Below are 64,863 nucleotides of genomic sequence, written 5' to 3'. Positions count from 1 at the left end.
ACGAGTATTTTGAGCAACTATAAGCACATACTTTGTCATGTTTCTTTGCATAAGTATTGGTCTTAAGCATATATATTTTATTATGAACCATAATGTAACATTCAAGATTTGGTATGTTTTCTTTTTAACCCTTATTGTAAAATTTCTATATTTTAAGTCCCTAGCTAGTATGTGGGGCGTACTCTATGATTACGCTTAGCATATTAGCTCAATTCAGGATCGTGGGCTCACCCACGTACGTTGGGCGTACGTGGGAGTACGCATGGCATACATAAGGCAGGGGTAAACCCTAATTTTTAGGGTTTGTGCCCTATTTAAACAACTTAAGTCACCTTTGTACCTTCTAATGATCGGTCACCATCCCTATATACCTTGAGATCGAAACCCTAATTCCCATTTGTGAGATTTGAGCTTGAAAGTGAGTTTTGGTGGTGTTTTTGGTAAAGTATAAGAAGAAGAACACTTGGAGGTTGCTTGGGAGTGGCTTGAGCTTGTAGATCTAGAGTCATCTTCATCTTAGCAAGTCATTTGAAGTAAAAAGCTCTCGTCTTGATGGTTCTATATTCTAGATCCAACTTAGGGTGTTATTTATGCTTTTTTGGGTCTTTTAAGCCATATTTGAGATTATGGTCTACTCCAGAAGCCATAGAGGTTAGATCTTAGCACATTTGATGTCCTTTGTCTATAAAAATGCAACCTTTATGAGTTTTTTTGGTACATGCATGTGGTAGGTTCCTTGTTAGGGTTCTCTTTGAGTTTTGGGTCTTATTAAGACATGCATGGGAGTAAAGTTGCCAACTTTACGTGTTAAGTCACCTTCTTGAATCAGATATGAGAGTTGGGCATGATGGCTTAACCGAGTAAATGCTTAATGAGTTGGATTGGTTGTCTGCGGAGTACGTGGGGCGTACTCAGCTCGTACGTTGAGCGTATTGGCCCCGGAAGGAGTACGCTAAGCGTAAGTCTGAGTACGTATAGCGTCCTCAGCTGGTTGACTTTCACGAGTTTTGGCCATATATTGGGATTTTAGGGTTTGGGCCTTGTTGGGCCATTGGACTTCTGATTTTGGACCATGAATAGACTATGGGCTTTCTTGGAATTAGGTCTATGATGGTTTTTGGGCCCATTTAGGAAGTTGGTCCATATTGGGACTTGGGATGTCATTTAGGAATTTAGGCCTTTTGAGCAAGTGGGTTGGGCCTTGGTTTTGGGTCAAGTAAGAAAAAGGGTAAAATGATCTTTTACCCTGGATGTTGGACAAGTAATTAGATTCTTGACTATGGTTTGAGATCCAATTATTAATTGGATATTATTTGATGATGTTAGCGCGGAGATTTTCCGGATCAGCAGACCGAGATTTTATCTGAGAGATTCAGCAGCTTGAGGTGAGTCTTCTCACTGTGTTTAGCAGGTCGGAGGCACCAATACCAGCCCATGGTCGATTATGATTAGGATGCTAGTTGTCTGTGTGACTCTGCATGTATGATTTTTGATATGTTTACTGAGCGGGGCCTAATGATTATATTGTATGCTATTTATCTTTGTGATTTTTGCATGTGTTTATGTGTTTATATGTATACCGACGGGCATAATGACTGAAAGATCTATTCTGAGCGGGGCCCGATGACAGGTGTGGCCCATTATATGTTTGATATGTATGGTATGTGATATTTTGGGGAACTCATTAAGCTTTGTACTTATGGTTTTTAGTCTATGTTTCAGGTACTTCTGGTTCGAAAGGGGAAAAGTTCATGATGATTGCAGTTCACACACCATATTGTTCCGTATTTTACATGACTCTGATGTTTTTGGATGTTATTTGATATACTTTGATTTCACTATGGTTTTGTGACATTGTTATGGATAATGGTTTTATTAATATAAAATTCGAATTTTTAGTCTTAATTTTTGGGACGTTACATATAAGGTGACTTGTTTTAACATAATTAACACTTAAACTTGATCATTGACTGTTTTTAGGTAAAACCATGATTTCGTCCCCATTTCACATGACAGAAGGGCCTTGGTCTTTCCATTAGTAAAAACACGTATCATTCATTGCATTAACATGTGCCAACATCCTATACTTAAATTTGGGATGTTACAATGCTAACAAAGAAGGTCAAATAATACAAGATGGTGTACATGTGAGGTTACGAATGAAAGGCTAAATGAAAGTGAGGTTGTGAAGGAAAGGGTAAGTGTAAATGTTCCTATTGAGGCTATGAATGAAGTGGTAAATTAACAAATTAGTGTTTTCATTTTCGGTAAGTGCCCAATTATTAGTTGTAATACATGAGCATGCCCAATTATTACTTGTAATACATGAACCTTTAGAGATTGAAATTGAACTATTAAGTGCCTAGTTATAGTTTTGTTAAGTATATTTTATTCAAAGTATTTTGATCTATTACACCCAACCTTTTGAGAATAAATAACATATTAGATCACATTTGGATGGAGGGGTGGATTCATTTGTTGTTTCATTCGTTCAAATTTTCCTTGTAAGAATTGGGAAGTTCTTCATCGTACCATTCAAAAAACTAAGGGTGGCAAATCGTGTTATCGTTTTGTGTTTCTGTCTAACACGACATGACAAGACAAGGTTTTATGTAACACAAACACGACACAACACGGTGTCGTGTTTGTATTAACTAACACGAAAACGAACGAATTAAACAACGACAAACACGACATGACACGACAAATATTACATATACTAAAAACTAGTTTATTTAATGAATACTTTATCAAATATAACACGACAAACACGAAAAAAAAACGATAAAAAACTGCTAAATCGTGTCAATTTTGTTTCAAATTTTAAACACGAACACGACACGACACGACATGACATCGTGTTTTTTACAATTAACACGAACACGAATTCAAAATTTAGTTTCGTCCCAATTTCGTTTCGTGTCGTGTATTTTTGTCGTATCGTGTCATAAATTGTCACCCCTACAAAAAACCATCGTGTTCCTTATTTTGGAAAAGCTTGCATATTTTGTTATTTTTGTTCAAATTTCAATTAAATTGTCTAAAACAACCGTCAAATAATACAAATATAAAGCACAAACTTTTATCCCTCGTCCTTTCCCCTAAATTTATCTTTTATATCAATTAGTTTGATAAAGTTAAACAAAAAATATATATAATTCTTTTAGAAACAACTAAATTTTATAAAAAGCCCATCTAAGCAAAAAAAAATATATAACTATTAGGGTATTTCTAATGGAAGATTATTTTTGGAGGTCAGTTATTTAGAATTAATCCCATAAATGATTTTTATCATGAAGAAATTTCATACATATCTTGGCAAACATTAAATATTTAGTCTTATATTCTTTTAAAGTTCATAATTACGTATATATTCTTATTAACCTATTTAACTCATATTTATATCTAATTTTATAATTTAATGAGGTATAAATCAATTTCATAAATTGATTTATACCTCGTTAACTTATAAAATTAAATTATAAAATTGATTTATACCTCATTAAATTATAAAATTGATTTAACCCTCAGATAGTAAAATCATGGTATACTAGTTCATTATTTAACGTAGGAGGTTAAAACAATCAAACTAATTAGTCAAAAAAATTATAAAAGTTTTGAAGGTTAAATCAATTTTATAATTTAATAAGATATAAATCAATTTAATACCATAAATTATATGGTATTAAATTGATTACAGTTAGTAAAATGCAAAAACTAATCAAGCATACAACCAAAATTAATTAAATCAATAAAATGATATATCTCTGATGATAAAAACATATTTGATTAGTCCGCTACAATGAAGAAGATGTGATGAGGAAGACGCACACAAAGAAGACGTGATGAAGAAGACTCAGGTCAACATATGATTAGGGAGTCATGTACTCGACGTATAATCAGGGAATTATTGTTGCAAGATTAATCATAATTTATCATGATTTAAATTTAGTCTTTTATTTAGAAATGGTATTTTGGTAACTTTATATGTAATTTCGATTTTTAAATAATTTTTTGATATTAAATTGATTTATATCTTATTAAATAATAAGATTGGATATAAATAAGAGTTTAATAAGTTAAATATAAGTAATTATAAACTTTAAAAGGATATATAAATAATATATAATGTTTGCAAAGATATATATGGAATTTTCCCATTACAAAATATCTACTCTAGATGCAGTACAAGTTATTTTAATTTAATATGTTGTAATATATTAAATTCATATAATATTATTGTTAAATACTTTTTCTTTTTAAAAAAAAATAGATATATTAATTTAGTAGTACCTACTTTAATTTTGTTTGATAAAGTCATCATACTGTATTGATCTTACATAATCATTTGATAATTGATAGACAAATATGTTACTTAAATTTTAAACTAGCCAAATACAATGTAAACCTCTATGGAAGTACAAAACAAACAACGATAATATTACATCAAGATAGTAAAACAAGTGCTGAATAAAATGAGAAGAATCAGTCGCTATGGTTAAAATTAGTATATAAATAAATATGTTACATTTTCATTCATTGATCACAAAGAATATAAAAACGCATGAAACTAAATTAACGTTTTTCTTTCTTTCTCTATGATCATTACAATTAGCAAAGATTAGAGTTTACATGAGTATACGTAACACAGCCAAACCAACAGCAGAAATCGATACAAGGGTACCTATGCAGTACTTTATCACATCATATTTCGCTGCTTCCAACTGGGCTCTCAACGAATGAATTTCCTAATTTTTATTTCATAAAACAATCCCAAAAATTAAAATCTTTAATAATCTTTTGATAAAACAGCAATTTTTAATATTTAGTTATTTTTACTCACTCGATCAAGTTTGTTTGTGAGGTTTGCAGTTTCTTGGTTTTGGTTTGCAAGCTCATCACGAATTCTCCTGCATTTATTCATCACTCATATATATCACATTTCTTAATTCTCATTTTTCGTAAAATTTACACAAAAACAAACAATATAATTAGCAAAAATTAAATTAAGAAAATAGTTATACCCCCTTTCAAGATTCAAATCCAGGCGTTGCCCAGCAGTGACTTTATCAATCTCATACCTGGGTAACAATCAAAATCAGTAATTTCTTACAAACAAGATTTAGAAATTTGAAGTTTTGAATATGATTAACAAACTACAAAAAGTAGTGGAATTGATACATATAGTTCATTATTGCGTACCTCAACTCACTACGCATTTTTTCTATATCATTCCTTAGTTTTTCAGTCTCACGTTGCAACAATGAGAAATGATTTTCCTGCAAAAGGATCAAACTTGATGATTACTTGAACTTCATTCATATGGGGTGAACAAAAACATTGAATATTGCAAAAGGATCAAACTTGATGATTACCTGAGAGCTTTGTACTTGAGATTTGAATTTCCCCAAATTACCATCTTGAGTCATCTCAATCTATAGAATAAATGTAGTGCAGATCGGCAACAAGTATGAGTTCAATCAAGAAAAATTAAGGAATCCTAATTGTTAACGAATAGAAACAAACCCTTTGCATTTCACCCTTGGAGACGAAAGATTCAGCAACATTTTCCAAACTATCGTTCAAAACCTCGGTGATTGCAGATGTAATCGCTTCGGCTTGTTTCGAGGGCACGCCTTGTCCTTCTAATCTTCTAACCTAATAATTACTCACCCATTAACACATTTCACATTCGAAAAGGAAAACAAAAAACTACATCTTCGAGCATGTGAACTACCCCATTAATTAACCTAATTCAGGAAAGGAAAACTGAACTTACAAGCGCTAGAGTATCAACAAGGAACAGGCGTTTGCCGTTGGATTGAACAAGTTGAGAAATCTGCCTGAAATCAAATCTGCTGTAAACCGGATCACAATGAGAAGAAGATAATGACGATGAAGATGAAGACGTGATGGGGGTAGTGGGAACGAAGGCGCCTCTAAGAACCGGTGAATTGATGGCCTGGGCGGATCTTAATTTTGTTCCGGCCCGGATACAGGCCGCATAAGCGGCCATTAATGAAGAATCTGAAACGGAACTAATAACTTCCTCCAAACAACAATCTATTGAAGACCAGACTCTCCTCGATCAAAAAAAGAAGGAATGAATCAAAACCCAAATCAAAGAATCCTGATTGAAAAGAAATGAAATCGATTTCGGATTGAAGAATGGAAGAAAAATTTAGATTAGGTTTGTAGGTTTTTATCGTTTGTCTTGGGAACCGTGGAGGAGGGGATTAACGATTAAGATTGAGGGCTGATTTTAAACGTTTTTTATTTTTTCGTATTTGGTAACCGTGGTTGTTCGATGAAGTCCCCATCCGTACACGTTTTTGGTAAAAGCTTTGTCAATGAACGCACGCGCCGCCGTCGTGGAGACAAACAAAAAAGACTCGCCCACCGTGGGGCTCGAACCCACGACCACAAGGTTAAGAGCCTTGCGCTCTACCAACTGAGCTAGACGGGCTTCTTGTCTAGAAGGAAACTTTTAGATTTCTAAACTAAGATTTAGAGTTATTTGACACTGTTACTTTCGTAACTTATATTTTTTATAATATTTTTACATGGCAAAACTTGAAGTTGAGATTTGAATCGAAGATCAAAATTTTCAAAGATACTTTTTAATCTAAGCTTTACAAGTCTACAAAAAATTAGATGAACAAGATTACATATCTCTTAAACAAAATTAACCTTAACAAAGACTTCTTATAACTCTATCAAAGTACATAAATGGAAATATTTGGTGGTTGTAAGATGATTACAACATTAACACATTTCTCACAAGTCAGAAATGATTGACCCTAAATATGAAATTTATAACTGAGACACATTATCAAAGAAAATGAAGACGAAAACGCAATTAGCAATAATTTATAGATAAATATGATATAAATATAATACTTGAATAATATATAACAATTTCATGTTTGTTCATTTCATCTATTTGTTTCTTAAATAACTAAAAAAAATGATTATCTATATTATTGCAAATTCAAACATAAAAATACGTTCAACTTCTATCCAATATTTATCATGTCATTAGCTTTGTCCAAATAAAATAGTTTATAACCTAATTTTTTTTAAACTATTTAAAATAGTTTATTGATAAGTTTATCGAGTTTTTTTTCCAGAAAGTGTTCCAAGTAGTTTTTATATGTTGTTATTTTTGAAATTATATATATAAAGGGAAAACTACAATAAAGTCTCTACATATTGGCCTCACAATCGATTTAGTCCCTATATATTTTTTTTATTCAATTAAGTCCTAAATACTGGTAATCGTATTCAATTTAACCTTTTGACCCAGTCAACAGGTCATCCAACTTTCAAAAATTACATTTTTGGCCCAGATTTCAAAATTTATTACAAATTTGGTCCAAAATTTACACTTTTGGCCCAAATTTTAAATTTTTTTTACAAATTTGGTCCAAACTTTACCTTTTTTGCCCAAATTTTAGAATTTTATTATGAATTCATCCTAATTTTAGTTTTTTTTACAACTTTTTTTTCCAAAAAATTGTTTCTAATATGTTTTTTCTTTATAAAATCATATTTATACAAAAAAAATGTATTTTCACATAAAAATCTTATATTTTCTATGTAAAAACTTTTTTTTAAAAAGTTTTTTGTATATGAAATATCTAGTTATAAAAATATGTATTTATTTAGTATGTAAATATATAAATTCGTTTTTATAAAAAAATGTATACAAACACCTATCACCTTTATATATATATATATATATATATATATATATATATATATATATGTGTGTGTGTGTGTGTGTGTGTGTGTGTGCACAAATAGGTGTGTATCTATATTTTTTTATAAAATCGTGTTTGTTTATATTTTTTTTATAAAAACGTGTTTGAATAATTTTTTATATAATACGTGTGCGTATACATTTTATAAAAACGTGTTTGAATAAGTTTTCATATAATACGTGTTTGTATATATTTTATAAAATTGTGTTTGTATACATTTTATAAAATGTATACAAACACGTATTATATAAAAAAAATATTCAAACACGTTTTTATAAAAAAATATATATAAACAAACACGATTTTATAAAAAAAAAATATATAGATAAAATAGGTGTTTGTATAAATTTTTTTTTTTGTAAAATACGTTTTTGTATACATTTTTTTTATAAAAACGGATTTCTATATATTTATATACTTAATAAATACTTATTTTTATAACTAAATATTTCATATACAAAAAACTTTTTGAAGAAAGTCTTTATATATAAAATATAAGATTTTTATGTGAAGCTACGTTTTTTTTGTATAAATATGATGTTATAAAGAAAAAACATATTTCAAACAATTCTTTGAGAAAAAAAATTGTAAAAAAACTAAAGTTATGATGAATTTATAATAAAATTCTAAAATTTGGGCAAAATGGGTAAAGTGTGGAATAAATTTGTAGCAAAATTTAAAATTTGGGTCAAAAGTGTAAATTTTGGATCAAATTTGTAATAAATTTTGAAATCTGGGCCAAAAATATAATTTTTGAAAGTTAGATGACCTGTTGACCGGGTCAAAGGGTTAAATTAAATACGATTACCGGTATTTGGGACTTAATTGAATAAAAAAAATATATAAGGATTAAATCGATTATGAGGCCAATATGTAGGAACTTTGTTGCAGTTTTCCCATATATATATATATATATATATATATATATATATATATATATATATATATATATATATATATATATATATATATATATATGTCATTTTATATTTGTCATCTAGATTTTTAACTAGTTTTTACAAAATGCTATTAAATTATCTAGTTATTAGCTAGTTTATATTAGACAAGTGCTAGTCTTTCAACTAAAAACTACCAAACACACTCCATTATCAAAAGGTACAATAAAGCATATTTCCTGTATTTTTACAAGAGCATAGATTATTTCACAGGAAAAAAAAAAGTGAATAGAATGTTCTAAAAAGTCATACCGATGTAAAACAAACACCATATATTTACCAAACAATTATCTATCTTTCATTTGCTACAAATATATCATTTACGTTTAGGATTTAAGCATATATCTGTTAATTGATAAATTGACAATATATCAAGTAAATGGGACCTTGAAAATTTTTTTTATAAAAACAACTCCATGACCAAAAGGTACAATAAAGGCAGATGCTTGATGATGCCAAAATGCCAAAATGTCATTGTCCAAGATATTAAAGGTTTTCTTTTTAAATCTTTTCAAGCATGATAATTGATTAATCAAAGATGATAGTTAGAAGGTGAAACACTCCTTGCAAAAAAGAAAAAAAAAATCTTTTATTAGCAATCAAACAAATTCTTAATTCTCATCTGATTTCATAAAAAAAAAATAAAAATAAAAATAAAATCTACAAAAGTAAAGATGGAGCTCATTTCTGCAAATTATGAGTAGTAAGTGTACAAAAATAGTAGTAGGATGCATATTTTAGTTTTTTTAACACATTATGAGAACCAATGAAACTTTTTGCATCTTTGATTCATGATTCTTGATCTTCTTTATTACCATTGTTGACCTCATGGTAAACTTGATTTAATGGCTTCAGTCTATATGGATAAATAATTTCCATTTATTTTTATTACTTTGGTCTTCTTCGATAAGGATACAAAATGTCATCAACACTTTCTTTTATTTGATTCCCAACTTTGCGCACATTCTTTGCTACCCCTGATGCAACTACATTTGCATTTCGCGTAAATCTGGTTTTATAAATAAATAAAAAAAAAACAATAAATTACTACAGAGTTTAATAAATAATTAGGCTTATTTTACCTCAAAACAAAAAATGCAACTGTTTTACTTACCTACTAAAGAAATCATCTGATGATGTAGATTGAGCAGCAGGCCTGTTTACTCGTGGTTGTGGGATTGCATGATTATCTTCAAACAAAAAAAAAACATTCCATTAGTTTTGTTATATATAAAACAAATAAATAGAAAATACAAGTTTGACATTCAAAATAAAAAACATGGTTACGCCAAAAAAACCTAGCTTAATGTATTAAGACACTAACCCTTTTTTACATTTTTCCTCCAAATTCCCCTCATGTTAAAATTGATGAACATTGTTAAGATTAATGGAGCTTGTGGAAATGGTTTATTGTAATGTAAGGATAAAATGGTCATTTAGTGTCATTCAGGCGGTTTATTCAGTCTAGAAAAGAAACAGACCTAATGCATACAACACTTTATCCAGATAGACATCATTACCCATCTGCTAATTTACCAATACACGACTTAATGGGAAAAATAAAAAGAAATAACCCCAAAAAGATCATGATGCTAATCGAATAATTTACCTTTATTATGATTATGAGCATGAGCATGAGTAGGAGCCGAGTTGGCATTGGTGACTTTTCTATCCACAAGAACCTGCAAGCAGTTGATGATGTAAGTGAGCTTGTTAGTGTGTGTGTGTTTGTGTGAGAGAGAGAGAGAGAGAGAACCTCGACTCCAACACAAACTGGCAACTCCTTTTGTGTATCTTGTGAATCAACATTTTGATTTTTCATATCCGAATAAACAGAGTAACCAACACAACCGTATCTAAAATCAGCAAGGCTTCTTCCCTCTTTGGAAGCTTCCATCTCAGATTCTCCAACATAGTAGCGAGGTACTAGTCATAAAAGTTTTAAATTCAGGATCCCATCTTTCTTTAAACTAAAAATATTCAATCTTGAAAACTATAATAAACACATTTTGAAAGTTATATTAATGAGCTATGATGCACACAAAGACATGGGACTTGTGAGATAATGTGATAGCCATAGCCACATAGACATAGTTGAGATCAAATTTACCATCAAGTATATGCATTTAGTGTCAAACTGTCAATTGAAAATAAGTACATATATAACACCATGTCTAAAAAAACTTAAATCCTTCACAATTAGCAGCAGCCTAACATGACATATGAAGTGTATAAGGATGTGCAAATTCTCTTATCCATATTCTATCTTAATATGCTTTCACAGTTGCACTGGCAATTGATATTGATTTCCTTTCAATCTGACACCAACATTAGTTCTATTACTAACAATTCCCATTAGAATACATCCGTAAAGCAACTATTTTTCCTTCAAATTTTTGACCTAATGACATGAACTGATGACTTGTCTGGATTTATTTACAAAGTGAATTTTATGCACTCAAGTACTCAACCCAAGATCACAAAATCATATGATATATCAGGAATCGATACCTAACATATCAATAATCCGAATTCCAGCGCATTCAGAATACATCTGAGAGAGAGGAAAAGAGTACCTTTGGGAAGGGAACGGGTGATGCCGACGCAAACAGGGTTACGGGAATTGGATTTTAGCGTTGATGAATAGTATAAACATCCTTTGCATGATTTACCCTTTCTGGAAGCGCCTTTCTCGTTTAACAGCTGTAGATTAGTTTGATTATCATGATCTTTGGAGTTAGGGTTTCCTTCGTTTGCCCCTTTCACTTCTTCGCCTCCTTCTCCCATCTGTTTCACTCCCTAATCTCGCTGATGAATGCAAAATCTCTCCTACCGCTGATTTTGCTCCGCTTCAGATGACTTTCGTTGAAGATGATGACGACAAGGTTCTTGCTCAAACAAATTCTAAACATAGGAACCAAAAATGGGGTTCGCCCTCACAGTTTTGTATATTTGGGAGGTACCAATCACACCTTTTGCCTTTTGGACTTAATTTTATATTAAGGGATTGTTTTTTTTTAACATAAAGGCTACATAGGGGAGCAAATGAAAAGCTAGCTGATGGCTGAAAAACTAGTTGTTTAATAAAAAGCTAGCTGATAGCTGAAAAGCTAGTTGATAAAAAATAATGTTTGGTAAAACTAGCTGAAATATATAAAATTACATAAAATGACATGTAAGAATATGTGTTTCTATAATTAATTAAGGGGTGTATTTGGAAAATTTTAAAAAAGCTCCTAGAAAACTAGTCTAAGTTGCTTTTCAAAAACATCGTTGTTTGAAACTCAAATCCATAACATATAAAAATCTCAAGATCTCATAACATAAAAATCTCCTGTGTGTACTGATCAGGCCGGCGCCTTCACGCGATCCTCACTAGTACCTGAAATAAATAACACCAAACACTGTAAACACAAAGCTTAGTGAGTTCCCCAAAATATCATATATATAACCCATATTAGCCACTCGAGGCTATAACTCTTTGGGTCCGTGCACCCAACTCTATGAACCCTCAGGCTCTGTCTCTGTGAACCTTCCTGTTCTAACTCTGTAGCATGCACAGCATAAATCACATAGAATAATGCAGTGCAACACATAACACATATATAGCACACAACATTGTATCACATAACTCTAATTACCTACTCAAGGTAAAGTATAGTGAGAAGACTCACATCGCGTATCTCGGTAACTCGTAAATCCCTGAAATCACTAGTACTCGATCACCCAAGCTATAGTCCTCCTATAACACAAATACATCCCTAATTAACACTTTCCACACTAGGGTTGACTAACTCTATCAAGTCAACATCGGTCAACTCTAGTCAACGGTCAACCCAACTCGCCGAGTCTGGCGTGGACTCGCCGAGTCCCTTCGGGGACCCGATTCCTCTGAATCCTCTTCCGACTCACCGAGTCACTCACCCAACTCGGTTCCTTAATCCCGAGGTTCGAAAACACGGAACCACTCGCTCCAACTTGTCGAGTCTGCCAATGGACTCGACGAGTGCATTCCATGCACAACCCCAAACGACCTTCTAAGGTCAGATCTGTTCCACTAACTCATAGATCTAGTCTTTCCAAGCTTATTCATCACGTAAAGTCTATGTCTTGGGGCTCATATCACACCTATTGACTCATAAATGGTGTTTTAACCTCAAACATAATGATCCCAAACCAAAACCTCCATAGACTCATATAAAGCTTGGACAAAGAGGCACTCTCGATCTCCATGGGTCCAGATCCAGAACCTCGCTCGATTAAGGGACCATAGGAGCACTAGATCTAGTCACAAAAGGGCTCAATAAGCCCTAAATCAACATGAACATCACCTCAACAGAAAATGGTTCGAAAACAGTACCTCAAACGTGATGTTCTGGACCTCAGATCTTCAGGAAGTTAATCCTCTTGCTTCCTCTTGGCTATAGCTTCCTTTCCCTTGCTAGACAACACCACCAAGGTCAACAATGGCTCCTTCTCTCAATCCAAACGCTCAAGCTCACTAGGGTTTCGCTCTGGGGGCTGGTGAGCACAAATGACGGCCATAAGGCCCTTTAAATAGGCCCCAAACCCGAGAAATTAGGGTTTCATTAAACAGCACGGACTCGCCGAGTCCACCAATGCGACTCGTCGAGTCCGGTCATTAATCCGGGTGAGAAATCGCGTCTCTACTCGGCGAGTCTACGCACCAACTCGCCGAGTCCTCTCACAAAACTCGAAATAAAAATGAATAAATACAATACCTGAAATTTCGGATGTTACAATTCTCCCCCACTTGAATCTGACTTCGCCCTCGAAGTCTCATCCCTGAAATAGCTCCGGATGTTGCTCCCGCATCTCACGCTCTGGCTCCCAGGTCAACTCGGATCCTTTCTGATGTTGCCACTGAACCTGTACCAGAGGCACCTCCTTGTTCCTCAGAACCTTGATCTTCCGATCCACAATCGCAACTAGTCTCTCCGCGTAGTTCAGGCTCGCATCCACCTGAATGTCCTCTAACGGCACCACCGCCGACTCGTCGGCTATACACTTCCTCAACTGAGACACGTGGAAGGTATTATGAATCCGCTCCAACTCCGCAGGTAGCTCCAAGCGATACGCTACTTTGCCTACCCTCGCGATCACTCTGAACGGCCCAATATACCGGGGCCCTAGCTTGCCTCTCTTCCTGAATCGAATCACTCCTTTCCAAGGAGATACCTTCAGGAGAACATAATCACCGACCTGGAACTCAAGCTCGGATCGACGTCTATCCGCATAACTCTTCTGGCGGCTCTGAGCGGTCAACAATCTCTGCCTGACCCGCTGTATCTGCTCTGTCGTCTGAAGCACAATCTATGTGCTACCCATCACTCGTTGCCCTACCTCTCCCCAACAAATGGGAGTCCGACACCTCCTCCCATACAACAGCTCAAAAGTCGGCATACCAATGCTCGAATGATGGTTGTTATTGTAGGAGAACTCTGCTAAGGGCAAATACGTGTCCCAACTCCCACCAAAATCCAACACGCATGCTCGGAGCATGTCCTCGAGCGTCTGAATCGTCCGCTCGCTCTGACCGTCAGTCTGTGGGTGGTATGTGGTACTAAAATGCAGCCTCGTACCCAACTCCTCATGGAATTTCTTCCAAAATCTGGAAGTGAAACGCACATCTCGATCAGACACTATCGAGATCGGCACCCCATGCCGCGATACCACCTCTCTCACATATACCTCTGCTAACTTTTCCGCAGAAGAACTCTCACTAATGGCAAGAAAGTGAGCACTCTTTGTCAAACGATCTACTATCACCCAAATCGCATCGACACCCTTCGCCGTTCTCGGTAATTTGGTGATAAAATCCATGGATATCTGCTCTCATTTCCATTCGGGAACCTCCAACGGCTGCAACTTACCATGCGGTCTCTAGTGCTCGGCCTTAACCTTACGGCATGTTAAGCACCTCTCAACAAACCACGCGACATCCCTCTTCATACATGGCCACCAATACTCCCTCTTCAGGTCTAAATACATCTTAGTGGCACCAGGATGGATTGAGAACTTCGACCGATGAGTCTCTTCCATCAGAATGGTATGCATCCCTCCCACAAACGGTACCCAGATACGCCCCTGAAATGTCATAAGCCCCCGACCATCGGTAACGAACTCCGATACTAACCCAACAACTTGTTCCTTCTTCTGCATCTCAGGCTGCATAGCCTCAGCCTGAGCCCCACGAATGGTGTCCAACACCGGAGCTATCACAACCAATCTCAAACATACATCTCGCAACGGGGTGCTCTCCGCCCTGCGGCTCAGTGCATCGGCTACAACATTAGCCTTGCCCGGGTGGTACAGGATCTCACAATCATAATCCTTGACCACGTCCAACCACCTCCTATGTCGCATGTTTAGGTTGGGTTGATCTATCAAATACTTCAGGCTCTTGTGGTTCGTGTATATCGTACACCGAACCCCGTACAGATAGTGACGCCAAATCTTGAGGGCGAACACCACTGCCCCCAACTCTAGATCGTGGGTGGGATACCTTGACTCATGAGGCTTCAGCTGCCTCGATGCGTATGCTATCACATGCCCTCTCTGCATCAGCATCGCTCCCATCCCCAAGATCGATGCATCATAATACACCACAAAGTCCTCCATCCCCCTCTGGGAGGGCTAACACTGGGGCTTCACATAGCCTCTGGCGAAGCTTCTCAAAGGAGGTCTGCTGCTCTGGTCCCCATGAAAAAGCGACACCCTTCCGGGTTAACCTGGTGAGTGGCACGGCGATCTTGGAGAAATCCCTGATAAATCTCCGATAATAGCCTGCCAATCCCAAGAAACTCCTGATCTTGGACGGTGACCTCGGCACCTCCCAACTCATCACTGCCTCCACTTTGGCTGGGTCGACCAATATCCCTTGCTGGTTAACGAGGTGCCCTAGGAACTGGACCTCTCGCAACCAGAAATCACACTTGGAGAATTTGGCGTAAAGCCTCTCCGATCTCAGTATCCGAGGATCTCCCTCAAATGCTCCTCGTGCTGCTAACTGGATCTCGAATACACCAAAATATCGTCGATGAGCACGTTCACCGACCGATCCAACATCGGCCTGCACACTCTGTTCATGAGATCCATGAACACTGTCGGGGCATTGGTGAGTCCGAAAGGCATTACCACAAACTCATAATGCCCATAACGAGTCCTGAAAGCTATCTTCTGAATATCCTTATCTCGCACCCTTACCTGATGATACCCCGACCTCAAATCGATCTTGGAGAACCAAGATGCTCCCTGCAACTGATCGAACAAATCATCGATCCTTGGCAACGGGTAACGGTTCCTGACCGTCAGCTTGTTCTACTCCCGGTAATCAATGCACATCCAGTGTGAGCCATCCTTCTTCTTGACAAAAAGGATAGGCGCTCCCCATGGCGAGCTGCTCGGCCGAATAAATCCCTTTCCCAACAGCTCCTGAAGCTGTGAGGATAACTCTTGCATCTCTGGAGGTGCAAGACGATAGGGCATCTTGGCAATAGGCTCGGCCCCCGGAATTAAATCGATACTGAACTCCACTTGCCTCACGGGAGGCACACCCGGCAACTCCTCTGGAAATACGTCCGGGAACTCACGCACTATCGGAACCTCCTCAACTGACATCGGTCTCTCTGAATCAACCCGCGTATCCATCACATACACCACAAAGCCCTTACAGCCCTGCTGTAAACACTGCCTCACCCTAGCGGCCGAACAAAACGCTGACCCAGAACGTGTACCCTCACCGTACACCGTAAGAACTCCCCCGCTAGGGTCTCGTATGGTCACCAGCTGACGCTCACAGTCGATAACCCGCACCGAATCTGCTCAACCAGTCCATGCCCACAATGACACAAACGTCACTCATCGCAATAGGAACCAAATCAATCGGGAAATCAACACCGAAAATCTCGAATACACACCCTCGAATCACCTCTGTGGCATATATCACCCTCTCTTCATCTATGGAAACTCTCAGAGGCCGACTCAACGCCTCACGACTAACACTGATATGTTGACTAAAAGCCAAAGATACAAAAGACCGACTCGCACCCGAGTCAAATAACACCAAGGCAGGTACAGAATTCACAAGAAAAGTATCTGTGCATAACATAATATAAGCATAATATCTCAACATCAAAATAAATACACGAAAGAATACATACCAGCCACGACATCAGGCGCTGCGCGGACCTCCTCCACGATCAACTGAAAGGCTCTCCCTCGTGCCCTCGGCGCCTCGGCCTTCACTGGCCGACTCTCGGTAGCTCTGATGGCGGCAGGGGCAGATCCCTGAGGTGCTCCCTGTGCTGATCCCCGCAATTGTGGACACTCCGCCTTTCGGTGTCCAGTCTGGTTGTAGTGGAAACATATTGCAAACCCCTTGGGGCAGTCCTTGGCCATATGCCCCTCCTTGCCACATTTGTAGCAAGATCCAGCTCTACAAACTCCATCATGACCCTTGCCGCACTTTCCACAAGTGCGGCCCTTCTGGCTCCCTGCTTTGGGATCAGCGGGCTTGGCCCGCTTGGCTGCCGGTTGGGACTGTGCCGGTCGCCGATCCTTCCCTTGAGACTCCGCCTCCTCCCTAGCCTGAGTCTCTAGCTCAATCTCCCTCTTCCGGGCATTTGCCTGAAGCTCGGCAAATGTCCGATACGAGGAGTTCGCCACGAACTCCCGAATATCCCTCCGCAGAATACTCAAATAACAGCTCATACGTGCCTGCTCAGTAGACACGTGCTCAGGGCAGAACATCGCCCTCTCATGAAACATCCTGGTGATAACCGTAACGGACTCTGTACCCTGCTTGAGGGTCAAAAACTCCTGTGCCAACCGATCTCGTTCCACCGGGGGAACGTACTCATCACAAAACATGGTGGTGAACCTCTCCCAGGTCACCGCAGCAAGCTCTGCTGGAGAATAGTGTGCTGTCGTGAACTTCCACCAATCCTTCGCCCCCAGGCGAAGCTGGTTCAGCGTAAACCGAACCCTCAAGTGCTCCGGGCACGAGCATGTGTAGAAACACCCCTCAATGTCAGATACCCATCTCATCGCTACAATAGGGTCCTGCGTCCTGTCAAACTCTGGTGGCTTCGTGTTGCTGGACTCCCTGAACAACAACGAGTCACCCCCTTGCGGCCTAGCAGCAGCAATGGCTGCGGTGGCCGCCGCAACAGCAGCCTCAGAAAGAGCGGCATAACGCTCGTCAAAAGTCTCAATCAACGTGGTCTTGATAGACCCAAACATCTCTGGTATCTCTGCCCTGATGGCCGCAGCCACCTCCTCATGGATGATCCGGCGGATCTCCTCATCACTGGTCTCGCTGGTCTCTGGCGCATGACGTGTCCTCACCATGATCTACCTCTGAAAAACAACATACGATATATTAGAAACTCACTCGAGCATAATCGCACTCGATAACTCGTCCTTCCTTGTTTCCCGGCATCCCAAAGATTCTTACTCAAACTGTATACCGTCCCGGTGTTTCTAGTATTACGGGCCCAATACTACCTTCCACACCGCGTCAGTATACAACCCAAGTCCTCCTCCTAGGATCCCAAGTCCCAAGTACTCTATTATGCAAAATCCTTTCTCTAACAGATCTCTCATAAGCTCCTCGTTGCTACCTACTCACTCTCAAGCATCTCATAGCAGCTCACCTCTCCCTAGGCTAAGGCATCACAAATCAGGCCACTCTAGTCCTAATAGGAGTACCTAGCCCACTCTAGCACGAGAATACATCATATCAATATCATAAGCATATAACATAAAGGTATCTTGGGAAATCACCGTTCGGGCGCTGACTGATCGTACACACGACTCTGCTCTGCGTTTTCCAAAAATCTCTTACTCTTTTTGAAAATACTTCTCAAATCCTCGGTTTGAGTTCAAATACGCCCGAAGGTGTACTCGAATCCCTCAAACCAAGGCTCTGATGCCAACTTGTAACACCGTAAAAATTAAAACAATTTTTCACATTTTATAAAAACATAATTCATTTAGTATTCATAAAAACATCATTGTTTGAAACTCAAATCCATAACATATAAAAATCCCAAGATCTCATAACATAAAAATCCCGTGTGTGTACTGATCAAGCCGACGCCTTCCCGCGATCCTCACTAGTACCTGAAACAAATAACACTAAACACTGTAAACACAAAGCTTAGTGAGTTCCCCAAAATACCATATATATATATATATATATATATATATATATATATATATAACACATATTAGCCACTCGAGGCTATAACTCTTTGGGTCCGTGCACCCAACTCTATGAACCCTCAGGCTCTGTCTCTGTGAACCTTCCGGTTCTAACTCTGTAGCATGCACAATATAAATCACATAGAATAATGCAGTGCAACACATAACACATACATAACAAACAACACTGTATCACATAACTCTAATTACCTACTCAAGATAAAGTATAGTGAAAAGACTCACCTCGCGTATCTCGGTAACTCGTAAATCCCTGAAATCACTAGTGCTCGATCACCCGAGCTATAGTCCTCCTATAACACAAATACATCCCTAATTAACACTTTCCACACTAGGGTTGACTAACTCTATCAAGTCAACATCGGTCAACTCTGGTCAACGGTCAACGGTCAACCCAACTCACCGAGTCTGGCGTGGACTCGCCGAGTGCCTTCAGGGACCCGATTCCTCTGAATCCCCTTCCGACTCACCGAGTCACTCACCCAACTCGGTTCCTCAACCCCAGGTTCGAAAACACGGAACCACTCGCTCCAACTCGTCGAGTCTGCCAATGGACTCGACGAGTGCATTCCATGCACAACCCCAAACGACCTTCTAAGGTCAGATCTGTTCCACTAACTCATAGATCTAGTCTTTCCAAGCTTATTCATCACGTAAAGTCTATGTCTTGGGGCTCATATCACACCTATTGACTCATAAATGGTGTTTTAACTTCAAACATAATGATCCCAAACCAAAACCTCCATAGACTCATATAAAGCTTGGACAAAGAGGCACTTTGGACCTCCATGGGTCCAGATCCAGAACCTCGCTCGATTAAGGGACCATGGGAGCACTAGATATAGTCACAAAAGGGCTCAATAAGCCCTAAATCAACATGAACATCACCTCAACAGAAAATGGTTCGAAAACAGTACCTCAAACGTGATGTTCTGGACCTCAGATCTTCAGGAAGTTAATCCTCTTGCTTCCTCTTGGCTATAGCTTCCTTTCCCTTGCTAGACAACACCACCAAGGTCAACAATGGCTCCTTCTCTCAATCCAAACACTCAAGCTCACTAGGGTTTCGCTCTGGGGGCTGGTGAGCACAAATGACGGCCATAAGGCCCTTTAAATAGGCCCCAAACCCGAGAAATTAGGGTTTCATTAAACAGCGCGGACTCGCCGAGTCCACCAATGCGACTCGTCGAGTCCGGTCATTAATCCGGGTGAGAAATCGCGTCTCTACTCAGCGAGTCTACGCACCAACTCGCCGAGTCCTCTCACAAAACTCGAAATAAAAGTGAATAAATACAATACCTGAAATTTCGGATGTTACAATATATATATATATATATATATATATATATATATATATATATATATATATATATATATATATATATATATATATATATGTTTAGGTTCTATAGAAAACAAAAAAAAACCCTAAAAATGCATAAAAAAACACTTAGAGATCACAAATTTTTTTAATAAAAAATCACAGGCTTTTGTTAAAATTCGCTAAAAAAAATAAAAAATCAATTTTTTTTTTGTAAAAATTTTTTTTTTTTTTCAAAAAAAATTTCACCGATTTTGTATAAAAAGCTGCGATTTTTTCAAAAAAAAGTTTTGTGATCTCTAAGTATTTTTTTTATGCATTTTTTTTTATTTTTAAGGTTTTTTTTTTCCAAATATATATATATATATATATATATATATATATATATATATATATATATATATATATATATATATATATATATATATATATATAACCTCCAGTCAGGTGTAACCCTCATAGTTTTGTAAACTTGGTTTATGAATACTTGTAATAGTGACTTGGGTTATAAATGTTATTAGAGTGAAGCATGTTGGAACACTTTGTGAAAGTTATCCTTGACAAACTAAAAACGTAACCAAAAAAGTATTTGCTCTACCTTCGCCACCGATTATGGCAACATACTTATGTTTTGTGTCATCTCCTTCTAAAACACCTCTATATTTACAAAACCATTACTTTTAACTTTAAGTTCATCGTAGGAACTACTTTATGACACTCACTTCAACTGAAATATGAGGAATAATAATGTAAACATACATTTTAGCATTAGTAACACATAGCCTTCATTTCTACACATAAGAGTTTCGTTAAGAGATGAAGAAGTTAGAAATTGTTAGTCTCTAACTCGTTTGATTACATAAGAAAGAATGTCTTTCTAGACTAGTTGGTGACAATTTGTAAGTCGGATTGTCATATCTTATCTTTGTTCATTCATGATCAACCAGATGATTATTGCAAGTTTCAAGATCTTACGAGTCAAGTAACAGCTTCATCTAATGAAAGATCCATCATTGGCCTTCTCCATAAGATCCTGTAAGGTGATATCCTCATATTTGATAGTACAAAGGAAATATTCTCGGATGCATGCTATGTAACTGAAGCGATTCGATCATGTGAGTCATGTGTTTTACTGTCTATAAAAGACATCATCCAATGACATAAAAAATTGTTGGTGATCCTAAAACACACAAATTCTTAGGGGACAGCATTCTTTGTGAGGATTGATGAATTGGTTTTTTACACTTTTATAGGATTAAAGGTGTGAAAAATCAAGTGTGTTCTTGATCTTATTGGGCTTAACCTCGGTATTGTATTTTCTTCAAATATTTTGCTATGTGTGTATTTAAAAACCTTCAATATAAACAGACTTCCTCAACAATGATTCACCAATTTATAACCATGGATTTAAAAATATTCGGTCCAATTAGTTCATAGGGAACAAATTGTTGAATTCAATCCTTTGTTAGCAAGCGTTGCTCATTCCGATTATTCCTTATCTACACTTGAGATTATTTTATTCTTATTACAATGCTCTTAAAGCATTAAAGTATATATTTAATTAAACATTCTATCAACAAAAAAAAAATGATACTTTACATTAAAACGTTTGTGGACATCTACCAACTGTACATTTAGGAATATCGGCTTAAGTTATATTGCGATTTATTTTAAAAACCGGATAATATGTTTCTAATTCCAAACGATCAAGTATCTCCTGTGTAGCCCATAAATAAGATGAATGCCCATCAATCAGTTCTGTAACATCAACCTGTTAACACAGCACAAAACAAAAATTAAATACCATTTTATATTTATAATAAAAACCACATTAAACAAAAATAATATTAATAAATTAACCAAACTCACATTCTCAATTCCAGGAATATCCACAGCCTGAATTCCAGCTAATCCTTGTGTCAGGAGACTGTAGTGTTGTTTAACCATATAATTAAATTCCAGGTTTGATATGTATTTTTAAATATATTTATTGATAGTAATAATAATTTTCCATATTATAAATTTGAAAGATTCAACAATACATACCTTGCACGAAAGGCTACTCCTAACATCCAATCGTTTGTGGAGTAAGCATTTATCAATCTCCCAGACACTACCTAAAAAACAAAAAAAGTTTTATTAAATATAATTTTCCATATTTTAAGTTCAGCAATATATTATAATATTATATATACCTTTCTTACAGCTCCCCAATTTTCACCTTGTATAGAAACAGGTGCACCAAGTAGAACTACTCTTTCCACAAGTCCATCTGGAAATGGAAATTTTAATTAATATTTAATAATACCAAAAAATCCACTACAAAGTACAAACAAGAAACCTGATTCCATGGAATTAGCAATTACCATGTCCAGTTTCTGCTAGATGCTGAAGACATTTGAAGATAGCACGTGCTCCAAGTGAGAAACCTATTAGTGTCACAGGCCTGAAATTTATAATTACAAATTTACAATCTTTTATTCCAAGTTTATAAATTTTATAATCGAGTAAACCTAACCTGTTGCCTTGCAATCCCTTGATCAACACTTCAGCAAGCAGCTTTCCAGCCTTGTCAGATCTGAAGGGAAACTGAAAGTTGTAAACTTGTAATGTGGAATTTAAAAATAATAATAATAATAATATAAAATTATAAAAAAGAAAACCTGTTGACAGCGATTGTCCATTTGCTGTCAATAAAACTGGTTAATGAAAGTAAAGTTGCAGGCCAGGCTAAAGCTGCTAAAAGAGAGCTTAATACAGTCAGCATTGCACCTTGTCTCATCAACTCCATTGCAAGACCTGGATCATATCAATTCCATTATCATATCAAAAAATTAAATTATAAGCTAACTATTTAGTTTTTATATTAATAATTATTTTCAAAGGTTGAATAATTAATTACTTGATGAAAGCCAGTCCTGAATTGCAGTGCTTACAGCAATCAAATGCTTAGATTCCCATTGCAATGCATACCTGAAGAAATAATGCTATTGAATAATAAAACCAAAAAAGTTTGTAAAAAATTGATCTTCGTCATACCTTTCCATGTTATCAAGTTGATCTTCCCAAGGCCTTATAAAATCTTGCTCCTCAAAGACAAATCCTGACACCAATATCTCAACTGCCAACCTCTGTTACTTAACACAAGGTTTATGAGAAAATATAGTTACAATATACTTTAGGGAATTAAAAACTAAGGCTCTATGTCACATGTGACCCTTATAGTTTTACCCATTTACCCTTTTGACCATTCTTTCAAACAAGGCGAGTTTGCCACTTAACTTGATGATTTTGTATTTATTTGGTCATTGTAACCTTTAATGGTCACATATTATATGACACAAACCCAAAAGATATTTATAAAAAAAAAATACAAAAAAACTCACGCCTTGGTTATGATTGTCCCCTATGGTTTTGAACTCAAATTCATCAATACTTCCTGTCCTTCTAGCCATTTTTGTCCCTGTAAGTCCAGCTCCAGCAGCTGTAACAATCACACTTACAGATTTACTTATTATTTCCAGAAGAAAAAAAAATTGTAACTCTAATAAATCTTTATTCTTTATCCACCTCCAAATGAAGCAGCCACTGCAACAGAACCTGCAACACTTCCTGCAGCTGTAGCAACAGCAGCAAAACCACCAGCTCCAATCACTGGTATAATTGCACCTAATGTTGGTGCTATAGCACTAAATCCTGCAGCAATTGCTGGAGCAGCTAAACCTGTTGAAAATATAATTTTCCATTATACAGATAAAACATTAATTTACTAAAAGATTTAAAAATTTTGGGATGTTATAACTATAACTATACCACCAGTAATCGCCATTAAAGTTCCACCAGTTAAAGCAGCAGCTCCAATAATACCTCCACGTCTCCACTTAGCCCACATGCTTTTTGGTGCTTGCTCCTCTTCCTTTGCTTCTTCTTGTTTCAATATAGCCATTGCAGATAAAGCCACTATAATCTCAATCGCTTCCTGAAGTGACAAAAACGCCCTCTTGGAATGTGGAACAGAAATCAAAAGAATGATTTTAGGAAAACAAAAACTAACTAACCACTTTGATCCATTTGAGGTCAAACCATGTTGTTAACAACCGTAAAGCAGCACGATGTCTAGCATCATAACCTTTTTTCTGTCTCTTAGATTTGCTGTTATTATCTTCGGGTAAATCTGCCAGACAAGCTGAAAGAAGCTCATATAGGACTGTTACTTTTCTTCCATAACCAAGCATCTTCACCTCTTCAATAGGCTGTTCTACAGTGACACTGGTGGATTCAATAGCCACTTCTTTAGTCTCCTGTTCAATTTTAGGGGAATTGCAATCTTTTTCCTCTTCTGTTTTCATCTTGTTTTCAAGTTCAGATTTTAAATGGGAATTGGAATCTTTTTCCACTTCTGTTTTCATCTTGTCTTCAAGTTCAGATTTTGAATCGCTACTGGCAAACTTCTCCTGCCAATCATTTGCATATGCACGTTGCTTCTCTTTTCTCCATTTATAATCCTCGGGAGTTATTTCTATACTTGCCACCATGGCATCGACTGCATTGGATAAAGCAAGTTCCTGGTCTGATACTTCTGAAGAAACATCACTACCTTCTTCCCCGAGTAATCTTAAGAACTGTAAATTATCAATAATGGCTGTCATAAGTAAGGGAAGTGTATGGTTGTTAAGGTGATTGTGTTTAAAGTATTTCGTGTATTATAAAGTCACATACAGCTCCAACATGGCGACTTGGAGAAGAACCAGCTGTTTCCTCTAAGCCATACCAAGCTGATTTGTCGATATCTAGAAACCTGTTGTTGACAAAATTTGTTATATGTAACAAAATCGCCATCACAAGAACTTATAGTACAACTGTTATCTCTTAATTAGCAGATAAGATTTTGCAGTGGCTACGATTAGAATTGCAGTATGAATGATGTTTGATAAAATAAGTCGGACTAAAACCTGAAAATAGGGCGGAGCAGACCACACGACTCGTTGACCCATAGCTGAGGATCTTCGCTGACCGAATCGGTACTGCTTGCATTGCTACCACGTTCTTCGGTTAGTTCATCGGAGGAGGACCCTAACGGAAAGGTTTGGTGAATCTGCGTTTGGTTTAGGGCCAACCCGAATAAAGCTCCGGCGGCATACCTCTGCGTCTGGGTTAACGTCGACGGCATTTTGACGCCGGAACTCGAACAGATTATCAAACTTGAGTGTGTGTCCGCTGATTTGGTCGGAAGTTTGGTGCACTGATCGGTTTGATTTTCTCTTTGTTTTCTGGATTTTCAACTCGTCGGCAAAGACTCGTGATCCACCGTTTTAATTGAGAGAATCAGAGAATGAGTGAGTTACATTAATAGTCCCTTGTTATTTCCTAATATGCACTTTTTGTCCTCCAACTTTGAAGATCATACTAACCAGTACCCACACTTGAATTAACTATTTTGTTACATTTTGCTTTCAATTTCAAAGTTCCAAGTGCATGATAGATCATCCTTAACTTTTAATTTACTCAATAGGCCAATTAATTTTTCTTTCGCTCTTATTACACTAGGAGTTGATTTCAATCAAATAATTCTTGATTTTAATCGGATAATTCTGTCATAGTAGACATCATGTCACCATCAGTAAACGAACATATCTTTTGACCCTCAAACTCCCGTCCCATTTGTGTCATGAGAATCAAAAACATTATTTATTGATCTATTAACTACAATTAAAATATAAACAATCCAAAAAGTAAATGGGATGTTATGTTGGGTTAATCGGATTCAAGTCTTAGGGTTTTTTTTAGGAAAGTTGCATTTGAGTAGTTTTCAATTTCTTTAGTATAAGTAGGAGCATGTGTGGTTCTTTTGTTTCAATGCAATTCCAGTAACTTCGTGATCAAGTATCTTCCTCTTTTTTCTTTTCTTTTTTGTCCCTGTTTAAGTTCACACTTGCAAGTTGCAATATCAAATTTGTTTATTGTTTTTTTGCGCTTACACTTGGTATCAGAGCGGTTTTACACTTGGTATTAAAGCGGTTTCGTTGAAGGGGGTGTGATTCGAGGTTGATTATAAGCAACCTCGGTTTCTTTTAATCAGGCTTGTAAGAGACTAACCGGAGGCGCGGAATAAACAGACGGGAAGACGTCAAAATGAGTGGCTTTGATTTGGTTCGTTTTTGTGGGTGACGGGAAACGGTAAAGGTGGTTGTGACCTTCTCTTGTTGTCCGGTGGAAGAGTGTTCTCGGAACAAGTTTGATTAAAGAGGTCGGGGTTAAGGAGAAAAGGACGGCGTTGGTTAAAGAAGAAGGTTCGATGACATATCAAGTTCCGATTCTGACTCCAACGAATTATCCGGTGTGGGCGGTCAAAGTCAAGTCGATTATTGATGCACACAACATATGGGAGACGGTCGAACCAAATGCGTTAGGTGAAGCATCGGATCAAAAGAAGTCAAAACAAGCTCTTGCCTTTTTGTTTCAAGCGATACCTGAAGACATGGTGTTGCAAATGGCGAGTTACACCGACCTAAAGCAAGTGTGGGATTGGCTAAAAACACGGTATTTAGGAGTGGACCTGGTGAGAACGGCTCAACTTGCAACCTTAAAAAGGGAGCTTGAAAGTTTACACATGAAGGAGGGTGAAACGGTTGATGATTTTGTGACGAAATTATCTGGTTTAGCGTCAAAAGTAAGGAGTCTTGGTGACAAGCTTGAAGAAGTCGATTTGGTGAAAATGTTACTTGATTCGATGCCTAAGTCGTTTCTTCAAATCGTGGCTTCAATAGAGCAATGTTTCGAGTTGGATTCAATGTTATTTGATGAAGCGGCTGGTAGATTGAAGGCATACGAGGAGCGTATAAGAGGAACCGAGAAAGTGGAGGACACTCAAGGTGAGTTGTTGTTGACTAGTGAGGAAAAATCACATGTTTGTAAGCATTGTGGCAATGGAAGTTCAAATCGGGATGACTTTGAACGTGGCCGTGGAAGAGGTCGGGGGTCGGGAGAAGTCGAGGTGGTAATCAATGTGTCCGGGATAAAAGTCACGTTAGATGTTACAAATGTGGTGATTTTGGTCACTATAAAAACAAGTATCCTAAATGGGAAAAAGAAGCGGGTCTAATCGAACCGACAGTATTTTGAACAAGTGGTATGACCAATCCGATTAAAGAGGTAATTGTTGGGTTAATCGGATTCAAGTCTAGGGGTTTTTTCAGAAAGTTGCCTTTTATTAGGAGTCGGTCTTTTATTTTATTGTTTTAGAAGTTTGAGTAGTTTTCAATTTCTCTTTAATGCATGAGTCTTTCTTTTGTTTTAATGCAGTTCAAGTAACTTCTTGCTCAAGTATCTTCCTCTTTTTTCTTTTCTTTTATGTCCCTGTTCACACTTGCAACTTTGCAACATCAAATTTGTTTATTGTTTTTATTGCGCTTACATATTAATTAATATGATAACATTTCTCTAAAAAATTAGTCGGTCTGTTTTAAGTCAAGGATTTAGAACTTAGAAGGTTGGCTAAACACTTGAAAGCAACTTTCAATCCTTTTGGCTGGTTTCATTTTTCTATTTATATATTTGATATCTAGGAGATACAATATAAACCCAATTCTAAGTAAATTGATCAAACTTGTCACATATCTGATATCTAAATAGACAACACAAAAGAAAGACCACAGAAAAGCTTCCACCCAAACCTGTCCATAGTTTGGGTGATATTATCGAATGCAAAAAGCATCATTGAGATCAAACAACGATATCAATGGCTCAATTTGTTGTACAACAAGTGACTAACTTGAGTAAATTGAATCATAGGCAAGAGTCACAACTCCCAAAATATAGACAGCAGACACCATAATCACTACTACATTATATATTGATTATACAAAAAAACACGTCACCATTTCAATCATTACCACCTCCTCCCAAAATCCAAAATATTACCTCTCTTGTTGGTGTAGATAGCTGCATGAAGATCCCTTCTTGCACCTCCCACTCTCATAAAATTTACATATACGCTGCCCTTTTGATGGCGGCGCCCTTGAATAACCACCAGCACCACCGCCGCCGCTGCCGCCACTACTGAATGAAGACTGCCTACCCCATGAAGCTCTACTACTGCTTCTACCATGTCCTGAATCCTCACCATGATGTGTCCTCTCTCTTGGACTGATACTTTTACTGATACTGTTACTGTTGCTGGTACTGTTGCTATATCTGTCCCCCCCACTAGACCTCCTGTGGTGGGAGGAGGACTCCCGCCCTGCATTCACACTCCGGCTATGGGAGGATCTACTTCCGCTGGTGGCTCCCTGAGATGCTCTTCCTGTATACTTTTCTGACCCCATTCTTCGTGAATCCGCGACATCAAATCCCATCGTCAGCGGCAGTGGCAGCGGAAGCAGCGGCGGTTGTGATTGTGGCTGTGGCGGCGGCGGTGGTGGTGGTGGTGCATCCGGCTGGATAAACTCACCTTCTTCCTCCTCCACATCCGGAAACCCACTAAATTTCCTTGCTGCCACCGCTTTTATCCGTTCACCCGGCCAACCTGATACAACGCCTTTCGACTTCCTTCCTCCACGTGATTCCGGCGGTGGTGGAGGCGGAGACAGTGGTGGCGGCGGCGGTGGTGGCAGTGGAAGTATACCGTTTCTTGACTTTTCTTCAACTAGATCGTCTCTTTCTCCCTCGTCAGTTTCAGCCCTAGTGGAATCATTTAAATCGATCATGTCTTGGCGAGGCGGTGGTGGTGGGAGCTCAGAACTGCCCATCTCAGCCCATTTAAACCCCATATGATCGGAATTTGTGGCCGGAATAGCAACAGCTCCGATGGGTTTAGTCTCGAGACCAAATGAGAAGTGATGTGATTGACGATGTAAATGCATATCTGTATCCTGATCAGTCGGGCTGAAATCATCCATGGAACCATTAAACAAATCTTCAAGAAAACTATTCCTTCTAGAAGTCGGAGACGGGACTCCATTCCGGGATTCCATTGCATCAACTTCCGCCAAAAGATCGGAAACGGATTCCTCCGCCAACGTGGCAAACTCAATGGTTTCACCAACACCGAGTCCATGCCATGCTGGCAAACCGTGATACGGTTGTGATGATTGGGGAGGCGATGAATGATGATGCATAATTTGATCCATATTTGTACTACCGACTTGATGATCCAATACTTCTAGAGGCTTTAAAGGAGAAACCGATACCCGGGCCGACCCCCATTCCTCAGGCTTAGGAGGATATCGGCCCCATTCATCACCCGTTTCGGGTAATTGGGCCCCACCAATCACTAAACTTAAAGCAGTACTCCACGTAGGCGGGTTCGGGGTCGGGTTTGGGTTTGGGTTTCCGGAAGGTTGTGCAGACTGTTGTTTGTCTTTTTCATTTTCATGACTTTCCTTCTTCAACAGTTGACTTTGCAAATCCACAAGGGCTTCATCTGCAACAGGAAAAACTTGAGAAACATGCTGATTGATATCAGTATCGGGCCCCTTCGGGCTTGGGCTTGGGCTTGGGCTTGGACTCGAAATGGACATATTTGGGGGGTTACAGTTCAAATTGTAATTATTATCATCGGAATTGGGTAACTTTTCAAGATTGACGGAGTCCATAGCATATGAAGTTTGCGGAACATTGACTTCCTCAATTTGATTATTGACTTTTTCATTGCCGGGCCATGGGTCATTGTAGGGATTATTAAACTGTTGTTGCAATACATCGTTTAGAAGTACAGAATCGGCCTCTCGACCCGCCCATACCCTCATATCATTGGGAAAGTATCCACGGATACTCCATTGATGCAACTGTACCATAGAAAACGGGCCTTGGACGTTTCCACTCGGGTCCCGGTAGTGCCATATGTCATCATTGGGAGATGGGATTTCCAACATGGACAGAAATGAAGAAGGTGTTGATTCCGGTTCAATAGTGGGTAGCGATGAGCTCACACGAGTTTCAATCTTGGATTCCGATACAATGGTGGGTACTGATGACCTCACAGGAGTTTCAATCTTGGATTCCAGTACTACAATGGCAGGTACCGATGACCTCACAGGAGTTTCAATCTTGGATTCCGGTGCAATGGTGGGTAACGATGACGTCACAGGAGTTTCAATCTTGGATTCCGGTACAACAATGGTGGGTAACGATGACGTCACAGGAGTTTCAATCTTGGATTCCGATACAACAATGGTGGGTACCGATGACCTCACAGGAGTTTCAATGTTGGATTCCGGTACTACAACGGTGGGTACCGATGACCTCGCAGGAGTTTCAATCTTGAATTCCGGTACTACAATGGTGGGTAGCGATGAGCTCACATGAGGTTCGGGATTGGATTCCGGGATTGTTGAACCGTTACAATTGACCTCTTTTGGTGGTTCCACCGGGGGATTTGATTCCATCATGTCTTTTTCCATTTCCGATGTCCCTGTAGGCTTGATGGAATCCTCCTCAACGTTGTCTTTGGGTTGATTTTGATCGTTTGAACTTTCGGCTCTCTTTTGAGGAGAGATTGTGTTTGTGCCACTGACCCAAGAAAACTTGGGCTTCTGATGTTCTCCTGGAGATTTTGATGACATTGTTAGTCAAAGTAGGAAGGAAATGAATATGTGAAACTGTAGAAAGGTGTTGAATAACAAACCGTGTTCGTTGTTGAAATACTCTTCAGTGTCATCAGATTCATAATCAGGATTCATTTTTGGATCAGTATGAACCTCTGGGACTTCACGTAATCTGCGTTCACGCTCCTCAGGTGTCTTTAGAAGTTGGAGTTTCTGTAGACATTCTCTAAGAGTGGAATTTGTCAAGGAATTCCAACACTTTTGAGCATTCCAACGGAATTGGAATTCGAGATTCCGTTCCATCGGAATCCTTCAAATTCCATGTTTGATGGATTTTATTATCATTCCTATAATTCAATTCCATATTTTCTTTTTTTTTTTATTAATCTACCAAAAATACCTTTAGTGATATTTAAATAAACAAAAATAAAATTCAATAGACCAAAGGATATCCCTTTTTCTGCCGTTTTTCACTTGCTCGATCGCGAAGATGATTAAGCCGCAACATCTCGGCTTCCATTCTCTAAATTATACAAAATAAGAAAACCAATTAATTAAAGCAACAAATAAAAATATGGTAACATGTACATTTCTACCATAAATAGGCAATAAACAACCTATAAAATCACATTTTTATCTTGAAACCAAATAACTCACATCATCAACCAGAAGTGACTGAAGCGCCATTGCCTTTTCTTGTATCTCACCCTACCACAACCACAACCACAACCACAACCACAACCACAAAACTTGTCATCATCATAATCATCATACACAAAACACAATTTTAAATAAAAATCGGCATAAAAACTTACTACAGTAAAACATCTCACAAGCCCGCATCTTATACTCTCTCTCAACCGTCTGCATTCATCCTAAAAAACCCCCGCTAATTATCAAAGAAAAAAAAAACAATAAACTAATTATTAATTATTATGAAGTGCTAATTAGTCACCTCGGATAATTCTTGATTTGAAATTGTATCAATTGCCACAGTCTCCTTCTTGTCTAAATTTGATACTTCAAGCATAACATCAACTAATTTATCACCAACTTTATAGGGTACATCCGCCTTAGTCGTACCTAATAAATACAATATTGTAAAATTTAGGTGATAATAATAATTCCCACAAATGATGATAAATTAAAAACATTCCATTGCATTACCTACTACTTGCACAAGCCTGTACATATCATCCTTCTGATCACTACCCGATATCCTAATTTGCACAATCGATCCAACAACCTTTTCATGAAACTTTTCACTATCTTCAAAAATTTTCTCCATCAAATTACGCCTCAAGTATATCAGATTCATATTATGCACATCAATCGAAGCATATTCATCCAATTTATTCTGTGTTACACGTTGTTCAGCCTTCCTGTGACTTCTACGTTCCTTGTTACTCACCATCACCATATTATCAGGCTTGCAATCTGCATCCACTTGTTTTACAGATACAGTATTATTCTCAATTGTATTCTTCTGTGAACTATCATCCTCTTTTATATAAAAATGTAACTCCAGAAGCTTTAACATTTCAATATGACCAACACGTGGTTTACCAAAAAGATTCTTTAACCTCGTATCACATATGATTTGGGTTTTCTTTCGTGGGTCCCGCAGATTATTTCTTTTTATGTAATCTAGCAAAAGTGCCTGGACATCAAACTGAGATAACATGGACACGTCACCATTTTTCATGTGTGAAACAAAATCTAGTAACTCTTTGGTTGCCCACTCTTTGGATTCGATTACAGATGGAGTTTCTTTTGTGGGTTCATTAGTTTGCTCAGATGTTTTGCTACTTTTGGAAATATTATTAGCCTCGTGATTTCCAAAAGATGTATCTAATGTAATGCTTCTTCTACCACTGGCACTGATATGTGAAGTTGATTCGATTGAAGGGATTGTTTCGGATCTTTCCCATGGACTTTGAGCTGCTATAATCTCACTAAAAGTTAGAGATAGCTTTCCTTTTAAGTAGTTCCAGTATACCTTGAAAAGATACTCCCAACTAGTCTTGTCATCAAAATCCACCTGGAAAACTTGCAGATGAAAACATATAAGCAAGAATCTTGAATTTTCAATGTAAAATCAAGAATCTTGAAAAAGTATGATTTTGCATACCTTTACTTCCTTCCCTTGTGCGCTGTTTTCAATGAGCGTGATTGTTTTCATGCATATTGAACAAAAGCCTTTATCACCTCTCACACACATAAAGTCAGCCTTTTTACTGCACCCTTTGCACAATGAATAAGTACACGTGTAGCACATATGATATGATGTCTTCTCACATACGCTACAGATATGCCAACCTAAAAGTCATATAAACACAGAGATATTAATGAATCATGAAACCTAGTAACCTACTCAATTAGTGTCTGTAATTAATAGCCGGATAAGTAAAGTCTCAAAGAGATCAAAGGTCAAGGTTACGATTTCCATGTTTGGCTTAATGAATAAGGCAAGACCCCTCCCAAAAAGAATAAAGATTGAATGATTAAATTATATCTACCCCTTGATACCTAATTCATATCTACCTTGCCCAACATGTAATTTTAATTCATGGAAGAGCATCATTTACATTAAAATTAGGAGCTCTGTGTCATTTGTTGTTGTTGTGGACATACAGTAGAACATTGTTGGACATGATACCGAATCTGGCTATAGCATGGGGTTAAACATAAAGGAATTGGCACTTTACAAAGGCATGATCTTCAATAGGAGGTTGTGGAGGTTTAAAATCATGGTGGTGGAGTAGTACATGTCATAGGTACTTTCATATAGGGTTATGCTTTTCATAGAATATTTACCCCCTTTTATCTTAGCCTTATTGTTAGTTCCTGCTTTATGGTTTATTATACATACACCTAATTTATGCTTTATTGCTTGTATATGCTTACCTCATTCATTATGGGATTTTAGGTATTGTTGTTGCTGTGTAGATTTTTTGCATCTCATGATGTCAAGCAGATAATGGTAGTCTCAAAAAAAAAAAAAAAGAGATGCACAATTTGGGTTTGCTAGACCAATACCACATTGAAGATTGAACCACAGAGTACGAAAAAAAAACAAAAAGAAAAACTAATCTAATGCACAAGGTGACAAGGTCTAATTCTGAATGGTAAAGAATAACAATATTGATGGAGAAAATCATTACAATAGATATGACATGTTTAGGCAAACTCTTCAGCCTCCAGAAGTAGGCGTGTGAGAATGGAAATTGAATTTAGGTCAGCCTTGATGAGCTTTAATTAGTATGCCTTCTCCACAGCTCAATAGTTAATTCCATAAGTTAGTTCATTCCTTTTTTAGGACAGTATAATATATGTTAAGCAATTTACAAGAGTGCTCTTGCATGTTTAGTAGTATTACATGACAACAGGGGATTAAAATACATGGAAGGAATGATCCTGGTTAAAAGTATAAGTGGTAATACAGTGTTACACCTACCCTAGGATGAAGGGTGTTAGCAATAGCATAACCTTAAAGCTACAAGACGTGATGTACCATTGAGAGGGGGCAACTTTTGATAATGAAGGAAATGCAAAGAATTACAAAGAGAATAGTGTAACAAACATGAACAGCAAACATACCGCAATTCCATTTAGCTTTGGTTTGAAAAAATGCTTCATCGCGCTTGATACAGGCCGGATGGTATGCCTTTGGACAGCCCCTGCACCCAACAGATAAAGCATAACTAATCTTCATCTTATCATCGATTGACAAAAGTTAATTCTTTGAATGAAAGTACTAATCGCATCATCTCATGCAGTTCTTTCAACAAATGCAGACATTTATCACATCCCCAAAGAACACGAACATAACAGCTGTATGGATGAAGCAAAAGATATGAGCACAAACCGGCGATCGCACAGCACGAGACTCCCACCATCGAAGCAAATAAAACAAACGTCTTCATCCTCATCCTCTTCTTTAATCTTCTTAGCAGACGGCTGGTTGGCCTGAGCCCTAGGCGGCCGCCCTCGCTTCCGCTTCGCCACTTGAGCTCCTCCAACCGCATTACCTACCTCAACCTTCACTCCTCCACCGCCACCATCTGCAACGACACCCACCTGTCCTCCATCAGTTTTCTGAATCGCTTGACTCCGGTCAAGACTTTGACTCTCAGCTCCCGAATTTTGAACTTCCATCATAGAAAATTGAATGACCTAAGCTAAAAATCAGTTCATCGGTTGACCATTAGCAGAGATAATGAAAACCCTAGAGCTTGAAATCGCGTAGTGGTGGTGTTGTAGGAGGTCTGGTTGCGTAGATGCATAGAAATGGATTGGGGGAAGTACGTGATTAGTGGGTCGTTTTCCAAGGGCGAAGTTGGGAGATTTACGAAACCCCAAAAAGAGAGTGCTTGGGAGTAATTGTGACTTGTGAGAGTGTAGATGTTGGGCAGGGTGGGTTTTACCTATCGGAGACACGACTTTATCTGACTAGAGACTAAAGAGAGAACGTCGATCGGAGCTCCGGGGATTCTTTCCGATACTCGGCAACACGTGGACAGATATATATTTTTTTTTCTTTAAAAAAGGAATTATGAGTACACAGATTCTAAAACACCCAATCCGGTTCCATTATACCGTAAAAAAAAGAGTTGCTCACTAAAATATCAATAATATTAATATTAATATTAATATTTAATATTAATTTAATATATATGTAATATAAGAAAACAAATAAATAGCCATGTTAAATGTGAATCCGCGGGTTTTTTTTTTTTTTTTTTTTCTGACAGTAAATTAATTTCAGTGAAACAATTTAGGTCAAATAGGTCAAATGAAATGTTGTCCCTAACATATTTTCGCCAACGTTTTTCCAGTGAACAACGAAAATACATCAACATCAAGTAAATCCACAAGCATATAGCATTTTTATGATCCAAGTAGAAAATATTGTTTTATTTTAAATATCTACTAGTTGTGAGACCTATGTATTATATGAGTTAATTTAAAAAAAAATTAAATATAAATATCAAAATATTTGAATTTATAAGAAAATAAGAAAAATAATAAATTATTATAATTGAAATGTTTTTTATCTTTTAAATTTAAATAAATAAACAAAAGATATTAATGAACTTTAACTTGGAAATTTTGAAATTAAAATGTAAGTTTATTAATGTCATTTATATTCATTTATTAGTATATTTATTGCAATTATTACTTTAAAATATTATATGGAATCCTCTTTAATAAATGAAAGTTTTTTTGCCACATGTCGTCTTCTCCTTTATTTTGACATTTGTCATTTTGTAAGAATTTCAGAAATTTTATTTTCCACTTGTCATTTTTTAAGGATTTCAATTTTCTTAAAATATAATTTCATAAAATTGTTATGGGTTCTATAAGAAAATAAAACCATCATATTAATTTGGTAATAAATTCTTATAAATATTTTAAACAATTTAGTTTCTTTTACAAATTTTCAGAAAATTATGTTATGTTATGTAAAATATTACATTATAAAATATTTCATATTTATATATTGATATTAAAATTTTATTTTTAATAAACTCGTGTAATACACGAATCTTACAGCTAGTAAATTATGATATTTTATTCATGTTTTTATTTTCAATTCACACCCTTTCGGTTTTCATAGTGATTTCAAAACTACATTTTACTTTTTAAAGTTTCAACTTTATCTTCTTATTTAGTTTTTATACAAACTTAATGTTTTAAAATATATACTAAATTTGAAATTTGAAAATCCTCTTTAATAAATGAAGGTTTTTTTTGCCACATGTCATTTTCTCCTTCATTTTGACACTTGTCATTTTGTGAGAATTTTAGAAATTTTATTTTCCACTTGTCATTTTTTAAGGATTTCAATTTTCTTAAAATATAATTCAATAAAATTGTAATGGGCTCTATAAGGAAATAAAATCATCCTATTAATTTAGTAATAAATTCTCATAAATATTTCAAACGATTTAGTTTCTTTTGCAAATTTTCAGAAGATTACATTATGTTATGTAAAGTATTACATTATAAAATATTTCATATTTATATATTGATATTAAAATTTTATTTTTAATAAACTCGTGTAATACACGGGTCTTACACCTAATCATCTTTAATAAATTAAGGTTTTTTTACCACATGTCATCTTCTTCTTAATTTTGACATTTGTCATTTTGTGAGAATTTTACAAATATTATTTTCCACTTGTTATTTTTAGGGATTTCCATTTTCTTAAAATAAAATTTCATAAATTTGTAATGGATTCTATAAGGAAATAAAATCATCCTATTAATTTAGTAATAAATTCTCATAAATACATCAAAGGATTTAGTTTCTTTTGCAAATTTTCAAAAGATTACACTACTTTATATAAAGTATTACATTATAAAATATTTCATATTTATATATTGATATTAAAATTTTATTTTTAATAAACTCGTGTAATACACGAGTCTTACATCTAGTTTAATAAGATAGAAAAATTAATAAATGACATGTGGAAAAAATTAATTCAAAATAACCACAAAAAGACATTTGGTAAATTGAATGGGAGTGTGACATGTGGCAATAAAACATTCATTTATTGATCTTATACATTTACAAATGTATACAAATCTCGCAACATATTTGCAAGTTTATTCGGTTTACTTGGTGTTAGTGTTTAACTTTGCTTAGATGACACACAATTTTAGATCGGAGAGTCAAAGATCATCTATTAAATAACAAATATTCTACGGTTGTTAATATTAATCAACCATAAGTGGTCCAAGTGAATCCTCAACCTATTTGACTCATTTTAACTCTTAAATCATATAGAAAGTGTGGTGACTGAACATCAAGGTAGATGAATAACCTAGCTAGGAGTGTTCGTTTGGATGGATCGGTTCGATCTGATCCAAATAAATCCAAATTGATTTCGGTTTTTTAAATATAGATCCGAATAGTCCAAATAAAATTCAAATTCGATCTGATCCAATCCAATTACAATTCGGTTAGGTCGGTTTTTATAGTTCGGTTTTCAAAAACCAAAACATTTTTGAATGACATATAATTATAATATTATTCAATTTTTACAAAAGAAGCAAAAAAAGATTATTTTGTTGTGATTTAAAATTTATAAACAATTATTAAGAATGTATATTATAGTTTAATATTTAATAGTTCAAAAATGCATATTAGTGTTTTTTATTAAATGAAACTTTTCGAACCTATTTAAAAAAATAAATTATAAAATTAATAAATAGTTATAGTTATATTAAAAATAAATAAGTAATAAAATGTTATTCGGTTTTTTTGGACCATTTGGTTCATATTTTATAAACCAAAACCAATCCGAAATCCAAAATAGTAATTCGGTTTTGATGAAAACCAATCCAAAAATCCGAATATCCGAACCAAATAGTCCAATCGAATTTGTCCAATTGGATAATTCGGTTTTATCCAAACAGTCAACAACCCTAAACCTAACATCCATTTAGGTTTTTATTTATTTATTTATTTATTTATATTATTATTATTATTATTATTATTATTATTATTATTATTATTATTATTATTATTGTTAATACAGTTTCTCGTCTTATATGTTTGTTTTCTATTTTTTCTTCATATTTTATATCCCCTCTCCTTTTCTTTCTCCCCTTTCTGCTATTTGTTGTGACCGTGTCTTGTTTTTACCACCCACTTTGCTTACGTTGCATTGTATTGCCTATTTTACAGGTTCTCGTTTTTTGGCTCATGCGAGAGGTTATCTACGTGACGTCATCACTCTATCTGTGAGGCATGATTGTCAACATCTACCTCCTCCTACCACATCTCAATGGGATTACATGGGTCCATTGTTGTTGTTGTTGTATAACTCTTAGGCATGCATAACCCGTACCTATGATATCAATGGAAATGAAATGATGCCTTCTCGATGTCCCAATGCCAAGTTACAAAGTTTTTGTATGTTAGGGACAATATAATACACAACTCGTATTTTTACAAAATAATAACGCATGGCTCATGTAAATGGTTAGATTACTAAAAAAGCCAAAACAACAACCTACTTTATTAAATCTGATTTTAACGACTCAAAAATCATTTTTAAAGGTTTTAAGTGGTTAAGCTACTTTATAAACTTAATTGCACATGTTTTTTATGCATTTGTATCATCGTTAACACTACTGGATCAAAATTGTCATTTCAGAAACTTCATTTTCAGGCTTTAAAACTTAAAAATGGTTGTTAGCTGGAATTTTTATGCATGCTTTTGCATATGTGATGATATAAATTAATTACTTATCATATTAAAAACTTATTAAGACACATATGTTTAAAAAACAACTAATCCATGGGTGCTTTACAAATTTATTCTTAAATAGTCATTTATACCCTTAAAGCTCATATTCAAACCTTATAATGGATTCAATTAATTTCCAAACAAGGTTAAAACTTCATTAATGATTATAAACCATAACATATGAATCTAACAGTTGATATAGATTTATTTAATGCTAATAATCAAAGTTCTAATGGATTTGAAACAAATTCCAAGCATAAAACAAGTTACAAGTTCATTAATGCTTGATAAATTCCTTATTCACTTGATTGAAGATTTTCATCATTATGATTTGAACAATGTAGCCATGATATTACTTCTACACTTTATTACGAACCTAATTCAATATTGGAAATTGAAATCATTAATCTCGCATAAAGTGTAACACCCACTTTTACGTATGAGTTAATTTCAAGATTATTCAAATTAATTGTGGAGTTAGGGTTCTTGCACGAGCGTGACACAAATCTTTAATGTCGTGGTGATGGCCACGTTGATAAGTTGTGGCGCGGTCCTTGCCTTAATCGCATTGCAGCGCCGAAATTGCACAAAATCATAGGTCTCGGGTTTTGGGCCCTATTTAAGGAATGTGATGATTATGCTTTTCATCTTACCTTTATCCTCCATTCTCATAACAAAAACCCTAGCCTACTTCCTCCTTCTCCATTCGTTTTAGCTTTTTGGATGATCTTTGTATGCCTTTGAAGAAGTTGATTGCGTATTTGGTGTCAAGTGGAAGCAAACCCTGAAGTTGCTATCTTTCTATGACCCTTCCCATGCTCTGAAAGTATTTAAGTTCAAGCCTTATAGCCATGCATTCTAGATTTAGGATTTTAGCTATTTTGGTCCCTTTTGGCAAGGTTTCTTAAGATTTTGGAAAACTCTAGATCCTTTTCTTGTTTTGTATGATCGTATGGACTCTTTGTGATGAATTAAGTCCATGATTGTCCTTCCTTTTGATCTATACAAGAAGTTATTCCATTTTTTGGTTCATTTTTAACCTAAAATGAGAAATATTGGTTTTTAGAACATGCAAATTGATAAAGTTGGAAACTTTATCCATTAAAACCTTATTTCCTTGAGATTTTGAGAGTTTAAGCATTGATCTGAAGGGATTAAGTGCTTAACTCATATATGGATTCTACCTCGAAAACCACAACATCGCTAAGGATATATGTTGGGATGTGTCGTAACGCGGGATATAAATATAACTCATGACTTATCCACGATGCGACCAACATCTAGTTTGCAGCGTGTTTACCCATTGACCGTCAACTTTTTGACCAGTTTGATTTTTGGTCAAACTATAATGGATTTAAGTAATTAACTAAGGATTGATCTCATATAAGTATCAGGTGCTTTGTGCTAGTTGTTTGTTACAGAGACTGTTGTTGAGTTTCTTTTATTTAGCTCGGATGAGTTTTCTCAAAACAGTATGTATGACATTGTATGTCTAGTGTGATAGGTTGTATGAATAATGATAAGACATAGTTGTGTGTTTGGGTTGGTTAGCCTATTTGTTGGATATATATATATGTTGGGATCTGCCACGACGCAAAAGTTGAATGGGACTCATGATTGTTTTGTCATGACTTGTCCGGTATGCAACCGACATATAGTCCACAACGCGGTTACCTGTTGGTCGTTGAATTTTGTTGAAAATAGTGTCCAAGGTCATTATTTTTTGGTAATATTTCTATTTTCTAATAATAACATTGTCATTTTGGGTTGCCCTCATAGCCTAGATTAAGCATAATAAACAAAGGAGATATCTTTTTTGTTAATTTATAATATTTTAATAATATAATTGGAAATTATTTTGAAAATTAATTAAATAGATTTAATAAATTAAAATGGTTGAATATTAATTTTTTAAATGATAACTAATTGGAATATTCTAGAACCCTTAAGTATAAGAGAAAAGTCGAAAATCACTTCATCCCAAATGGGAAAGTAGGTGAATTTTGAAATTCACTACAGACCACATGGGATGTGAGATGAAACTAAGGCAAGGATCCAAGGCTAAAATAAGGTGCTAGGGATTCTCATTCTCCTTGCACCCTGACTTGATTTTTCGCAAACTCCTCCCCTTCCATTTCTTAGTGGATGATTTCTAACCCTCTTAGGGTTTGTGAAATTAAACCTCCTCCTATATTATTTTTGGTTATGCCATTTTGGAGTACTAGGTGTAATTACATTATAGAGATTCCTACTATAGGTCCTCCTTATCCAATGTAAAGATGGTTGTGACCAGATCTCAGTCAAAGACTATTCTAAAAGAACAATAAGATCAAGAGCATCAAGATGTTAGTAATTATTTTATTATTTTTCATAAGTAGTTTGCTATAATAAAGTAAACCTAGATCCTTTAGGGTGAATGTAGATATAGGGTTTCTTATTACTTTCGCCGCCATAACTAGTGTGTATAAAATGCTAGAAAACCCATCAACTTTTTGACCAGTTTGATTTCTAGTCAAAATGTAATGGATTTAAGTAATTGACTAAGAATTGGTCTCGTATTGGTATTATGTAGGTTGTGTTAGCTTTTTGTTGCAGAGACTGGTGTTGAGTTTATTTTGTTTGTCTTAGATGAGTTTTCTCACTATATTATGTTTAGTATTGTATGTATAGCATGATAGCTTGTATGAAAACTTATATGACACAATTGTGTGTTTAGGTTGGTTTGTCTATTTGATGTATATATGTTAGGACCTAGAAGAAGTTCGTTATGTATTGGGGTTTTTAACTTACAAAATCAGTGTATAAAAATTTCACATAAACAATTATGGGTACATGACACCCAAAACCGTAGGATCGAATATAGGTGAGAATGGAAAAAGAGAAAACTAATTTCTCTATACGACGAGGAAGGATCGGTTTTGGCATAGGGTTAGGACCCTTTATATAGTTGCAGATAATCCCTTAAATCCTAGATTTGAATTTAATATAATAATATTTTAATCCAGTTCATATCTAGTTTCATTATCTGATTCAAGAGCTTCTAGAACCTTTCCAAAAGCCTCTCAAAATCGCCCATCAGTTGGAGAGTTCTAGAATTGACTTCTTTGTTTAACTAATAAACAATTACAATGTAACCTTGCATATTTTATTAATTCTAACTAACCCAAAATTAATTCTAATTATTTATTAATTAATTAATATTTTTTCAAATTAATATATTGATAAATCATTTTATTCCTCTCTCTCTCTCATTATCAATCCAAACCATTTCCTTTTTACGAGGGCAACCCAAAAAGGACTTTACGTTTATTCTATAATTTATATCAATATAGTTAACACCTTAGACACCTTAATCCAATAGTCTCTCACTTGGATAAGTCATTAACTACAATTGCAAGTATAATTTTGAATAACCAGTATAGTATACTTTCCAAGGACACTGCCATACTCTAATCAGATCAGACATTGGTCCTAAGATAAGTGATCAATTATCCATTCATTCTTCCTAATATCGTATGGACACGAACCATGGATTAGAATCAATATCTTGGTCCAAGATTCTATTTCTCAATTTCTCTATTTGTAATGATGTCATCAACTACTAATTGAACACAACAATCTAGTCTCGGTTGGGCCTAACATTATAATGTCAACATTAAATTATCGATTTATGCTTGACTAAGTATATATACCCATATCCACTGTAATCATTTATAAATGTCACATAGTAGCAATTAGCATCCCTTGTGACGGATATGAAAGGACCACATACATCAATATGTGTAACGACCATAAAATTTCAACCAATTTTAAATTTTCAAAAGCAACTCATTTTCATAATGTTATTACAAAAGGTTTTCAATACAATTATTATCAGAGTCTTCCCAGAACCACATCATAAAAAAAATCATGAGGAGCGGTACGATCACTCATTGGCCTTGCCACGGTCTCCTGAAGAACCTGAAAAACATTAAACCACAACTGTAAGCCCGAAAGCTTAGTGAGATACCCCCAAAATACCAACCACACATATACCATACACGCATAACATGTCATATCATATCAGAACACAGAATAGTCATGCACTTCAGGTCTACTGTGTGACTGGTCCGCCGCACCGGCCAACAGTCCACCTGGTCCACCCTCCGAGTCTAGTCATATCCATCGAGTCTGCAGTGTGATTGGTCCGCCCGCATCGGGCCTTCAATCCACCTGATCCACTCTTTGAGTCTACAGTATGACTGGTCCGCCCGCACTGGGCCTTCAGTCGGCTTGGTCCACTCTCCGAGCCTCGGCACGTCTGGTCCGCCCTCTTGGGACCTACAGCCTATCCGGACCGCTCGCTGGGCCTTCGGGATAACCGGTCCGTCCTGGTATGTTGGCCTACAGCACAAAGCAGGACCCACCTCAACCCAACCCCAGTCCAACAACCATGTGCACATAAACATTCAAGCATATAACAATTTACATTCAATCAACCAATCTAGCAGATCACATAACATAACATCCTCCTAACCAGGATACCGACCTAACCGGTCACTAGCATAGCATCATCCTATATACCAGGATACCAACCTTAACCAGGTCTCTAACATAATACCATCCTAACTACCAGGATGCAAACATAGCAAAGCAATAACATAACAACGATACTCGAATCTCAATCCGATAAAAGGGTCGGCCTTGGTGTCTTAGACCCTATTGATATAGTAAGGATAACTCACCTCGCAACTGCCGAAACTCTGAACCGAAGAAGCAGATTCCCGAATCACCACCTCACCGAAAATCCTGAACTATCCGAAGCAGCAAAACAATTATTAGCCAAGCACAATATCCTTCCAAGGGTAAATTGACCAATTTACCCTTAACTCAATCCGGCCCATGACCAAGGCCCACAATCAAAATATGAAAGGCCCATCACTAGATAAGCTCTCAAGCCCACTAATGTCCCAGAGACCAAAAGTCCGAAGAAAAGCCCAATATTGGCCCAATTTACTAAATCGGGCCCACCTAACCAAATGGGCCTAGATCCATGGTCCAAAATCCAATAGCCCAAAAACAGCCCAAAATGAAAACCCAACAGAGGGAGTACGCTAGGTGTACCCTCCTTGGTACGCTGGGCGTACAACGCTGATCGCGAAATGGAATCGGGACACAAACCCACTACGTTGGGCGTACTCTCGGTTACGCCGGGCGTAACTCCACTGAACTACAACATCTCATAAGACCTTAATGGCTTTAGCTCTTAAGTCCAAACTTCAGATCCATAGACCAAATATGCCTAGGATTCATAAAGTCTCAAACTTTATTACTTGGGACGTCCATAAAGCTCTTAATCCAAGGTCTTAATCCATTAAGACCTATCCATAACACATGTGAGACAACCAAAGCCCTTGGGACCTCATTTTTCTTACTCAAGACCTCTCTTAAGGTCTAAAAGGACAGCTAATCTCAACCAACTCGAATCATGCATCAAAATGAGGTTTTTAGGACAAGAATGATATCAAAACTTCACAACACATAGATCTACAGAATATGATTGTCAAGCTAGAGACTTTTTACCTCAAAAGAGCCTCAGAATATGATGTCTTTCCAGATCTACAAGCTCCAGCCACTTAACTCCTTCTTTGACATTTTCCTCTTCCTTCTTCTAGCCTCTCCTTTGCCAAAACAAGCTTTCCAAGGCCAAACACACCCAACAATGGAGGTGGGACGGCTATCTAGGGTTTCTGAGGTTAAGAGAGTGCTTATGGAGGCTAGGGTAAGAATCAACATGTTCCTTATATAGTGGCTGATCCTAAATTTAGGGTTTCTGGATGATAGATGTACGCTGGGCGTACATCCAGTACGTTGGGCGTACGTCAAAAGAACTCCGCGTTCCTTTCCTCCACTACGCTGGGCGTACCCAGCCAAACACAAGCGCGCATGCAAGGACCATTACTGCCCACATCATTGATTTACAACCTTTCCTCCATCATAAGCCGTTCTCGCCAAACTCTATATCCACATCAAGGACTGAAACGCCCTTACTCTTACTCTCGGGAACCCAAAATTAGCTATTTCGAGAACGGGGCATTACAATTCTCCCCCACTTAAATTAGGCTTCGTCCTCGAAGCCTGCGACAACTCAACTTCAGAACCACTCCCGCAATGCACCACCTGGCATTAACCAAACCAGGTTCCTCAAGACACAGCCACCGAAACCTAAAGCCCAATTTTCCCTTTCTTGTGGTGTTCTGACCACCGCTTCAAGCTGGTCACCGGCCTCATCCTCTGATAACCACACTTATCAACTGAGTACCACTCCGTGATACATCACTCGCTCCTAACACAACAATAACTCAACTTATACGAGCTAGAAAAATCCATGAACCACCGGAATTCCCGGTCTGAACCCAACTTATCCACTCCATGCTGACAGGATGACACATCCTTCAACCTCAGAGCAACTCCCATGAGTTCTCCGCCGCAATTTCATACCCATGCTGAACTGGCTCTAGCATCTTCGGGTTGGGAAAACCCGATACACTGACGACACCTCTAAACATCCCCCAGGATGAATTTCCAACACAAAAATCAAAATCAGACTGGAAATCCAAGATTCCATCCCTGCATTCCTTCCAAGCCTCAACAAACATCCAACCCAGATGTGATTCAATACCACAGTCGCAGACACACTGTTCATCAACCATGATTGGAACGCCCCAATCATAACTTTGCACTACTGCTTTCATTTCCGTGAACTTACACTCCCTCTCGGAGCTACATTCCTTTCCTTTCCCTTACCAAGGAAATCCACTTGGCTGCCTTGACACTACCACAAGTGCCACGGTGCTCACTCCCTACTACACCATTCTCTTATAGCATAACCGCTATCCTATGCGCCACACATGCTCTGGATCCGCTCGCAAGAACTCTCGAGTCCATGCTCTACCTTCCACCCACCATGATCAATACCCGGGGCCAGACCTTTTGACGCTAACACGTCGCGACATACTCAATCCATTTCCTTGCATCGATCCATCAACACATGCAGAGTCTTCAGCATGACTGGACCGCCTTACTAGGCCTTCAACCAATCTGGACCACTCTCAGAACCTTCAGCAGATCTGGACCCCCCCCCCCCCAGGGCCTTTAGCCTGGCTGGACCATTCTCCGAGCCTTCGGCATGACTGGTACACCTACCGACCTTCAGTCTATCCGGACCTCTCAACTAGCATTCATCATTCCGATTCACCCCTCCGGGAAACTCTCCCATGCATTCTGTTCTAACCCTCTAGGGGTTCCGAACTCTATCTCCATCCTACATACTCAAACCCGGCCCGATCCCAGGCCTTCCACAATCAATCACCCTTGGTATGTATCCCGCCCCGCATGCCTGCCACTTACTCATACCAGCCTACGCTCTTGGATGACAGAAACACTGCTGAATCCCAAGCAGCTAAACAACCTCTCTTGCTCATCGATCTTCCGGAGATTTTTTTTCCAATTCTCCCCCACTTATAGCACTGACTATCAACCACCGATCGCCATTACCGACCTCCCTTAACAAACCTACACAACACAATCCCTTGCACGCGAACTGGTTCCCACTAGAACGAGCAGCCTTCACAAAATCACATATCAACACGGATCATCTCGCCTTGAAAGAAACCGACCTTCAGCTAACCATTCCTCAGACTGCAGATGTTGCCCGACATTCAGATCAAACGCCAGATTCCCACTAAAACCTTCATGAATGATAACCAACGAAATTCCCAACACTAAACCCATAACCGTACCATAACCCTCAAAGAACAACGAATACAATACCGAAAACCACACAACGAGACTAGCAGATAAACAATACTCCACAATAATCACAAGATAACAAGACATCAAGAAAGAAACATACCCGCAGTTGCATCCGGCACTGCCATGGCCTCCTCTGCTGCAAACTGAAAAGCATGACTCTGAGCCCTTGGGGGCTCCGCTCCACCCTGACCTCCACCTGTGATCCTCAATCTGGCCGGTGCTAGAGCCTGCACCGGTCCTGCAGTAAGTTGTGGACAGTTGACCCTCAAGTTTCCAACCTGATGGCAATGATAACAAATCCTCAAATCCCGAACCGGGGCTAACTGCCGACAATCCCTCACATAGTGCCCCTCCTTTCCGCACTTGCGGCATGCACCACCGGACCTACAAACTCCGGTGTGACCCTTCCCACACTTCCCACAAGTGTGGCTGTTCTGATCTCCCACCCTAGAATCAACAGTCTTTGACCGTTTCGACGCCGGCTGCGACTGCACCGGAGCCTGCCTCAGCTCTCGCAACTGCAACTCAATCTCCAACTCACGTCGCCTGGCGGCCTCCTGCAACTCCAACAAGGTCTCGCACCTTTGCGTAGACACAAACTGTCTGATATCCCTCTTGAGCATACTCAGATATCAGGACATCTGAGCCTACTCCGAAGCGAACTCAAGGCAAAACATCGCCCTCTCAGTGAACATCCTGGTGATCTCCGTCACCGACTCCGAATCCTGCTTCAGTTCCAAGAAAATTCTTAGCTAATCTCCCCCTCTCAACCCGCGGAACATAACGAGTGTTGAACATCTCCCGGAACTGATCCCATGAAACCGCAGCTCTCTGTGCATCCGAATATGACCTCGTGGTCAATCTCCACCAATCCTTCGCCCCGAGCCTCAACAGGTTCAGAGCACACCTCACCCTCTGATCAGCAGGGCATGAACACGTGAAGAAACACCCCTCCACGTCCAACAACCATCTCATAGCAACAATCGGCCCCTGAACTCCATCAAAGGTAGGAGCTTCATATTATCAAAGTCCCGATACTGAAAACCTCGACCGGCTCCTCCCCCTGCTGCTGCTACAGCCGTTGTAGCCGCGGCGGCAGCCGTCTCTGTGAGGGCCGCATAGCGCTCATCAAAATACTCGATCACAGCGGTCTTGATCGACCCGAACAGTTCCGGCAAATCGGCCCGGAACAACGCAGCAACCTCATCATGCAGGATCTCACAAATCCTAGCGTCCAACTCGTCTGTGCTCATCTGACCAAAAACCTCGGGCGGTACTGACCCGCCCTGACCTCCCCCTCCTGCTCCCGATCCTGACCCGGATCCGCTCCCAGCGTGCCTCGTGACCACCATACTGAAAAACTCCACAAGATCTCAGATACTTCCCACAAACCCGGGAACCAACTCCCAACTCAACCCTAGAGGTCATGGTTTCCCTGATACGCGTATGGGTCCTGTGCTTTCAGTAGTACATGCCCATACTACCTTCCACACCTACCCATATTTGTATTAAGTACTACCACAACACCCTAGTGAAAAACATACATAACAAGCGCTCAATCCTCACTCCTAGAGGAACACCGGAAATCTCCCACAGAGGAACCCTAGGCTAGCAGACATCATAAATCAGGCAACATTATCATGAAATCCTGAAGATCTCTAGCCTAATACTAGCATGTTGTTCTATCAAAGCTCAAAAACAAATATCATGTATGGTACTTTGGGGTTACTTACTGGCTCCGGATGATCGTACCTCCGCGTCCTCCTTTACTCATTTTGAAAACCATTTTAAATTCTCTTTTAAAAACTCTCCATGATTTGAGACTGGATTCACACGAATGTTCCTCCAATTCACTCAATCCAAGGCTCTGATACCAACTTGTAAAGACCATAAAATTTCAACCAATTTTAAATTTTCAAAAGCAACTCATTTTCATAATATTATTACAAAAGGTTTTCAATACAATTATTATCAGAGTCTTCCCAGAACCACATCATAAAACAAAATCATGAGGAGCGGTACGATCACTCATTGGCCTTGCCACGGTCTCCTGAAGAACCTGAAAAACATTAAACCACAACTGTAAGCCCGAAAGCTTAGTGAGATACCCCCAAAATACCAACCACACATATACCATACACGCATAACATGCCATATCATATCAGAACACAGAACAACCATGCACTTCAGGTCTACTGTGTGACTGGTCCGCCGTACCGGCCAACAATCCACCTGGTCCACCCTCCGAGTCTAGCCATATCCATCGAGTCTGCAGTGTGATTGGTCCGCCCGCACCGGGCCTTCAATCCACCTGGTCCACTATCTGAGTCTATAGTATGACTGGTCCGCACGCACTGGGCCTTCAGTCGGCCTGGTCCACTCTCCGAGCCTCGGCACGTCTAGTCCGCCCTCTTGGAGCCTACAGCCTATCCGGACCGCTCGCTAGGCCTTCGGGATAACCGGTCCGTCCTGGGTATGTTGGCCTACAACACAAAGCAGGACCCACCTCAACCCAACCCCAGTCCAACAACCATGTGCACATAAACATTCAAGCATATAACAATTTACATTCAATCAACCAATCTAGCAGATCACATAACATAACATCCTCCTAACCAGGATACCGACCTAACCGGTCACTAGCATAGCATCATCCTATATACCAGGATACCGACCTTAACCAGGTCTCTAACATAATACCATCCTAACTACCAGGATGCAAACATAGCAAAGCAATAACATAACAACGATACTCGGATCTCAATCCGATAAAAGGGCCGGCCTTGGTACCTTAGACCCTATTGATATAGTGAGGATAACTCACATCGCAACTGCCAAAACTCTGAACCGAAGAAGCAGATTCCCGAATCACCGCCTCACCGAAAATCCCGAACTATCCGAAGCAGCAAAACAATTATTAGCCAAGCACAATATCCTTCCAAGGGTAAATTGACCAATTTACCCTTAACTCAATCCGGCCCATGACCAAGGCCCATAATCAAAATATGAAAGGCCCATCACTAGATAAGCTCTCAAGCCCACTGATGGCCCAAAGACCAAAAGTCCGATACAAAGCCCAATATTGGCCCAATTTATTAAATTGGGCCCACCTCACCAAATGGGCCTAGATCCATGGTCCAAAATCCAATAGCCCAAAAACAGCCCAAAATGAAAACCCAATAGAGGGAGTACGCTAGGCGTACCCGCCTTGGTACACTGGGCGTACAATGCTGATCACGAAATGGAATCGGGACACAGACCCACTACGTTGGGCGTACTCTCAATTACGCTGGGCGTAACTCCGCTGAACTACAACATCTCATAAGACCTTAATGGCTTTAGCTCTTAAGTCCAAACTTTAGATCCACAGACCAAATATGCCTAGGATTCATAAAGTCTCAAACTTTATTACTTGGGATGTCCATAAAGCTCTTAATCCAAGGTCTTAATCCATTAAGACCTGTCCATAACACATGTGAGACAACCAAAGCCCTTGGGACCTCATTTTTCTTACTCAAGACCTCTCTTAAGGTCTAAAAGGATAGCTAATCTCAACCAACTCGAAACATGCATCAAAATGAGGTTTTTGGGACAAGAATGATATCAAAACTTCACAACACATAGATCTACAGAATATGATTGTCAAGCTAGAGACTTTTTACCTCAAAAGAGCCTCAGAATATGATGTCTTTCCAGATCTACAAGCTCCAGTCACTTAACTCCTTCTTTGACAATTTCCTCTTCCTTCTTCTAGCCTCTCCTTTGCCAAAACAAGCTTTCCAAGGCCAAACACACCCAACAATGGAGGTGGGACGGCTATCTAGGGTTTCTGAGGTTAAGAGAGTGCTTATGGAGGCTAGGGTAAGAACCAACATGTTCCTTATATAGTGGCTGATCCTAAATTTAGGGTTTCTGGATGATAGACGTACGCTGGGCGTACGTCAAAAGACCTCCGCGTTCCTTTCCTCCACTACGCTGGGCGTACATCCAGCTTACGCTGGGTGTACCCAACCAAAAACAAGCGTGCATGCAAGGACCATTGTTGCCCACATCGTTGATTTACAACCTTTCCTCCATCATAAGCCGTTCTCGCCAAACTCTATGTCCACATCAAGGACCGAAACGCCCTTACTCTTAATCTCAGGAACCCAAAATTAGCTATTTCGAGAACGGGGAGTTACAATATGGATGAGGTCTAACAATCATTTACGTTAATATGGATGAGTTCTAACAATCCTTTACGTCTTTCACAAGTATCAATGGAAGGTGACTTCGTAATCTTTCCTAATAAACAAGATTTGCATTCATCGTTTGATTTTAGGTAAAGCGATTCCAACACTCAATCCGTTTTGGATTTGTGTGATGCATTTCTTGTTAATATGTCCAAGACAACAATGACATAAGCATGCCTTGTAACATTCTGTTTTAAATAAACAAAAAATATAAATTAAAATAAAATAAGTAAATAAATAAATAATAATCCCTAAAACCCTGAGATGTATTTTTATATATTTTATTTTAGCTTTAAGTCGTATTAATTAGTAGAGCGTACACCTTGTTGTGTTAGAATTTATATTTTCTGGTTTATAATATCAAAATTGTAACATGCAGACTTGAAACGTGAAGAATATTGTAGAGCATGGGTTGTAGTGTAAATATTGGACCTTATTTAAACTAATTTGTGCAGCCAGGGACTAAACTTGTAAAAATGTATCAAACTTTCATTTGGAAGACGGGATTTGAACCCGTCCCTTTTCCATTCCCGTTTTTAAGGGTCATGTAACCTGAAACCCTAGCCCTAAGCTTATCCACCAGCAACCACCTTTGTTTCCCCAACCTACAGTCATCGCTACCAACCTCCTCATCATTGCCTTGCACCACCCAACAACCATTACTGTACCCACTGTCGTTGAAGACAAAGAGCCACGAACCCAACGTCGTAGTCGAGGAAAATTGGGAGAACGAGGCTCATGAGTGTTGTTGCTTCGTCGATCGTCATCCACAACCGACGCCACTATCATCTCCTTATTGCCACCGAAGAACCACCAAGCAACCATCATCATCACTGTTCCGCTACCGACGAAGCCATGGACTGCCGAAACTGACGTCATGGTTTCCATTGTTGTTGTTCTCAACCGCCACCTCCTTGTTGTTCTCAGCCGTCGAAGCCATCTTCGTTGTTCCGCCGAGGTGTTGTCGTCGTTGCCGCCACTCCGAGTGGTTGTCGTGTTTGACGCCGCCACTCTGATTGTCGTATTCCACCGCAAGGGTAGTTAAATTGGTGTGTACATTTTGGTGTTTGAAACTTATTTTTCAGTGTGTGTGTGTGTGCATGTGTTGCTATTATGGCATGTCGGAGAGACGTGTGTGGGTGTTTTGTTGGTTGGAAGGCGAGACAGGCCACCATGGTAACCAACCATGGTGATTGCTGCCTTGCTACCATCTTCTGCCGCCACTAACCTCTGTGAGTGGTAGTTGTGTGTGTGATATGGTGTGTGTGCATTTTCTATGGTGCAAGGTTGTATGATCGGTTCTTAGCCGTAAATTGAAGAAAACCCACCACCATGAGGTGGTGACTGCCACATTTTGTCGTCGTCTGCCACCATCTTTGTGGTTGTGTTGGGCATTTCCTTGTTCTTTTGGTGTTAGTGTGTGTGTGTGTGTGATGTAAGAACTTCTATGTGTGCTTGGATTGTTGGATTTATCACTTGAAACCGCCACCACCACCGTGTGTGGGTGGTTGTCGCCTTGGACCTCCGCCGACCACCACTGCCCAAGGTGCCAGTGGGTGGTGCTCGATTTATTAATTATATATTTATTTAATTAATTAACCAGCTAACTTAAGGAGTTGGAAACCCTAATTAGGATTTAGAAAACTCTAATGTCAAGAAACCCTAGTTTTGGAGTTGGTCGGGACCCACGTTAAAACTATTAACTAAACTTAAAATAATTCTTAATAATTCTCTACAATTAACTCAATGCAATATTGGAATTAATGGATTAAGACCTTAAGGGGTTAAGTGTGGAACACTAACCCTAGTTATCATTTTATGTGAAAAACCTTGGAATCGAGGAGCTCTATTTGGACAATGCTCGGATGCGTATTTAGGTTGTTGATTGGATTATTATTTCACTTGAGAATGACTAAGTCAAACCTTAATCAGTCCTACCCTTGGGTGATTAAGTCCCTAATGGATTAAGTGTTCTTACTTAACCCTGATCGTCATTTTATATAAAACCCTAATCGTCATTTCATGTGAGGTGGTCACTGTTGCAAGTGACTATGACATGTGGTCGGGTATTGACTCAAGTATCTTCCTGTAGGTGACTAGAAGTGAGTTGAGGCTTGTAAAATCCTTCATTGCTACAGTGGTTATCTACACGCATATCGAGGTGAGTTTCGTCTCACTGTACCCGTGGGTCAAAGGCACCAATGTCGGTCCACTAGTTTTGGTTATTTGCTAGTAGAGGGATGCACTAGGGACTGTATATAGTCATGTAGGATATACTGATGACTCTTTATCTAAGATCTCTTACATATTCTAAAACATCCCAAAATTTAAGACCAAAAATTTCATTTTTAGTTTAATAATTAAAAAACCATTTGTCTGAAAACATCCATAGTATCAACTCATATCAAAACCAACATGTCATGATAAAACAACATCAAAGTATAACTCCCAAAGATCTCATGTGCGAAAATCATGGTGTGATGCGATGCAATCATGCCGACTCCTTTCCTTTCAAAAAAGAAGTACCAAACTGAAAACCGTAAGCACAAAGCTTAGTGAGTTCCCCCATCATACCACATACCATACAATAACATACTTCATAGCATATCCGTGTGCTGTCCTGCCCCTTCGATCTCTTTCAACCGGTAACCGCATAGCATATCAGGGTGTTGGCCTACCCCTTCGGTCTCTTTCAACCGGTAACTGCCTAGCACACCTGGGTGCTAGCCTACCCATTCGGTCTATTTCAACCGGTAATAGGGACTATTTCACCCCTATTACTACCATATATCATCCTAGTACATAAACACATAAGTCACAAACTGCCTAGCATATATGGGTGCTGGCCTACCCCTTCAGTCCTTTCGACCGGTAACGGGGTCTATCCCACCCCTCCTACCACTATCACATAATATCATACCATACTAGCATATAAAGCATACCAGACAATTATCACAAAGACTATACTATAATCAACTACTAGTGGGCCGACAATGGTGCCTTCGACCCATTTCTATTGGAAGGTAACTCACCTCGAATATTGGAAAGTAACTGAAAATCCACGGCTCCGACAATCAACCATACTCAAGCTCCTATACAGAAAAGATTTCCTTAATTACCCTTTCATACTCATGACCCCTTAAGGATCAACTTTGGTTCTGGTCAAAGTCAACATTCTGGTCAAAGTCAACATTCTGAGTTGACTCAACTTGCCGAGTGGCCCTTCAACTCGTTGAGATCCATAAATCATAAAACCCTGAAATCGCGATCCAACTCGTCGAGTTCTTTCATGAAATCCTCGAGTTCCTCCCTGTCACCAGAATCGAGACTTCTCAAAATTAACTCGTCGAGTCCATCCTTGAACTCGTCGAGTTCTTCCTTTTAACAGAATCGAGACACTTCAACCCAACTCATCGAGTTCCTCTATGAACTCGTCGATTTCTTCAATATCCCAAGCCTTCTTAGTGTATTAAGCCATCATTCTTCGAATCTAAGTCCCATATTCCAGATTTGGGCCGAATACACATCTAGGAGGGTAAAGTTTCTGATTTTACCCATTAAGGCCCATCCTATAAGCAATGAGCTCTAACCCTAACTCAAAATGGCTTAGATCCAACTCCAAAAGCCACCAAAACTTCGAGATAATCTATAGGATCATAGATCCGGAATATTGGGACGATTTAGTCATGTAAAGTTCCTATCTTTACTTGCATGCATGACCTACTTGGCTCAAAAGACCAAAAAGATAGTCTACAAGTTGCATGGGACTTCCATGGCCATAAAGTTGGCGCCTTTATGCCATAAGGTCCCCTCAAGACCCTAGATCTGAAGGGTTTGCCCACATGGGACGTCCAAGTCCCAAAAACCTACATGTCCTTATTCCTTCTTCAAGCACCTTCTTCTTCAAAATCACAAAGAATGCACAAAAGTTAGCTCAAAACTCTCAAAAGTGAATTAGGATTTTGTGGCTAGGGTTTGGGAAAATGGAGGCTAAAAATGGGGCCAACTTATGGGGGTTAAGGTGTTTAAATAGGGTGCAAAACCCTGAAATTAGGGTTTCATTCTTCCAGCCTACTTGTCGAGTTGAGGCTTATCAACTCGTTGAGTGGAATTCTTAACTTGCGTCCTAATCCATCCCTACTCGACGAGTTTGGGTCCTCCAACTCATCGAGTTTCTATATAAAAATGAATAAATCATGATTTTAAATACATACCAGAACCCGGGCGTTACAAATCTCCCCCACTTGTCTCAGACTTCGTCCTCGAAGTCTGCTGCGGTAGGAAATAGCTCTGGGTAATCCTCTAGTTCCCACATCCATTTTGAGCTCTTGCGGTGCTGCCACTGCACCTTCACTAACTCTACCCTCTTGTTCCTCAGATCCTTCGTCTTCCTATCGAGAATGGCTACTGGTCTCTCGATGTAGTTAAGGTTGTCATCCACCTGAATATCCTCTAAGGGCACCACTGCGGAGTGATCCACTAAGCACTTTTGCAACTGGGAGACATGAAAAGCGACGTGGATCTGACTAAGCTTGGCTGGCAGATCCAATCGATACGCAACCCAGCCCACTCGAGCCAAGACCCTGAACGGACCAATGTATCGGAGGCCCAACTTGCTCTATTTTCTGAATCGGGTGACCCCTTTCCAGGGTGATACTTTCAGGAGGACCATATCTCTTACCTGAAACTCTAGGCCTGGTCGACGTTTGTCGGTGTAGTTCTTCTGCCAACATTGGGCCATCTGGAGTCTACTCCGGACCTGCTGAATCTTCTATGTCATCTTTAATACCACGTTGGTACTCCCCATGACCCTCTGTCCAACCTCACCCCAACATATCGGGGTTCTGCACTTCCTCCCATAAAGCATCTCGAAGGGATGACGGTTGATGCTGGCGTGGTAGCTATATTGTAGGAAAACTCTGCCAAGGGAAGGTAGGTATCCCATCTACCACCAAAGTCTAGAATGCACGCCCGCAGCATATCCTCCAAAGTCTGAATGGTCCACTCGCTCTAACCATTCGTCTGTGGGTGAAAAGTTGTGCTGAAGTGTAAACGAGTACCCAACTCGTCATGAAATTTCTTCCAAACTTGGAAGTGAACTGCACATCTCGTTCAGAAATCACGGAAACTGGCACCCTGTGTCGAGCTATTACATCCCTGATGTAGATGTCAGCCAGCTTCTCGACCGAAATGTTCTCCTAAATTGTAATGAAATGGGCACTCTTAGTCAAACGTTCCACGATGACCCAATTCAAATACACTCCCCATGCGGTCTTTGGAAGTTTCGTGATGAAATCCATAGTAATATCCTTCTATTTCCACACAAGGATATCCAACTGCTGTATCTTGCCATAAGGTCTCTGGTGTTCGGGCTTGACCTTCCTGCAGTTCAAGCACCTCTCGACGTACTAGGCTACATCCCGCTTAATGAAGGGCCACCAGTAATTAGGGAGGAGATCTCTATAGATCTTCGTTACCCCGGGATGGATAGAAAATCTGGATTTATGCGCCTCCTCCATCGGGATTTGGTGCACACCGCCCGCGTACGGTACCCACACTTCGCGGTGGAGTGTCAACAGCCCGCGACTATCATAGTCAAAGGAGGAAATCTAACCCGATATGCTCACTCTTCCGGTGTTCCTTCTTCATAGCCTCCTGTTGGGCCTCCCGAATCCGCTATTATCATCCTCAGGCAGATGGCTCTGATCAGGGCCGCAAATGCCTTGTGGCTAAGTGCATCGACCACAACATTAGTCTTCCTTGGGTGCTAGAGGATCTCGCAATCATAGTCCTTCACCACATCCAACCATCGCCGCTGTCTCATGTTCAGATTTGGCTAGTCTATCAAGTACCTCAAACTCTTGTGATCCGTGTAAATGGTACAACGGACCCCATAGTGGTAGTGTCTCAAAATATTAAGGGAGAAAACAACTGCCCCCAACTCCAGGTCGTGCGTTAGGTAATTCGCATCGTGATGCTTCGGCTACCTCGAGGCATAGACGATGACGTGCCCCCTCTACATCAACATTGTGCCCAAACCCGAGATGGACGCATCACAATACACTACAAAACTCTCAACGCCCTCTGGCAGGGCTAAGATCGGTGCCTCGCACAACTTCTGCCTCAAAGTCTCGAACGCTGCCTGCTGCTCAGGCCCCCAGCAAAAGAACAAAACCTTTTTCATCAGTTGGGTCAGGGGTACCACTATCTTAGAGAAATCATGAATGAATCTCCTATAATAGCCTGCCAAACCGAGGAAGCTCTGAATCTCAGATGGAGACTTCGGAACCTCCCATCTCATCATGGCCTCCACCTTGGTCGGGTCGACCAGAATACTGTTATGGTTGACAAGGTGCCCCGGAAACTGCACCTCGCGCAACCAACACTCACACTTGGAGAACTTGGTGTACAAGCTCTCCCTCCTCAAGGTATCTAACTCCTCTCGCAAGTGCTCCTTGTGATGCTCCTGCATCTTGGAGTAAACCAATATGCCATCAATAAAGACTATCACAGACCGATCCAACATTGGTCTGCATACCCGGTTCATGAGGTCCATGAACACGGTAGGAGCATTGGTGATCCCAAAAGGCATCACCATGAACTCATAAATGACCATAGCGAGTCCGGAAAGCAATCTTTTATACATCCTCATCTCTGAATCTAATCTGGTGATAGCCCGAACGCAAATCGATCTTGGAAAATCAAGATGCCCCCTGAAGCTAGTCGAAGAGATTTTCAATCCTCGGGAGTGGGTAACGGTTCTTCACCGTTACCTTATTCAACTCCCGATAGTCTATACACATCTGATATGACCTGCCCTTCTTCTTCATAAACAGAATCGGGGATCCCCAAGCGAACTGCTCGACCTAATAAATCCCTTGTCTAGCAGCTCCTGCAGTTGTGTAGACAACTCCTGCATATCGGGAGGAGCCAACCGATATGGTGCCTTGGCTATCGGAGCCATACTCGAAACTAGGTCAACCCTGAACTCCACCTGTTTCTCTGGATGTATCCTAGGAAACTCCTTCGGGAACACATCCGGATACTCCCGCAAAACTAGCACATCGCTCATAGTCTCCTTACCCCCTTCCCGAGTATCCATAACATAGGTAACATAACCTACGCAACCCTGCTGAAGGTAGCGCCTAACTCTCGCTGTGAACACAAGGCCAGCCCACGTTGCGACCTCTCTCCCTGAATCACTAACTCTCGTCCACTTGGGGTCCTGACACAAACCAATTGCTGCTCATAGTCGATCACCGCCCCATTAGGTCTCAGCTAATCCATACCTATGATGACCTTGTTCCCACGCAAAGGAATGGGAACCAAATCCACGAGGTAACGCTCGTCATACATTCTCAGGACAAAATCTTTTTAAATACTATGGTGTATTTTAAACATTTCAAAATACTAGGGTTTTAATTTCATTTTTAAAATTTTCGAAATTTAAACTTTTAAATTTCAAAAATTTAAATATTAAAACTCTCGATTTAATAATTATTCTAAAATTAAACAATTAATTTTAATTATCAAATCTTCAAGGATTATCTTTTAAACTAAACAATTTAATTTATTCTAATCCCTTAAATCCCCTAAAATTCGAAAATATGGGATGAGATAATTCAAAATCTTTAATTACCATATTTAAACCATTAAAAGATAATTACAAGATATAGGATTATCCAAATCCCTAAAATTAGGATCTTATCTTGGGGTGGAGGCAAATTTCAAAAACCCTAGATTTCGAAATCTTGGGGGATAAGGAAAGGGTTTGAAAAACCCTTATCAAATTTCGAAAAACAGGGTTCAAGAACCCTGATTTCGAAATCCTTGCCTCCTAGGGTTTATTGGCCATAAACCCTAAAGTGTCAAATTCATACAATTGTATAATTCTAATTGAAAACATAAAACCAAACGCTCTGATACCACTGATTTGTTTTATACAAACAATCCTATGTGTGCATGCCACCCTAGAAATCAGATTTATGTTTTCACTATTAGATACACAACATTATGAACACATGAAGAACCCTAGCATGCTCCTAGTTATTTCTAAATCTTGAAGTAGAAGGGATTACATACCTCTTGTTGTTATATTGTAATAACAACTCAAATATTCAATCTTCTTGTCTTTGAAAGCAAGTACCATAAGTGTAGTACCTCTAACGGCTCACAAACACCAATAGCAAATGGAGAGGCAAGAGAAATAGGGGAGAGAGGCAGAAAATCAGCCCTAGTAGGTTCTAGGATCAAGTGGCCGATTTTCCTAAGCTGAGGGGGTCCTTATATAGGTGTAGAGATTAGGGTTTCAGTCCTTATCCTTATCTGATTACTTGCCCACCAAGCAGTCCAAAAGATAAGTCCATAATCCTTATCTTGGACGAATTCTAGGGCTTTATCCCATTGAATTCGTCCACCCTATCCATAGGGCGTCCATTGCCCTACTTTGCAACTATCACATAATTACAATTCAGCCCCCTAGTTTAGTTAACTTCTTTTAATCACAAAATTAATTCTTAATTAAATCTTGACCAATGTCAACTAAATAAACATGATTTCTCTTTTAATATATTATTATTACAATATATTAATAAACCATAATAACCTCTTTCTCTATCGTTTCTCCAGTCAAGTTGCTTTGGTGAAGGCAACCCAAAAGGACCATGCACAATCGGGTCAAGTACTCACCAAATATGGTTACGGGCTTAGACACTAATCCAACAGTATCCCACTTGGATAAGTCTAGTAACCGTAAATTCAAGCACAACCCGATTAGCAATCGTAGCTCTCAAAGACATTGTCGAACTATGGTCTTATCAGCAACCTGTCCTTTAGATAGGGAACGTATGATCCTTTGTTCTAGATATCATGTGGACAATCACATGGAACATAGTCATACGTATTGCCCAAAAATTTGTTTCTCGATCTCAGATTCGTTTGACATAGAACTTAATCGAACACATCAATTCAATCCTGACCGGTTCCGGCACAAAAGTCAAACCAAATCATCGAGGGGCCCTGATATCTCTTTTACCCCTTAGGATAAAAGGAACATATAAACTTCGACTTATATGCATTTACTATTCACTAATCAAATCATACACAATAATGCGTTTTATAACATCAAGTTACTGATGCGTTTTTGCATTACAATGTATAACAAATCATCCAACAATAAACCATATATCTAGGTTTCAAGACCATATGATATTATCGTCTTGCGATCACTCGAGATAAATTCCATGAAGTGATTCCAACAAGCGTGGGTTTATTCCAATGCTCAAAACTTGTTCATAAGCACTCATGAACATTATAGCAAACCTTTGCTATGTCTAATACCTTTCGGACAATCTACACACCAATTCATGACAGTCTTCATTCATACCAACTTCCAACATATGAATGACAGTCTTCATTCATACTCAATTATTTAATTATCAAATGTCAATTGCATTTATCTATTACACGTTTCCAAACTATCTAATCTAAACTAATATCGTCCTTCAGCCCAATGCTCCTAGCGTGCTGCAAGTGCTTAACCCTACTCGGTCCCTTTGTAAGCGGATATGTTGGGTTATCTTCCGATGATACCCTCTTCACTATGAGGAGTCCTTCTTCTACACGATGTTGAATAAAGTGATATTTTCTGTCGATATGCTGAGATCTACCATGATCCCTCAGTTCCTTGGTCAAGGCAACCGCTCCTTCGCTTCCATGGGCTCCTGTATGGTTGGCACAACTCCAAGGTCTCCAATGAAATTCTTCAGCCATATTGCCTCTTTTGATGCTTCTCTCACTGCAATGTACTCTGATTCGCACGTTGAATCAACTACGTTCTCTGGCTTGGAACTTTTTCGAGTCACTGCTCCTCCATTAAGGGTAAAGACACAGCCCGACTGCGAACGGTAGTTGTCCCTGTCGGTCTGAAAACTGGCGTCACTATACCCTCGCATTTTTAAGTCATCACTCCCACCGAGGACTAGAAACCATTCCTTGATCCTCCGAAGGTACTTAAGAATATTCTTGACTGCGGTCCAATGTGCTTTGCCAGGGTTCCCTTGATATCTGCTGACCATGCTCATAACGAAGGCCACATCAGGGTGAGTACAAGTCATAACATACATGATCGAGCCAACTGCGGAAGCGTAAGGTACTCGACTCATCTCTGCTATTTCGACTTCGGTACTCGGACTTTGAGTCTTACTCAACTTGGCATTACTTTGGATTGGTAACTCCCCTTTCTTGGAATTCTCCATACTAAAATGTTTTAGCACCTTCTCCAAGTAAGTATTCTGACTAAGTCCTATTAGTTTTTTACTCCTGTTTCTCACTATCCTTATTCCCAAAATACACGCAACTTCTGATGTGACATCCCCATTTTCACGGCCAGAAAAGACCGATTTTTTTATGCTTTGTTTGAAAATCAGAGTAACATTTTTAAATAAAAGTGTTGCGGAATTTGTCCCAAAACAAAATATGATAAAGATTTATCAAAAACATTTCCATACAAATGTATTTCATTAAAAAGACTCGGGATGTCATGTTCGATACAGATCATAAGCATAAACAATACAACATAGGCCTTACTACATTATTCCGTATTTATAGGCCTACAATTCCATAATCTCTCATCCCAAGACATCCCATCAATGCTCATGCGCCACTACCTGTAATACAAGAAATAGAGTGGGTCAGGCTTGGGAGCCTGGTGAGCATATAGGGTTTTCAACCCACAATAAATAAGTTTATTAATTTTATCAAACTAAAAAAACCCGATTACCCGTTCCCGTTATACTCACTTTACGTCCCTAAAACATCTAACACAAGGGACCTAGTCTAAGGACTATCATCGGGATGGACACTACTGCTAAGGGGATTCCTCAGCAATAAATGTCCTTAAGGCAACCATGTGGGGGATGGAGTACACCTGGTGAGCACACAGTTCAAATAAACACCTACAGGTTGCGAGCCTGCTAGCGTTCCAATGGACTGTCTAGAATAGTCTGTGGTCGTTATCTATACTCCGCTAGATGACTGGATCATCAATAACATCTATAACGAGGCCTCTCATTATTTTATTTTGTCACACAACAACTATTACATCTACCCATGTTTTACCCAACACATTTTGTAGATATAAAATACATATACAGTTTATATCATTTAAAAAAAATGTATAAAATTGTTCATCCAGCATAGATAGCAAGTATACAGATAATATGCACACAGGGAACGTAATTTACATAAAATACTTCATATCTATGTGTAAGCTGAAAGTAACTATGCACTCACCTGAAAAGGTGGTGAATCCGAACTCAGACAGCGCTTCGCTTCTTAAAAATAATTTCTTCGACGAAACCTAATATTATTACCACTAGAGTTTAGTTTATTATTCGCCGAGACTAATTAATAGTCTAGCTATTATTACTACTATATAAGCGTCAAACAATACTTATATAACCCATAATAATAGCCCAAGTACTTATTATAAGTTCCTAATAATGCTACTATAATTAAATAAACGATATATTAAAAATAGTGCAGGCGTAGCTCACTTACAACGGATTTTATAGAAAACTGGGTTTTGCTTGGAGCAGTGTTCCCGAGTCGAAAATCTCTTCTTCTCGGAGCCGTCGAGCACTCCAAGGCTTCCGCCTCGTGCTAGGGAGGTTCCCTAGGCTTTTCCGGGGGGGGGGGGGGGGGGGGTTTCGGGGCTAGAGAGAGAGTAAAGAGAAGAAAGAATGAGAAAGGTGTGAAGAAAATGAGGATGGGAGAGGTTCTATTTATAGGGTGAAAATTGGATGAACTTGGTGCCACATGTCACCATCTAGTGGCAAGACTTGGGGAGAAAGCAATGACCAAGATTGTGCCACATTACCCTTTTCGCACAGCACACTTCCGACTTCTACAATCCGTAACTTTCACATACGACCTTCGTTTTTGACGTTCTTTATATCCACGCGTAGGTAAAAATAAGATCTACAACTTTCATTTTGACTCTGTCGGCTAATTCTCGACCGATCTTAAATTTAACAGTACAAGGAGATTATACTATTAAACGTCCGCGTAAAATTCATAACTTCTACATACGGACTCTGTTTTCGTCTGTAGTTTTACCGTTGAGTTCCTATTAATGAGATCTTCAACTCTCATTTAGGCCGCGTAAGCCAAAAACCGCTCGAACTAAAATTCGAGTTTTGGGTCGTGCATTGCTAAGCCAAATCTTAGAAAAATCATAACTTCCTCATACGAAGTCAGATTTGGGCGTTATTTTTTATGGATGTTCTCGGTTTAACATATACTATAACTTTGGTTTATATCACTAAGGCTAAAAAGTCCTCTATCGTAAATTCACTATTTATGTCTCCCGGTGTCATGCCGGTTTTGCCGTAAAACTTCGACAGGCCATAACTTCTTCGTTAGAACTCGGATTTTGGCGTTCTTTATATCCCCGGAATCCTTGTTTCGACCACTACAACTTTATGTAAAGATGTAGGACTTATCTCACACTTTAATTTTGACGCTTATTTTTATTCTTTATTTGTAATAAAGTGATAAGCGCACAAATACACATAATTCACATAGAATTCAATATTTCATCTTTATTACTTCTAAAAGAGTTACAATAGTTGACCCAGACTATTACATCATCCAAAAATGCTTAGCCTTGAAACCCGGGCGTTACATCTGAGGTCTGTCATAGCGAAGCACTTCCCGAGCCGGGACTTAACTTCCTGCAGTGTTGGGATGTCGTTTCTTATGAGTAGTATGTCATCGACGTACAATATGAGGAAGCTTACTACACTCCCACTGTCTTTGACATATACACATGATTCATCCTCACTTCGTAGAAAACCAAACTCTTTGACTTTCCCGTCGAAACAAAGATTCCATCTGCGAGATGCTTACTTAAGTCCATAAATGGACTTCTCAAGCTTGCACACTCTATTAGGATGCTTTGCATCACATTGAAAAAACCCTCTGGATGAGCCATACAAATATCCTCAGCCAACTTCCCATTAAGGAAAGCGGTTTTGACATCCATTTTCCATATTTCATAATCATGAAATGCAGCAATGGTCAGCATCACTCTAATAGACTTTATCTTTGAAACTGGTGAGAATGTCTGATCGTAGTCAACTCCGGGAGTTTAAGTAAAGCCCTTCGCAACCAATCGCGCCTTATACGTGTGCACATTCCCATCCATGTCGGTCTTCTTCTTGAAGATCCACTTGCACCCGACCGTCTTACGTCCGGGCACATGGTCAGCCAAATTCCAAACTTGATTGTTATACATGGACTAAATCTCGCTGTCCATCGCCTCTTTCCATTTCGCAGACTCTGGGCATGCCATGGCTTCCTTATAGCTGTTAGGTTCGTCCAAATTCACTAGTATACTATCACTAATGAACGTATCCCCTTCCATCGTAATATTAAAACCATAAAACTAGGGTTGAACCCTAACTCTTTCGGAACATCTAAGAGGTAAGGACTCTTCAATTGGCTCAACCTTGTTTCCTCCTCGGGTTGAGTGTCAACGTTATACGTTCCTTCATCGCTCGACTCTTGAATCTCTTCAAGATCAATTTTCCTCCCACTGTCCCCTTGTCTTATGAGTTCTCGCTCTCGGAAAACCCCTCTCCTTACAACGAAGACAATATTGTCACGCGGTCTATATAAGAGATATCCAAAGGACTTCTACGGGTAGCCGATAAAAATACACCGCTCACTAGGAGGTTCGA

At 38.7% G+C, this 64,863-nt stretch overlaps 5 protein-coding genes and 1 non-coding gene across 7 annotated transcripts; 1 reads left to right on the top strand and 5 right to left on the bottom strand.

Annotated features, from left to right (window-relative positions):
• Positions 1 to 4,476: 4,476 nt before the first annotated feature.
• LOC145087321 (coiled-coil 90B-like protein (DUF1640)) lies at positions 4,477 to 6,225 on the bottom strand. Its single transcript, XM_079025260.1, has 7 exons — positions 5,780 to 6,225; positions 5,527 to 5,658; positions 5,376 to 5,435; positions 5,203 to 5,279; positions 5,025 to 5,081; positions 4,844 to 4,910; positions 4,477 to 4,748 (listed from the first exon to the last, which is right to left on the bottom strand). Exons 1-7 carry the CDS (start codon positions 6,014 to 6,016, stop codon positions 4,629 to 4,631), a joined length of 750 nt encoding a protein of 249 aa, XP_078881386.1. The 5' UTR covers positions 6,017 to 6,225; the 3' UTR covers positions 4,477 to 4,628.
• A 168-nt stretch (positions 6,226 to 6,393) lies between these two features.
• TRNAK-CUU (transfer RNA lysine (anticodon CUU)) lies at positions 6,394 to 6,466 on the bottom strand. Its single transcript has one exon. It is a non-coding gene; the product is annotated as a tRNA-Lys (tRNA).
• A 2,914-nt stretch (positions 6,467 to 9,380) lies between these two features.
• LOC145087320 (altered inheritance of mitochondria protein) lies at positions 9,381 to 11,647 on the bottom strand. Its single transcript, XM_079025259.1, has 5 exons — positions 11,296 to 11,647; positions 10,476 to 10,645; positions 10,329 to 10,401; positions 9,834 to 9,909; positions 9,381 to 9,728 (listed from the first exon to the last, which is right to left on the bottom strand). The coding sequence occupies exons 1-5, from the start codon at positions 11,504 to 11,506 to the stop codon at positions 9,608 to 9,610; spliced, it is 651 nt and encodes a 216-aa protein (XP_078881385.1). The 5' UTR covers positions 11,507 to 11,647; the 3' UTR covers positions 9,381 to 9,607.
• A 10,174-nt stretch (positions 11,648 to 21,821) lies between these two features.
• LOC145087319 (transmembrane and coiled-coil domain-containing protein STS1-like) lies at positions 21,822 to 25,581 on the bottom strand. Of its 2 annotated transcripts, XM_079025258.1 has the most exons (15): positions 25,238 to 25,580; positions 25,005 to 25,083; positions 24,344 to 24,907; positions 24,099 to 24,264; positions 23,856 to 24,008; positions 23,672 to 23,769; positions 23,325 to 23,416; positions 23,188 to 23,258; positions 22,949 to 23,084; positions 22,804 to 22,863; positions 22,652 to 22,731; positions 22,481 to 22,557; positions 22,332 to 22,402; positions 22,155 to 22,212; positions 21,822 to 22,056 (listed from the first exon to the last, which is right to left on the bottom strand). In XM_079025258.1, exons 1-15 carry the CDS (start codon positions 25,453 to 25,455, stop codon positions 21,934 to 21,936), a joined length of 2,046 nt encoding a protein of 681 aa, XP_078881384.1. In that variant the 5' UTR covers positions 25,456 to 25,580; the 3' UTR covers positions 21,822 to 21,933. The 2 variants fall into 2 exon arrangements, 1 of the variants encoding a protein (XP_078881384.1); XR_013700771.1 differs by lacking the exons at positions 21,822 to 22,056; positions 22,155 to 22,212 and having other exon boundaries at positions 22,340 to 22,402; positions 22,652 to 22,714; positions 25,238 to 25,581.
• A 999-nt stretch (positions 25,582 to 26,580) lies between these two features.
• LOC145089770 (uncharacterized) lies at positions 26,581 to 27,387 on the top strand. Its single transcript, XM_079028166.1, has one exon. The coding sequence runs from the start codon at positions 26,581 to 26,583 to the stop codon at positions 27,385 to 27,387; it is 807 nt and encodes a 268-aa protein (XP_078884292.1).
• A 545-nt stretch (positions 27,388 to 27,932) lies between these two features.
• LOC145087318 (uncharacterized) lies at positions 27,933 to 35,358 on the bottom strand. The gene is made up of 10 exons (XM_079025257.1): positions 34,698 to 35,358; positions 34,430 to 34,509; positions 32,961 to 33,148; positions 31,997 to 32,870; positions 31,785 to 31,912; positions 31,645 to 31,704; positions 31,487 to 31,537; positions 31,282 to 31,352; positions 30,910 to 31,061; positions 27,933 to 30,828 (listed from the first exon to the last, which is right to left on the bottom strand). Exons 1-10 carry the CDS (start codon positions 34,988 to 34,990, stop codon positions 28,202 to 28,204), a joined length of 4,524 nt encoding a protein of 1,507 aa, XP_078881383.1. The 5' UTR covers positions 34,991 to 35,358; the 3' UTR covers positions 27,933 to 28,201.
• Positions 35,359 to 64,863: the final 29,505 nt, after the last annotated feature.

Source organism: Lactuca serriola, chromosome 2 (genome assembly GCF_051521515.1).
Source record: "Lactuca serriola cultivar US96UC23 chromosome 2, Lser_US96UC23_V15, whole genome shotgun sequence".
Classification (NCBI taxonomy): Eukaryota; Viridiplantae; Streptophyta; class Magnoliopsida; order Asterales; family Asteraceae; genus Lactuca; species Lactuca serriola.
Note: the sequence above shows the minus strand (reverse complement) of the source record. Positions and strands in the feature narration are given on the sequence as shown.

What these genes read in the sequence shown, in the direction of transcription:
- LOC145087321 (XM_079025260.1), bottom strand. Translation starts at nt 6,016, where the DNA reads ATGGCCGCTTATGCGGCCTGTATCCGGGCCGGAACAAAATTAAGATCC. An exon ending in AAAATGCGTAGTGAGTTGAG is followed by an intron (nt 5,082 to 5,202) that starts GTACGCAATAAT and finishes ATTGTTACCCAG; the next exon opens with GTATGAGATTGATAAAGTCA. An exon ending in TCACAAACAAACTTGATCGA is followed by an intron (nt 4,749 to 4,843) that starts GTGAGTAAAAAT and finishes AATAAAAATTAG; the next exon opens with GAAATTCATTCGTTGAGAGC.
- LOC145087320 (XM_079025259.1), bottom strand. Translation starts at nt 11,506, where the DNA reads ATGGGAGAAGGAGGCGAAGAAGTGAAAGGGGCAAACGAAGGAAACCCT. An exon ending in CAGTTTGTGTTGGAGTCGAG is followed by an intron (nt 10,402 to 10,475) that starts GTTCTCTCTCTC and finishes AACTGCTTGCAG; the next exon opens with GTTCTTGTGGATAGAAAAGT. An exon ending in TGCTCATAATCATAATAAAG is followed by an intron (nt 9,910 to 10,328) that starts GTAAATTATTCG and finishes TTTTGTTTGAAG; the next exon opens with ATAATCATGCAATCCCACAA.
- LOC145087319 (XM_079025258.1), bottom strand. Translation starts at nt 25,455, where the DNA reads ATGCCGTCGACGTTAACCCAGACGCAGAGGTATGCCGCCGGAGCTTTA. An exon ending in AAGGGATTGCAAGGCAACAG is followed by an intron (nt 22,732 to 22,803) that starts GTTAGGTTTACT and finishes TATAAATTTCAG; the next exon opens with GCCTGTGACACTAATAGGTT. An exon ending in GGAGTAGCCTTTCGTGCAAG is followed by an intron (nt 22,213 to 22,331) that starts GTATGTATTGTT and finishes ACAACACTACAG; the next exon opens with TCTCCTGACACAAGGATTAG.
- LOC145089770 (XM_079028166.1), top strand. Translation starts at nt 26,581, where the DNA reads ATGACATATCAAGTTCCGATTCTGACTCCAACGAATTATCCGGTGTGG.
- LOC145087318 (XM_079025257.1), bottom strand. Translation starts at nt 34,990, where the DNA reads ATGATGGAAGTTCAAAATTCGGGAGCTGAGAGTCAAAGTCTTGACCGG. An exon ending in CAGGCTTGTGCAAGTAGTAG is followed by an intron (nt 31,913 to 31,996) that starts GTAATGCAATGG and finishes TGTATTTATTAG; the next exon opens with GTACGACTAAGGCGGATGTA. An exon ending in TTGTGAGATGTTTTACTGTA is followed by an intron (nt 31,538 to 31,644) that starts GTAAGTTTTTAT and finishes TGGTTGTGGTAG; the next exon opens with GGTGAGATACAAGAAAAGGC.